At 34.5% G+C, this 72089-nt stretch overlaps 2 long non-coding RNA genes across 3 annotated transcripts; both read left to right on the top strand.

Moving 5' to 3' along the window:
• Positions 1 to 9553: 9553 nt before the first annotated feature.
• LOC610091 lies at positions 9554 to 49685 on the top strand. Of its 2 annotated transcripts, none has more exons than XR_005376341.1 (4): positions 9554 to 9837; positions 19606 to 19676; positions 43684 to 43786; positions 49191 to 49685. It is a non-coding gene; the product is annotated as an uncharacterized LOC610091 (long non-coding RNA). The 2 variants fall into 2 exon arrangements; XR_005376342.1 differs by lacking the exon at positions 49191 to 49685 and adding an exon at positions 45059 to 45118 and having other exon boundaries at positions 9557 to 9837.
• Positions 9848 to 15491, top strand: LOC119877405. Its single transcript, XR_005376344.1, has 2 exons — positions 9848 to 10307; positions 15428 to 15491. It is a non-coding gene; the product is annotated as an uncharacterized LOC119877405 (long non-coding RNA).
• Positions 49686 to 72089: the final 22404 nt, after the last annotated feature.

The raw sequence follows: 72089 nt of genomic DNA on the forward strand, positions 1-72089 counted from the left end.
TGAAATACATGATGGCGATTAAGGAGTACGCTTGTTGTAATGAGTGCCAGGTGACATATGGAAGTGTTGAATCATTATATTAATACCTGAAACTAATATTATGCTATATGTCACCTAAAATTAAAAATTTAAAAAGATGGGAAAAATGACAAAGAATTCTGTTTGAATCAACATTTTACAAATCAAATCTGGGAGTTAGTAAAAAAAATCATTACCATACCTCTGAGTTCCCATCACTAAAGCACCATGATGGTAGTCACGGTCATGGTCATCACCACGACCACATTACCATCTACATTAGCATCATTATCATCACCACAAAATATCTCTCTTCATATCAAAAGTTGTTATTCTAATGATAGTACAAGGAAGGCTTTTATTTTTGGAGCTGACTAAATTATAGGGAAAGCTCAAAACCTGCAAAATAAAAATCATATTCCTACTATTGACATTAAACACATGGGTATTATAGAACAAATGTCACCCAATAAGGTAACATTCTTTAATATTCAAATATAGTAATCATAATACTAGTAGTAATTATACTCAGTCTCTAACACTGAGAGAATCAGTACTTATACAGAAAAGAAGGGACGGGGGGGAAAGCAGGAAGAGGAGGGGATTAGAGGAAGAGAAAGCTGCTGACAGTTTTTGAGCATTCATTATATGCCAAGAGTAGTATAAGGCATTTGTGTATATGGATAACCAACTAGATCCAGATAAAAACTACTATCTGGGATATATGCTTTCATCATTATTATTTTAATAATATTTTATTTTCATCAATATTATTTTAACAATTTAAAAAAGAACTTAAAAATTTTTGCCAAATATGTGTAGTTAATAAGTCATAAAGCAGGAATTCAAAAATCATGAATGCCTAAAATCATATACCAATTTCAAAATACATTTTGATATGGAATAAATATAACAACATTGGCCACATTGTTCAGGACAGCAAAAGATTATTTTAAAAATATTATTCTTATAAAATAGTTCTGTAGTTGAAACTTATTACTTACCATCTTTCCTCAAGGATTAATTGATCTCTAGGCTCTTTTACTATTTTCCAAAAACTATATTTGTGTAGCAGTAATAGCTAATAGCTACCGTTTACCAAGTAACATCATGTGACATGAAGTGCTTTAACTGTGGTACCTAATTAATATATTACATCATTTAATTGACTTTTGAAACAAATATATGGATTATGCCCTATTACCTCAGTTTATATGCAGTAGAATATTGAGCCAACATCTGGGCTGGCAGGGTGTCTTACTGGAGACTCAATCTGCACTCTATTTTGTTTTGGCTTTGCTGCTACAGGAACTTATTTTATTCATGTTTAGCACTGATAGCTAATTAATATAATATACTGTACTTTCTAAATCATATGTATTTTATCAATAATACTCCTATTAAAATGAAGGTATTAAAGTGAAAAATATTTTTCCCTCTTTCTGGAAGGTAGACAGAATTTTGTGTTCCTAAAGTTTTTATTCCTTGAGGTCCTGAGAAATATCAACAGGTGCTTTGTAGATTCTAAAGTGAAGTACTTCTTGATGGACCAAAAAATGTTTGTGTTAGAGATAGAATACCTATATATTCTCTGGACAAAGGCAAGGAGTAAATGGGACACAGTTACTCCTTAAGATGAAGGACATTGAAAAGGAATGGCTGAGTACTGGCTGATACTAATATGAACTGGTTGCACTGAACAAGGACCCTGGGGCCTGACCCAAAGAGGAAAGCAGAGTTAACCTTACTGTAGACAGAATGGAGTCTTCATTCAGAAGTTCTGATAAAAAAGTTTTCTCCTACTGAGAGAAGAGTGGGCAGGCGAAACTTCACAGTAACAGGGAATAGCATCAGGCAGACAGGAGGTGAAACTGCAGAGGTTTCTACGGAAAGCACAAACCACAAATGTGCTATATATAGTTTGGGGCACCAGACATCTCTGTGACTTGAGAGATGGATGTCTAATGAGAGTCATCTGTTCTGAACCAACAATAAACTACTATGGAAATCCATGCCCTTTTGGTAGGTGGGTACTTTTTTTAGGACTCCTGGGCCCAATTCCAATATGAAGTATGGGATCCCCCACATACAACTTGAAGCAATTCTCAGACACCCTGATGGAGTCAACTCAATTCTGATACTATCTACCAGACAATAGTGTCACATCCCATGATTTAAGGAGTTCAGTCTTGCAAGTCTGCTCCCTACCCCCCACTCCAGACCAAGCCCAAGCCATAGGCTGTTACCTGTGCTTCTGACCAAGCAGTTAGTTTGGAGAGTAGATAGATTTGCTGGAGTAGCTCATAGAACTCAGGAAAACACATTTACCAGTTTATTAAAGGACATGAACCAACAGCCAGGTGAGGAGATAGAGAGGGCAGGTCCTGAGCAATGAAGCATCTGTCTTCCTGGATCTTGGGACCTACCTCTGTGGTACCTGGTGCATTCTGGAAGCTTCTTGAAAAGGGACCAAAAAAACTGTCCTTTTCAGTTTTTTTTGGAGGCTTCATTAGGTAGTCACAATTTACTAAGCCATTGGCCACTGCCTGATTCAACCTCTAGTCTCTCACTCCTTCCCATAGGTGGGGAGATACAGCTGAAAGTTCCAGCCTCTAATCACCTGTTTGGTCCTCCTAGCAAACAGCCCCACCCTTGGGTGGGGCCCAAAATCACTTTCACTAATAAAAAGACACTCATTTTTTATCCTTTCTGGCTCTGAAATGTTTTTAGGAACTGTGTGTGAAAACACAAATATATCTGAGAAATGCATCTTTGGTCATCTGAATGACCAAATATTTATTTCTTATAAATCATTGTATTGAAACACTAGGATAGGTTTCACATTTAATTACAATATTGATACCTTTCATTATATTTCACCATAATTGTTGCGGACTGGTTAGGGCTATTGAACACTGTCCAGCAAATTTATGTTTAAAATATTGAAGGAATTTAGAAAAGCTCACACAGCTAGCAATTTAAATAGAGTTTTGTCTGAATCAAATCCTTTGCCTAGTATTTTTCAATAAGAAGGACTTTCCCTCCTTTCCTTTTTTTTTTTTTTTAAGACTTTATTTTAGAGAGAGAGCGCATGTGAGCAGGGGGAGGGGCAGAAGTGAGGGAGAGAGACATTATCTCAAGCAGACTCCCTGTTGAGCTCAGAGCCCAACATGGGGCTTGATCCTGGGACCCTGAGACCTCGACCTGAAACCAAGAGTTGGATGCTCAACTCACTGAACCACCTAGGTGCTCCTCCCCCTTTTTCATTTTTTCCCCCTTTCCTTTTTTATATATTTTTTTACATTTTGTTTTGAAAGTTGATGGAATGCTCTCAAAATAGGCACTGTAGCTCCTTTTTCTCAAAACACAAAACAAAATGAATTATGTAGTCATTATATTGATATTAGAGTTTCATTATATCTTGAGCCAATCCAAGCCCTGCCAATTAATAATTACTCAATTATGGACAAGTTATTAGATTTAATCTTCCTGTTTCCTTTTATGGAGAATGGGGGGAAATAACCTTACAACATTATTGTGAAGATTAAATTAATAGCTAGTGTATAGTGTTAGTTATCATTGCTTATAGTAAACAAACTTACATAGAGTAGAATACATTCACATGGTAGCTAATGTGAATAGAAAGGTATGAGAAATTACAAAGGGAAAAAAAAAAACAAATTTTACAGCTTCCCTTAAGGAGATGTAGTTAAGGCAGTGGTTTTACATTGGTGGCTTCTATGCCAGAATCAGCTGTTAAAAATAAAATAAATCTGAATATGTCTACCTAGGTGTAATTTATTAGGATCCTCAGCCCAACCCACCACCATTTACCTGGCCTAATTCACATTTTTGGGTTACTTATCTTGCCACTGTCTTAGTTGAGTCTGTAAACCCAGATTTAAAGATGTGCTCATTCACATGTGTTTTCTTGGGTTAATGCCGAACATCTGATTGTTGCTGTTTGTTTGGCTTCCTTATGCTTTACACCTGCACAACTATAGAAGCACCATTATAAATTCCACATTGTTTTATTTTCATTGTCACATTTTAATTTAGATGTCAGGAATCAGAACCCATGTTTGTTCTAAATTCTGTAGACTGTGTACCCACTATTACTATGTAGTTCAACAATCTTGCTGGCTCCAGTGTCAGAGAAGTGGCTGAGTTATTGGCAAGGATTAAGAGAAATAGCCTTTAATATTTTGTATACATTTTTAAGATCAGAGAGGATTTAGAGGGCTGGCGTGTGATTTTTTTGGACTGGAATTTAGCCAAGAAACTATTACGTTTATAGTTATATTGAGAAATATCTCAGAACAGCTTTAAGTGCTAAAAATAGAGAGAAGAACTCATTTAATAGCACTGTCAGTAGCCTGGTTCCTACCTACATGAAGTTGGGACTTTGGAAAAGTATTTATGAGTGAACTCTCCTGAATCACTGATCCCACTTACTGCAATAACTGATGTTCCCTTGGAGGTTTCCCATCTACTCAGTTCACTCAGCCAGGTTTATGAGATGTGACAGGGTTGTAGTGCAAGGAGGTGGCTGCTATTTATATAGCAGAGAGTGAAATTTGACAGTAAACTTAGGGAAAGTTTTGCAAAGATTGTATCCTTACTCTAATTTCCTCTGGTTTATTTCCTGTGATGTGGACTCAGCTCCACTCACTCTGGCAAACTTTATTTCTGCTATTTGAAAATATAAAAGTTGCTTGGAATAGTGTGTGTTTAAAGAACAAGAAATGGCTTTTTTGTTACTATGTTGTTTTTAACAGCTTTATCAGGGTAGAATTGTGTATATTCAATATGGTCAATTTGATGAAATTGGGCATATGCAAACACTTGTGATACCACCACTCCAGACAAGGTAATAGAACATACAATGGAGAAAGGATAGTCCTTACAGCAAATAGTGCAGGTAAATAGAATATCCATATGCAAAAAGTAAAACTGTATCCTTACCTTACAAAATACACAAAAATCAACTCAAAATGGATTAAACACATTTCTTTGTAAGACCTGAAACTGCATGAGTTCTAGAAAAAACATAAGAGAAAAGTGTCTTGGCATTGGCCTTGGCAATGATTTCTTGGATATGACACCAAAAGCACAGTCAAACATATCAAAAAGAAGTGAGATTATCTCGAACTAAGAAACTTCTGCACAGAAAAAAGAAACAACAGAATGAAAAGACAACCTGGAATGAGGTGAGGAAGAATATTTTCAAACCATACATCTTATAAGTGGTTAATTTCCAAAATATACAAGGAACTCATAACACAATAGCAAAAATAAATAAAATGAAATTAAATAACCTGATTAAAAATGGGCAAAGGACTTGAATAGACATTTCTCTATAGAAGCCATACAAATGGACAACAGGTATATGAAAAGATGCTCTACACCATTAATTATCAGATAACTGCAAATCAAAACTATAATGACACCTCACCCCCACATTGAATGTAGCATGGTACAGCCATTATTTAAAACATTATGCGGATTCCTTAAAAAAAATTACAAACATATCTACCATATTCAGCACTCACACTTCTGGGTATCTATCCAAAAGAATTGAAATCAGGATCTTTTGTGTGTGTGTGTGTGTGTGTGTGTGTGTAAATTTATTGGTGTTCAACTTGCCAACATATAGAATAATACCCAGTGCTCATTCCATGAAATTGCGATTTTGAAGAGGTATCTGCATTCTCATTTTCATTGCAGCATTATTCACAATAGCCAAGATATGGAAATAATGTAAGGGTCCATCCAGATAAAGGATATATGGTATGTATATAGAATGGCATTTGTTCAAAATTAAAAAAGGACGGAAATCTTGCCACTTGCAAGAACATGCATGAATCCGAAAGGCATTATGCTAAATGAAATAAGCCAGTCCCAGAAGGACAAGTGATTCCTCTAATATGTGGCATCTAAAACAACCAACTTCATAGAAGCAAAGAGTAAGATAACTGTTGCCCAGAGCTGAGACATGAGGGAAATGGGGAGCTGTTATTTAATGGATATAACATCTCAGTTATGATAACTGAATAAGTTCTAGAGACCTGACAACGTAGTGCCTATTACTATTGTGTACTTCAAAATTTAAGAGGGGAAGTCTCATGTTAAGTGTTGTTAACATAAAAAAAAAATGGCTTCTTTTGATAAAATATACCCTAAATAGTGTCCCATAGGTAATTTTTATATCACCCTACATAAGCTAAAACATATAAACAATGGTTATCAAACCAGATGTGTTCTAACAGCTTAACTTTCTATTTCTTGCCCAGTATTCTATTTATTGATATAGTTAACTTCTTTCGAATGTAGTTGCATGTTTTATCTTAATCATCTCACAGAAAGAGCAAAGAACCAAGGCATTTTTTAATGACAAATATTTGTTAGTCTTTTACTCTGAACATTATACTATTAGTAAACTCAAATTTGAAAACCAAATATTGATATCAATATTGATACCTGCTTAACTTTCTGGTGATCTTTAATGAAAAATGTAACTTCTGCCTCACTGTTTTATCTTGATAGTCACAATGTTCTAGCAAACAAAAAGAAAGTTTCTCATTATTATCATAATGCTTTTCTATTCCATGTCAGTCTTTCACTGTTAATAGATATTGGGAGATTTGCTTTAACAAGCTGTACAAATTTTTGTTTGATTGTTGAGGCCGATGCACAAACCCATGAGGGAGAGACTCATTGAGGTGTGACAAGCTGCAACTATCACTGCTAAAAGATAATTCCAAACCTATCTGTTTAATCTCACTCAGACCACTTAATAACAAATGACTGGTTTAAGATAAAATATCAAATACACTTTAAATTTTATATAAGGCAGGGGCATTATTGGAAAGGCCTAGAGATTTAGGAAATGTTAAATATCTGAGAGAACTAGGGAATGATAAGATATGAAACCCTGAGTTGGCACTACTTTTTTTCCCACCCAGCACATTAAAGTATGGGTGCAATGCCTTTCATTTCTATGTTTTTGATGAGAAGGCAGTCGTTTGAAATGTATTCGCCTGTATGAAATGCACTTTTATCTTCAGTTTAAAGTTGTATCTATTTGCTATGTTCCTAGGTTATTTTGTTCATCCTGCTCAGTGTTCACTGAGATTCTTGAACCTATAAATTTATATCTTTTACCAAATATGGAAAATCTTCAGTTATTATTTATTTCTTAAAATATTTTTCTTTCTGCCACATTCTCTCTCTTGCTTTCTGCAACTCCATTCTGCATGCATGTGAGTACTTGGTATTATTCCATCTGTCCATGAGATTCCACTCATATTTTAAATCATTTTTCTATTTGATCTTTTTTTTTCTTTTTGGTTTTCTCACTATATTTGCTTTTTCTTATCCCCTTTATTTTCTATTCTTCATTGAAACTCCTACATTTTTACTTATGGCAAGTATATGCTATATTCTTGAGCATTGTGACAATAACTTAAAAATGTTTGCTGATTTCAAAATCTGGGTTATCTCAAGGTCAGTTTCCATTAAGTTGCCATTTCTCCTTCTTATGAATAACGTTTCTTTTTTTATGTAGAACAACTTCGGTTTGTATCCTGAAATTATAAACTACACATAGAAAAGAATCTTAACTGCATTGTTTCTCTAAAGAAACATTAATGTTTGTTCTTGTTTTATCCAGCAGTTTATTTGCCCCAACTCAAATCTGTATCTGCTGCTGTGCAAAGCAGCTGAATTTTCAGTTCAGTCTATAGACTTAGTTGGAGATGTTTGCCATCTCTCTTGAATATTCATATTATACAGACTAGGAAGAGATTATATACAGAATTTGATGCCTAGGCTCTCTCGTCTCCTTTCCAAGATTCCTCTATATACTTAATGTGTTGTAAATATTCTGAAATACATCTGCTGGTTCATCAAGTTAGTAATATGAACATATCTGTATCAGTTTTACAGCTCTACATGGTGTGGGACTAGGGACCCTCTTCATTCTAAAAGTCATAAAAATAGTAAACTAACCCATAACTGTTATTTTCTTCTAAGCGTTGAACCCTGACAAAATTTCTTTGATTTTAGTCACTCTCCAGAGGCTCTAAGTAAGTTGTTTTATGTTTATATATTTGTGGGAGAGTTATTTTTAATGAAACCATTTAATTTACTTTCAAAAGAACCTCTTATCAAATGCCCACTCCCCTGAAAGTCCCTACAGAATACCTGTTGATTAAACACACTGAAGTTCATTAGACTTCACATTAAGGGAGAATGCCACACTGATAGAACCTTGGTATTGACAAGAAATCTGGAGAGAACATTTATACAATCTTAAGACCTAGACAGGGTGACTTTAAAATAATCTTTCAAAGTGGAAAACTGGCTGAGAATGTGTACGATCTACAACATCAAGGTTTTTCATGGGCAGAGTGAAACAAGGATTTCTAAATGAGGATTGAGTAAGGTGTTAGTTTTTATTCACCGCTATTTTAATTTGTTCAAAGGTTTATCTTTCACGTGGCAAATATTTCCTGAAGCAAGTTGCTTTGTCATTTTTATGTGGTTCCAGTATTTTTAGCTCAGAAATAGAAAAGTATAATTGTTTCAGTTCCCAACACTTAAACTTTCACAACATATTGAAAGTTGCAAGTGGAATATTTGAGAAAGGATTACAGATTAATAAAAATATTTGTTCATTAATATTTTGACTATTAAACTATAATTTGTAACCTCACCTAAAATAGATATCTGTAAAACAACTTAAATATTTGTTTTTAAAAATATGAAAAAATAGTTAAAAACATTATTTTGAGGGACACCTGGGTGGCTCAGTAGTTGAGCATATGCCTTCAGCTCAGGGCCTGATCCCAGGGTCCTGAGATGGAGTCTGCATTGGGCTGGGGGTGTGTGTGTGGGGGTGGGAGGAGCCTGCTTTTCCTGGAGAAGCTGGGATCGAGTCCCACGTCGGGCTCCCTGCATGGAGCCTGCTTCTCCCTCAGCCTCTCTCTGTCTCTCTGTCTCTTGTGAATAAATAAATAAAATCTTAAAAAAAAATGCCAGTTAAAATATTTCCCACTTTTCTTCTCCCTAAGAAAAAGTAATAAATATTGTGATGTAAATTGATTTTTTTTAAAAGATCTTATTTATTTATGAGAAACACAGAGAGAAAGAGAGGCAGAGACACAGGCAGAAGGAGAAGCAGGCTTTATGGAGGGAGTCCCATGTGGGACTTGAACCCGGATCTTCAGGACCACACCCTGGGTCGCAGGCAGGCGCTAAACTGCTGAGCCACCCCGGGATCCCAGGGTGTAAATGGATTAATTCACATTATAGTACGCTTTTCAGTTTGATTCAAGTTCAATTTAAAATTGAATTTGATTGTTTTGATAAAGTTAATTCAAATATCGGGACCCACCAAACGGAGGCCTGCCCAGGACCCAGCTTTCTAAACCAGGCAGGTTGCAATTAGGGCAAGCACCTGTCCAGGACGCCTGCTTCCCACGCTCCGACGCAGCCTTAGCCCCGCCCCCCCACGCGAGAAATCAGGAGCGGCTCGCCCTATAAGGAAATTCCCCGCCTCCCAGCCCATCATGCCTTGCTGCTGACTTCCGGTTCTCCAGCGGTATAAAGCGGCGGCTCCGGGCCAAATTTCAGGAGAAGCGTTGGTGCGAGCCTCTTGGCTCTTCTGACCTGGGATCGTTTTCCCTGGAATAAATGGTGTCAGACTCGTTACTAAATAGTCTGACAACAAGAGGGGACGAGCCCATGGCTGCCGAAGGTTCCAGGTCAGCCCCCAGAGCCCGGTGAAGCCACTCTACCTTCCGCTCGCTCTTCGCGGTAAGTTTTCCTCAGACTGAGCTCCCCTCATTTCCGGTTCTGAGCGCTCTGCGCTTTTTGTCTTAAGCCTTCTGAGTGGAAAACTGGGATAGGAGAGACTCTAGATTTTTCACAGTGAGAACTAGTGGGGCGCACACAGCCTCCAGAAAAACATACCATCAGTTGATTTAGGATTATTTTCATAGGGAAAAATAATGGGTGTACCTCCTAAAAACAGCATGAAAACGCCATTGAGGCGTCACAAAAGCCCTGAGGTAAGTCCACAGCTTAGTAAGGACGCAGTTTTCTTCCCCTTTATGATGGTGAATTCGGTTGACCATATTGAAGTCCATCAGAAAAGTCATAATTAAGAAAATACGGTTTTACGTATGTCTAATAGCACTCTACAATGTACATTTTAAAGCCAGCATTAATATAACAAGTACTATAAATTCACGTTATCTTCAGTCTCAGGTACTCTTCAAAGCAAGGTAAGAGAAGAGTATGCTATCTTGTCATGACATTTCTTTTCAAAATACGTGGTTTAAAGAGGAACGAAAAGAGAAGGTGAGATAAGAAATTTTGAGTTTAACCCCCTAATCTATCTCAGGACTTCGATGAAAGGGCAAAAGTAGCAACAACCAAACAGGCAATACAAAAACTACCACCACCGACAAAATGCCACTTTTTGGAGATTTTGGATTGAACTATGAGAAAAACGTAGATTGGTAGTCTTAAAAAAAAAAAAAAAAAAAAAAAGATTGGTAGTCGGTAGTCTTTATGCTAAATGAGAACTGAAAGTAGCCCATTTGCAAAGCCAAAGTAAAGGAAAACTTTTTTTCATTTTGTTTATGAGAATGCCGGATAATACCCTGCATATGTTAAGATACAGTTTGAGTTTACTCACCTATCCTCTCTGATGTAGAAATACTTTATCCTTTAACATCTGAACTCTATACAGTCCCTGAAATCTTTTCCTTTGTACTCAGATCACCACTAATTTCTTGTTATGTTCCATATTCTAATTAAAATTGCCAGTTAAGGGCAGCCTGGGTGTCTCTGTGGCTTAGCGCCGCCTTCAGCCCAGGGCGTGATCCTGGAGACCCAGGATCGAGTCCCACGTCGGGCTCCCTGCATAGAGCCTGCTTCTCCCTCTGCCTCTCTGTCTCTCTCTCTCTCTGTGTCTCTTGTGAATAAATAAATAAAATCTTTAAAAAAAACAAACAAAAATTGGCAGTTAAAATATTTCCCATTTTTCTTCTCCCTAAGCAAGCCCCCAGCCAAAATTATTGTGATAGTATAATGATTTTGCCAATTCAGGTTCTTTTTGTGTGGAAATATCTTGGAAAAACTGTAGCATATTTCAGGTGCAAAGTGAGCCAGATTCTCTTAGATCTATATATAGATCCCAAGCGAAACTAAAGATATCAAATATGCTTTTGTTTTTCAAATACTGGGTAACCTGATATCCTCTTTTTTTCTGTTTTTTTTTTTTTTTTTATATCTTATATTCCTGAAGTGAATTATAAACTGTGCTGTATTTTCCTTAGTTGTTAAAAATATGTAAATATAAGCTCTTCAGTTATCTTGTGAATATTTGGGGCTGGATTGCTGACTCTGATTTACAGATGATGTTGCTGAGAACTGAATTTCATTTTCATATTTCCAGGAGTTATTTTTGTTTTCATTGTTTAACTGAGAAATAGTTAATCTTTATAGTGTTTAGGGCATATGCATATTTGACTATTAACTTGAAATCTTAAAATATTTTGCTTTTACAAATAAGATAAAAAGATAATGCCCTCAGATCAGATGTTCAACTATGAAAAATACATTGATTCACTATGTAGGTAGAAAACAACACAATTTACTAGTTTGTAAAAATATGATAAACTTTCACTCTCCTAAAGAACTGTTGGGTGGTTTAATGGAATTGACCATTGTTTTTCATCAACCAGTATTTTTATCATCTAAAATATAATTGGACATGTTATTTTGAAGAAATTTGACATAAAGTTTCAGTGTTATCAGTGGACACTTGCATTGTGGCAAGGGAGGTCTCAGTTCTTGGATTCCACCCCATGAAAGTATTACATTGGCATCCGTGTGCGAATAAAGACAGCCAGAGGGAAATAGCAAGCAAAAGCAGTTTATTAAGGACTGTACACTCTCAAGATGGGAGAACGGGCTGGCCCAGAGGTGGCAACTGTGCCAGGGTTAGAGGTGTCTCTTTTGTTAATGCTTACATAGGTTATGGGTTGTACCTATGGTGGTCTCCAACCAATGTTTCCAACTGTCTAAGGGTCTCCTACTACTGGCTGGAGGGAGAGTTTTTGGTCTTACAATGTTCTTGCCAGAATGTCATAGCCATTTTCCCCCACGGTTTAGGGGACGGGGGTTGACATTGCTGTAAATATATTATAATGAAGCTATAGGTTATTATAGGACAAAAGCTTGAAAGAAGAGCACAGGCACTGCACCTGCACTGCTTGTCTGATAGCCCCAGAACGTGGTAAACCACTGTTTGTCACCTTGCCTCCAGCTCATATGTAGCCAATTGCCTACTCTATCATCTACTCATCTACCCTCTTTGTAACTAGATGTCTTCATTACTTTGAACATGAAAATATATTTCTTTAGTGTTACAATACATAGCTGAATCATTCCAACTTCCCTGCTATCACTTTACTTCATATCTCAGAATGTGAGATGCCAAGGCATATTTTGGTTGCAGGAGAAAGATTTTACCATAAAATATGTTCCCAGCACTATGTTAGATACAAGATTTCTTCACCAATAAGGTTTTGTTGTGGAGGCAAACTATTAAATGTCTTCATCTAATCTGTTTTCAGTTTTTCTTCGAAACTTTTCCTTGACATATGTTCTTTAATAGGATTTTGTTGTGTGAAATGCCCTTGTACAAAACCAAGCAGTCTTTAAATGACCACAACAGACTATAAAATCTGTTTCCCACTTCAAGAGGCAAGATTCAGAAAAAAAGCAGTATTTCAGTGAAAACAGTTACTACTTTTCCTTTTTTGACTAGTAAGTCAGATGATATCCCAGTCTCCTTTTTTTATGGCTGAAACCCTCAATATCATAATAATTCAGTCTTGTTTTCTTTGCTACCACCTGCAACATAATTAAATGTATCCAGAGCCATTCCATTTGGATGTATATTTCTACTAGCCCTAAAAACATGTTACTTTTGGGAGAAATTTAATTAAAAAGCAAAGTCTTCTGTGTTCTCAGAAAACCCTTCCACAAAGGTGGAATATAAATAAAACTTTTATTATCGAATAGACATTAGACCAGAATGCTATGCACATCTCAAGCAATCCACTAAAAAAGAGATTGCAAAGACCGAAGGAAATCTTACCTTTTATGTACCCAGGCATATACACCCGATTACTTACATGTTCTTGAGATGATCAGTAACTAGTTCTCTAGTAACAGGACTTGACAGCACCATTTGTCACATGTACTGCATCATAGGTTCTTTTGGTAATTGCAGTGGCCATTTGTGCTTAATTGGCTTTATCCAAAGGAAAAATAAACTTACAGAAGATTTAACAATTTGGTGGGATGTACCCGTGGAAGTTAGGCTCCTACCATTCCACAAACTGGGAGATGAGAGAGCTATCTTATTGATTACATCTCAAAGAGATAGTTGGGACTCCTGAGTGGCTCAGCGGTTGAGTGCCTGCCTTTGGCTCAGGGCGTGACCTGGGTTTCCTGGGTTCCAGTTCCACATTGGGCTCCTCCATGGAGCCTGGTTCTCCCTCTGCTTCTCTCTCTCTCTCTACCCCCCTCCTCTCTCTCATGAAAAAATAAATAAAATCTTAGAGAGAGAGATAGCAGGTCCTTGAGAACAACATTCCTGGGGCAAGCGTGCAGGAGCCTTGTTTACCTTTTGAGAAAATTTACATACATTTATAGAGACAGAAAGTACTTGTAAGTTTTCTTAAGTAAATGATCTAGGAAAAGGATAGTGGGGAGAGGTCTTTTTCTTTACTTTCAACAGATAGATTTCAGACTCTTAACTTTTAATCAGTATTTGCCCTTACACTACTGTATTATTTATCCAGAGGAAAAAGAATCAATAAAGTACTGATTCTTGCAGTTATGTGGCCTGAGAAATTTCACGATTAGCAGTCAGCAAGCTCGAGCCCTGGGAAAGCTGATGGTGTAGTTCCAATCAGATTCCAAAGGCCTGAGAACCAGGAGGAGCTGATGATTTAGTTCTAGTCTGAAAGCTGGCAGGCTCCAGAGTCAGGTGGATCTGATGATTTAGCTAGAACAAAAGCAGGATAGATGTATGACCATGTTCTAGCCCAAGACTATTATCCAGGAGGAGTTCCTTCCGAATGAAGGGTCATTCTTTCTGCTGTTCAGGCTTTCTACTTGTTGGATGAGGGAGAGCACTCTGCTTTACTCAATCTGTTGATTTAAATGTTAATCACATCCCAAATACTCTCAGGAAACACAGAATAATATTTGATCAAACATCCAGACACCTGCTGGCCCAGCCAAATTGACATTAAATTAACCATCACACTGATCAAATTGAGTATCAAAGTACCTAACTTCTTTCTCCGTACATTAAGAAAAGATTATTTTTCACTCAGTGACCTTCAATTTCATGTTTGCATAGCACGTTAGATAGCATTTGAAAAGAATGGATAATATTTTGAAAAATACTATAAGAAGCTTGTTACCTAGAGGTAATACAGTAAGATCTCTACTGATCTCCAAAATAAACTTTTTCTCTGGTAGTTGCGATGTGAATATTACCCTATCTTTCCCGATCTTACACCGATTTTTACCAGAGATGTTCTATAACTCTACTAACTTTTTTTTCTTGTAAGATTCCAAATACTTAATTTTGACTTAGGTATCAATATAACTTTACTCTCTTTTGGTGTATGTCTTGTTTACCAACATTTCAAGCTTCTTTCTGTACAACTCCAGGAATGTATCATTGATAATTCAATGTTAGTCAAAAATCTAATGTATCATTGATACATAATGTATCGATAATTCAATGTTAGTCAAAAATCTAATTTCATCCTAATTTTGTTGATGTATTTCTTTCAGTTTCATCCCACATGATCCAGTTAACTTGCACCTTTCATTGTCCACATGAACTTCTCTTTCTTATCTGTTTCTTCATTATTACCACAATTGGAAATAGTCTCATCTCTATAATTTTGTTTTTAGTATTCTTTATCCTTCAGTGCTCATGTCTGCAGTTGTAATCTCCTTAAATGTTGACACAGGCATCCTCCTGGAAGTGCATCTTTAGTCTTTTGCATATCATAAGTGATTCTCTTACTGTATTTTTCATATTCAAGTCATTCTATCATGCTTGTGTTCATATTTTTATTCTCCAAAATAATTGTTAATTCATAGAGAGTAGGCAATGTTTTTTTTTTTTTTTCTGTTCCTCAACTTCTCTAGCAGTATGTCTTATTTAAATGTTAAATAAATAAGTTGATGTGTACTGATAGCTACACTTAGGTCTCTTTAACATCTTTCAGCCTGTGTATATATCTTGCATGTAGTTATTCCTCTGAGCAAATTTATACTATAAAGAAAAATTTTATTGCAGTTAAATTCAGAGACAGTAACATCAACAGGCCCTTTAAAAACCATTTTTGTGGAAGAAAAAGTGAGTAAACATTTTATTGTCTTTACTAAGCTTAAGTATGTTTAAAAAGCAAGTGATTTTCTTAAGAGCTTAAAAATGCATTTTCATGGTAAAATGTTATATATATATATATATATATTTTTTTACTTGAGCTGATCATTATGTGCCATGAGACTGGAAAATAATTTGTTGAAATAGATTTCAAAGTTAAAATCATACTGTTATTGTCACAGTAAAGTATAATAGCCAGCTAAGGGAATTTGGGGAAATCAACTTTAAAGAATTATCCAAAAAAAAAAAAAAAGTTTCAACTGATTTTTCACCTGTAACCTTTTTTTCTATCATAATTTTCAAAGAAACCTCTGGTTAAATGTGTAAATTTGAGAAAGAAAATAGGATTATAATTTATTGTTTTCATTTTATTTTGAAGTTGCTGTTTTGAATTCAGTTTAACAAAAATATTATGTTATAATCATTTAAATAATAATATTAAAATCCTATAGTAAAATTTTTTCCCATGAGTTATCGAAGAACAGTAGAACAAAATGTAAATGCCATTACAGGCCTACTGGTCATCACCTTGCTGTTATTGAATTACTCCGTGAAATATACCCTCCAGTCAATTGTACAGTGCCGTTTTAGCAGTTTTAAATGGTTCAGCTGATGGGTTTCTTGTTTTTCTCCTGGGAAACTATTACGTAATGTAACTGTAAATTGTTCTGTTGCCAAGAAGATTTTTTTGTGTTGTTGCTTCCATTTTCTTGTTTTAAAATTACAATTCAATTTTCAAATTGTGTAGTTTTGTTAAAAACAAAATGTATATATTGATGTGTTAATGCTATGTTAAATTTATGTATGTTATTTTATACATCACCTGTTTTAGAAATTAATAGAACTAAGTCATTGATCAAACATATTCTAGGTCAGAAAGTATTTTAAGCACTTTGCATATGTTAGCTCATTAAATTTCAAAACCTTTTGAGGTAAATACTGTTTGTTCCATTTTACAGATGAAAAAAGTCATATAAAGATTGAGCATTTCTCGCTCAAGGTAGCCTCACTAGGAAATACTGGAGGAAGAGGTAAAGAATCCAGGTATTATGGTTGTAAAAATCTGCTTTCTCACTGAGTGTGCTTCACTGCTACTTGGCATTTAATTTTTAGCATGGTTAATATTTAACAATGATCAAAATGCAAGTTATTATTTGGAAAATATTTTTTGTTCCTTCCCACTTCAATTCATACTTACTTTTTAGTCCAAACTGTACATTTCAAAAATACATTTCTTGAATATTTAAATGCAGTATCAAAAACAACATGACTTATACATAAGTGCCTCATCTCCTAGTGCATTATACCCGTGCATTATTAGTGTCAGTTTTGTAATTGTATTTAGAATATTGAGTTTATAACATTTTCCATATTACATTTCTGTCTACCATTGTTAGAGAAGTTACTCCACACAATTAAAGGTTGCCTTACTTCCAAGCTCTGTTGGAATTTTGTAAAGAATGTTTATTCATCAGCTTTTAGGAAATTGTCCATTTGGTTTTATTTTATTTTTTAAAAGATTTTTTATTTATTCATGAGAGACCCAAAGGGAGAGAGGGGCAGAGACCTAGGCAGAAGAAGAAGCAGGCTTCAGGCAGGGAGCCAGATGTAGGACTGATTCTGGGACTCCAGGATCATGCCCTGGCCCGAAGGCAGATGCTTAACTGCTGAGCCACCCATGTGTCCTGGAAACTGTCCATTTTAAGTTAGCATCCCTCATTCTCTTATTTTCCTTCATTAGCATTCCTGCATAACCTTGTTAATAAAATGGTTGCTATTATACCAGAGATTATTTTCAAAGGGTAAAATAGTATTGGCCCTATACTCAGAAAATATGAGAAAAACCCACCTAAAATGTCAAATTTCAAATGTCCTAAAATACGTAGCTTTTTTTTTCCCTAGATGAGTGGAGTAAAATAATGGGATCTAAATAGAATGGAAGGAAATATCCTGCCACAAGGATATTATGGAGTGTAGTTGAGACTTTAAAAATAATTTTGTATAATTAGTTTATAAAATATTGAGCTATTTATTCATTTTTGTAAAGCAAGAAATCTAATATAAAATATTTGGAAACATGCTTTTCTCTGCCAGATCCTTTAGCAGAAATTAGAAAACATAATTTATTTCTAGCTTCAGTTCACAAATTTCATGGATTCTATTACACCTTCAAAGATAAACTCTGCAAAGTTATTAAGAGGAAACCCTTACTTTTAGTGAAAAAATTACTTTCCAGTATCACTGATATTCAGAAATTAGGTGGATGATATTATAATAGAATTTTACAAATTTCCTACCTTATACCCAAAGATATAAAAACATAAAAAGGGCTTTAATGCAGTAGACTTATGGCCAGTTAAACTCAATTTTCTATCTTGGATAGTGCAACTCTAGCAATTTAAGGGGTCATGATTGTCATCCATAAGTATCAAATTATTAGTGATGTCCTTCAACCATTCTTAATGCCCTAGATAGCCTATTATTTATCTATCTGCTGTCTCCACTCTCTTCTGTCTGCAATCTTTTTACCACTTTCCTCAAACCTTCGACTGACTCCTGCTTCTCTTGGAGATGTCAAATTAAACATCCTCTTGAGGTCTTCCTTGACTTCTGAGACTAGGCTAAATCCTATTAAAATGTCCTTTATCAAGTTCTTTTTATACGTTACTGAGATTACTAGTGAATTACTTCTTTTAACATAGTAGTTTCTTATCATGTACCTGTTCAATGCATGATTTAATGCCAGGCATTAATTTATTTTAAATCCTGCCCTTTGAGTGTTTTCATACTTTACTACTGAGTAGTACTCTATCAGCCCAAACTGGCTATATAAAATATTATTTTATGTATCTTAAAAACAGTAGGTATATTCTGATCTTCATATTCTATGATAAAGTTTAGAGGTCTGTGTTCTTTTTGCATGTTGCTCATTGTTTCCATACTTTGACAATATCTGCCATTAGCTTCCCTTATTTGAAACATCTAACAGTTCTTCTTTAATCCTTTTATATATGTCAGTTTCACCTCAAGTCACATGCTCTGCTCTCAGAATAGTTGAAGTGTGATGATGATAATTATACACAGTTATTTCGTGGTCAGTAGAACAATTTGGGGGGAGTTTTATTTTTTTCTACCAACATTTCTTCTCATTATTTGGTAATGATAGCACATTGATTGACTATCTTCAAGGAATTAACAAATTCCTTCCTTGGTTATGATGTAGTTCTGAGGAGGATGTCCAATATTGTTAGACATTGTGTTTTTCTAAATAGAATTATGTGATAATTGTCCACAGAACCAACCATATGATTATCTCTAAGCAAATGAAATAATTGATATCAACTTAGTGAATGGTTTCCTCTAGAAGTACTTAAGGAAATTTTTATTTGTTTCTGATGATTTGTAAAAATACACTGTTGAATTGGAAGAACCCAAAAAATCATGCTAAGTGTACATGAAGCATCTATAATATTCCTGGGCATAAACTGTAACTGTGTACAATTTTGGTTTAGTCTATACACCCATAAACCCAAATTCCTTGGTAGATTTCAAACTGTTGACTCTACTATTCTCAACTGTGCTAATAGTTTTCCTTCTTGGAAGAAGGAAAAAAAGAGCAAAACAGTATTTGTGGGAAAGAGTTAACAGCCTTTTTCAATATACAAATATAGTGAAAACTTACTGAATGTACAAATTAAAACTATAAATAATTTTTTATGGTGGCACTTAAAGTGAGATGAAAATGATTTAATATTCCAAATTACTCACTATCCTGAAAAAAACCCTTCATTAACAATATCTCAATTCAGCTTAGACAATCAACATTCTCAGCTATCTTAAAATTTAATTCAAAGCAAGAAATGAAATCAGTAGTGGTGTTTCTAGCATTTTAATGCTGTTTGTTTATTTTTTTCTGAATTAGTATTTCTCTTACATGTTACTAAATTTAGTCATTTCAGAAGAATGAATTTACCTTTGATCTAGGATAAGAAGCTAAACTGAAGATTGATTATTGACTCTGTTCCACTTGGAAGAAAAAAAGTAATTTATGGGAAGTAAGCTGCTAATTGAATACTTTTGTGTTCTAGTCATTATTTCCAAACTTCAAGGACAGAGATCCTCTAGGATTCTACCCAGTATTGAGCTTGCATTCCTGTTGGTAAGTAATGAGCTCATAATTACTTCAGCTCTAGATCAATCACTTCTCTGGTGACTCTTGATAGAGTAAAAACATTTTATACATTGATTTTCCTTATTTAATTCATCTTCTTTCCTATCTTGTTTAGATTCCTTGATCTATTCAGTGTTTATGAAAATTCATTTAAAGATACACAGATGATCTTTTTCATATGTTCTAAATTATCCAATAGAGTGCTTCCAATCTACAAATTGTGTCGGAATGTACACAGAGAAATAGGATAGTATGTGAAAATGTGATTATGGATTAACCTATTTATAGAATTGAACATGTACCCTCCCTTTCAGGGAGAAGGCAGTTAGTAGTGATGGGGGGGGTAAGCATTTGAGTGAGGTTGGTAAGAAACATAGGGGCAGCTGGTAACTGTTTGTTCAGGGTGCTGTACTAAGAAAAATCACCATCAGTGTAACATTCACTAAATAATTTTACTTGTGTAAATTTATTTATTTATTTATTTATTTATTTATTTATTTATTTATTTATTTATTTATTTTTAGCAGGACTGCACGTGGAGCACTGCAGGGAGAAGATTTTTTTTTTTTTTAAGATTTTATTTATTCATGAGAATACACACACAGAGAGAGAGAGAGAGAGAGAGAGGGGCAGAGACACAGGCAGAGGGAGAAGCAGACTCCACACAGGGAACCTGATGTGGGACTCGATCCGGGGACTCCAGGATCACACCCTGGGCCAAAGGCAGGTGCTAAACCGCTGAGCCACCCAGGCTGCCCTGTAAATTTATTTAGAGACCGATTTAGTTGCAAAGACTTCAATTCCAACCAGAAAGCAAGTGAGAAATTACTCTTTGTTGAGTATTCCCCAATTTTGTATTGTCTATTTCAGCATACTGCGATACTGTAGGCCACAAGAAGTTTGACTTTCTTGAAATATTTTAACAGATGATATGGATTGCATGTGTACCACTTAGAATAATTATTAACCCTGACCACTGGGGGTATTTCCAAATGTTCAGGTACTTATGCCACAAATGATCAGTTGGGAGAACTTGGGCCAATTTTGCAACTTCTCTGTGGCTTAATGCTCATGTTTATAAGTGGAAATGATGTGTATATCATAAGTTACTGCAAGGTTTGTGTGGCATTTGCTGTGATATACTTAGAATAATGCATAATGCTTAGTATTCCATGAAAATTAATTATCATTCTGAAATATTTAGGCCTTAGACTGAAAAGATAATCAAAAACATTTTTACTAAATACAAGGAGTTAGTAGTTTTTTTCTTTTGGTTTTATTGTGTTTCTTTGCAATCAATAGCTCATCAATCTGATAAAACACCTTGAAAATTAGCTGAGCTGTTTGATCAATTTTCAGGGATATTGGAAGGGATCAAGAAATTGAACTAAGTGTTCAAAGTACTTTACAACACTAAGTTTATTAGTCAGGAGTTCTTTATTTTGCAAGTGACAGGATCCTATAGAGAAATATCTTAGGGAAAAGGAACACTCTGAGAAAGATAATGTCTGACTGAAAGAAGTGGTGAACAACCTTAGAGCAGAGCATTCAAAGACATAGGTGGGTTTCAGACAAAACACACTCAAATACTGTCATAATCCCATCACTCATCATCTTATCTGCATTCTTCTCAAAACATAAAATTTGTTCCTATCTGGAAATTGTTTCGGACCCATCCACGAAGTAATTTCACGTTGCACATGCTATAATATCTACAGGAAGATCAAGGTTGATTTCTTGATCTGACAGTTCTGTAGTTTCTAGAACAAATGGTCTGTATTTCCCTTATCACCTCCTTTGTCTTCTACTTACTCTTCTCTGGTAACCCCTTTCTCCACTTGGCAGGACTCGATCTCAGCTAAAATCACCTGACTGCCAAATCCAATGATCCATATCCAGTTTGAATCTAATTTGACACAGTTTACTTCTTTAGTAACTGTAGCTTCATTAAGTGTCTTTTCTCTTTTTGTGTACTCAGAATTGCCTTTCAAACTGTCCTCAAGTCCTCCTTAGTGTTTGTTTTCTCTAGTAATCATGCAGGAACTTCTTGATCTCTCACACTACACTCTATGGGCAGTTTTGTTAACACACTTCTCAATGAATGGTGCCATTTGCCTTAAAAGGAAACCTCTGATATGGCTATATTTTGCCTTTCAGATTTATTCAGGACCATAGTATTTTGATTAACTTCTGAATACCTGTTTGAGCTGTTAATACCCACTGTCTTCCTTTCATCTGATTAATGTTTATATGTGTTGTGCTCCTATAATGCAATAGGCATATGGGCATAGATGCTGCGAGAGAAACATGCATTTCTGACAAAGGAGAGGAGTCATGCCTTAAACGTATAATCACAAAATATTTCTTTACTGAGCATAATAGTGCTATGAGGGTGTAAGACATACAGTCTTACACTGGAACAGCATAAAAAGGTGATAACTGCCTCAGTGGATGCCAAGGGAGAATATATGATCCCTTAATACAGGATTGTGGTGCATGAATTGGCCTTACTACTTATATTTTCAGGTCCTCCTATCTGTTCAGTGTATCTTACATTTGAGACTGTCATTGCAAGCAAACTTTGATTATTGGACACACCTTCAAAATTCCTTGGAATTTTAATTTCTAGAATTTTTATAAAAAAGTTCATGCTAGGAGCAATCTCTTCTTGCCCACCCTTAACTCTCATCTCTTTTCTAATAGTGTCAATTTTTTTGTATCTCTTTGAAAATGCTATGTTAGGTAAGGCCTTTGTAATTTCCACATGTCCTGCCACATGATTTCCACTTGAAAATGCACAGTCATTTCTCTGATACTAATTAAAAAGAAGCCTCAGTTTTGCATGTTTTCATAATAATCATGGATGTCTTAAGGCTGTTATTTTCCCCTTTGATTTCCAGTTTTACAAATGATTCTGTTATTTGAAATTATTTGTATAAAAAGTTAAAGGATGATTTATCTGGTGTTTATTATAAGCCACTTAAGGAATTTGCTGTAATTCTTTAAAAAATCTTTATATCTTAGTACAACATACAGTATCTTGATAATTCAAATATATTCTTAATTTAAATTCTCATCAAATATACTTTACTTAAATATTTAAATATTTAATTATCTTAGGTAAATATATTTAAATCTCCAAAAGTTAAAGAAGCTATTAATTAATGTTAATATACCAAGAATATTATTTTCTAGAGTTGAATTACCAAAGTAATTTTAATTTTCACTGAGCTTACATTTTTGAGAGACTAATTTCTGTTGAGTTAAACCATTCCATTCAAAATCTAACCTGATAAAAAATACATGTGAGTTAGGCATAACATGCAAGCCAATTTAAACTAAGTAATTTGTTTATATATTAATGTGATTTGTGGAGATCCTTTTTCTTCTCCAGTGGAAAAATATACCCCCTCCTGTCTAAGAGATGATAGTACATCCCATTTCTCTAATGAGGTGTCTTATATTTTGCAATTTCTAGCCAAATAACAAGGTGATATAATTGTGTCATAGTAAAAATAATGAAGCTCGATTAAATATCTCTCCTAGTTGGATTCTTTTATTCTTTTTCTTTGCTTTCAATTCCCAACAGCTAACCTTATTTTAAGGAGTTTTGCTCTTTAATGATATCTGTTCATGAAACTTAACTGTTGGGGCTTAGACTTCCACTATAAGTTTCTGAGCTGTATTGCAGCTTAGGGAATAGTGAGATATAGAAAATAATGAGACAAATTAATTTTCTTTTCCCAGAGGTACTATATTCCCCATAGCTATCACTCAGAGGACAACCTCTTTTCTGAAAGATTAATATAAAAATAATTTATGTCAGGCTAAGAGGCAGAGCAAATCTATCTGCCTGGAAAAGCACATAAATGCCTTTAAGAAAAGAGTAGTAGCTTGTGGAGACAGTGCTTCTTGGTAATTAGGGGTGTTTATTATCCTTGTCAGGCTTTAACAATCAATTCTGGATTTATATAATGAAAAGGATTTCAACATTTAATATATAACTATACCATCCAGGTGCCTCTATAATTTAGCTTCAAATAATTTAGGAGTTGTAGATTAATAGAAGTTTTTTTTTTTTTTTTTTTTTTTATGGCTTAAAATGCTGCAGTGGTGATGAGAAAATACTGAAAATGAACATCTTACTGAGTTAAAGTTAGTAATGGAATCCTAGACTTTGAAGAGCCAGCTGAGGTCCTTCACTTCCTTGCTTTTAACAAAAAGACTAATGTCACTAAACCAAACCATCAGAAATTATAACTTTGTTATAAATATCTTTGACAACATATTTTATATATTTTTGCAGTATAAGTATATAGATGTATAAATACCTCATTCTAATGTACTTTGTGGCCTGTGGTTTTAAGGAATATATATCCAAGAGGAATACCACTAAAGGGAAAGTATCCATATTAGAGAATTCCAATGGAAATAAAGAGAGCTTTTTGTGAAGTAAATAAATTCATTTATTTTTTTTCCAAGTTGAAATAACTTCAAATAGGACACCTGGCGTACTTGGATATAAAATCATTGCATCAAGATGTTTGGGTTATTCTATAGTACTATATTGTAAGCAATAGTATTAACTCTTATGCACTGAGCCAGAAGGGTGTGTTCACTCATTATCTCTTATTTTTTGTAAGTGTCCAAACTATAAATCTGAAAATGTGAGTACCTACAGCATAGCTCCTTATTGAAACACTGTTGAAAGTTTCTCTTTTTCTTATATTGATAATCGTATTTTCATGGAGGTATAGGCACAGAGGACTGGTTTTGGTTATAAACTTCACACTATATTATTTCACCTTTTTAAAAGACACCCTAATGCACTTGTTTCAATTGTCTAGCTCTTAATTTATCACCAGATTAACAGCATGTTCTTAACTGGAATCATTCAGCCTTGTATAGCAAAAGAAATCTGTTTATATGTATATATAAACTTATATAATTTTTTTCTGTTTAGTTGGAGGGGAGGGAGCAGCCCTCATTTGAAAAAATCCTCATGGTCTTTGGAAGGAGTGCAAGCTGGGAATTAAATATTGAATTTCAAAGTCTGCTCTCAACCACTATAGTCTTCTAGAATATTTGCTCAATTTAACATTTCTGAGACATTTATTTCCTAAGAATGCAGGGTATTTTTAGTGAATCTTGAAATCCTTTTAAAGTCCAAACTCCAAAACTATTGAGTGTTTACATGTATATGACTAAATATTATTAAAATTCATTAAAATGGAACCAAAGCTACTTGTACATGAATCTATCTCCAGTTTTTAGATCCCTTCCGGATACAAGTATTTTCTATGATAAGCACTTCCATCAATATTCCCTGACAGTTATATTTTACACAAATTGGAAAAACCAGATATCTGTCTTATCTCTAGTAACTAGCACATTATTAACCTTTCTTATTATTCAATAAAAATATCAGTCTAAAAATACAGCAGCAGTCCCCCACATAGCCATGCTTCTTAAGACAATATACTGAGGGGGCACTTGGGTAGCTCAGCAGTTGAGCGTGTCTGCCTTTGGCTCAGGTTGTGATCCCAGGGTCCTGGGATCGAGTCCTGCATCAGGCTGCCTGCAGGAAGCCCTCTTCTCCCTCTGCCTGTGTCTCTGCTTCTCTCCCGGTGTCTCTCATAAGTAAATAAATAAAGTCTTTAAAAAAAAAAAAAAAGGCAATATACAAAGAAGAGAATAATAGACATCACAATTGTGTATACATATGCTTATACATAAGCATACTGTATTAACAAAACCCAAAAAGCAAAAGTGCATATTTAAGAAAAGACTAGTTGATTTGGAAAAAAATTCTGATGTTATATTATTATTATTATTATTATTATTATTATTATTATATATTAGCAAAGGGACCACAAAATAAGACAGAAGTGATTATAATAGTAATAATTGCCCTTTAATTATGACTAAAAGGGTTATTCATTTAAAAAAGTGACTTCATGTATTACAAATACACTAAAAAGATACAAACCCAAACAAAATACCCCAAAAGGATTTAGTAATATTTAAGCCAAGTTGGAAAAGTTGATATAGACTTGGGACCTTAATTACAATTTAAAAGCTCTGTCTCCAGAGTGTTTCTGAGTGTGTCGCTGTTCTGGTCAGTGTTTTTTCAATATGTGCTAACATGAATACTAGCACCCACATTTTTTAATACGTTTTTTTAAATTAAAACTAGAGATTAAAAAAAAAAAAAAACTAGAGATAATTGGAGAGTAGATAGTTCTGTTTGAAGCACGAAAAAAGAAGTCACAAAAAACCTTTCTGCCAAGAAACAATGGTGATTCCAGATGTCAGGAGTAGGGCTTAAAAGACAGTACAGGCAACTTATAAGAAATTCTATTTATTAAACTGATTATTTGAGAATTATGATAATAATTGTATTTAATCAGAACTTGATTAATCACAAAAAAGTCCACATTATTAAGGAAAATTACACACATAAACAAAGGACATTGTTTTATAAAAGTAGCTTGACTATAACATAATAGATAAATGGGGAATGTTAATATATGCTTAATTTATTTGATGTATATAAATATCTACTATTTTATATTTTATATTTTTCTACCTAAATGAAAAAGAAAAGACTGATTCAGGGAATTCTGTGTAAGTTAACAAGACAAGAACCAAGATCAGGAAAGGCTAACTGTTACTAGTTTTTGTTTCTTTTTTTTTTTAATATTTGTTTTATTTTATTTTTTATTATTTTATTTTTTCATTCATTCATTCATTTATTTATTTATTTTAAATATTTAATTTAGAGAGCACAGGTGAGCACGAGCAGGAGAAGTAGAGAGAGAAGAAAAGAGAATCTCAATCAGACTCTAAGCCAAGTGTGGAGCCTGATGCATCCATTCTTATGGCCACAAGATCACGACATGAGCTGAAACCAAGAGTCAGATACTTAACCCACTGTACCACCCAGCAGCCCCTGACTGTTACTAGTTTTTTTTTTTTTAAGATTTTATTTATTTATTCATGAGAGAGACACAGAGAGAGGCAGAGACATAGAGGGAGAAGCAGGCTCCATGCAGGGAGCCTGATGTGGGACTCAATCCCAGAGCTCCAGGATTACGTCTGAGGTGAAGGTGGATGCTCAACTGCTGAGCCATCCAGGCATCCCAGTTACTAGTTTTGATGTAAAAATGATATTCTGCAAATAATGCCCAATAGTATCAACATCAGATGATTTATTATTCTAAAAAAAGAGAGCACTAGTAACATTGAGAATGAGACCATTTTTGTTACGACAGCTCTTCATGGAAAAACAAGGACATGACACATACCTGCCTCCGAGGGAGGTGGTAGTCTGTTTAAAGTGAGAATCAAGAGGACCTCTAATTCTGTAGTCTTCTCTCTGACACCCTGAATCTGGACTGATGATTCAGCTGATTGATTTCTTGGAAGAACATTAAACGTTAAGACTTATCTGAGACTGGGGATTTAAAAGTCTTGTTTAAACAGCAGTTGTTAATGTCTTGTTAAAACAGCAAATGAATAAGTTCAAGGAAACATCTAAGTTTGAAACCCAATTGATAATCAGATGTTTTCCTATTTTCCTATATTCTCATATAGCTTATATTGAATTTTAAAGAGAAAACATTAAAATTTCTGGATGACATTGAAATATATTAATCATGGTATACTATGAAAAATTTTAGGAAGGATCTAGAAATAAATACAAAGTAAAAGATTAATATATAGCCTACATTCAAATTAAGAATGTGTGCTTATTAAAGTGGAAAAATAAGCCATACAATGTAAAAAATGTAATTAATTTAACTGTCATAAGACCTTTAGCTATATTGTTCTTACAGTTCTGTAACAAAAAGACTGATAATCCATTAAAAATAAGAGACACAAGAGCCACTTTATAGTTCTATATCCCAAAAGCACAAAGGAAAAAAACATCTACACACATGAAAAGGGGATCAGACTCCTTAGTCATCAAGAAAATGCCAAGGAAAATCATTCTCAAACTATTTGCTAACCAAGACAGCTTAAATAAAAAGGATAGACAGTACTATGTATTGACAAGAATCTTGAATAATAGCTTTCATATACTACAGCAAGAATAGGAATTGCTGTGATCGAAATAATTGTTAGAGATGAGATAATTTTTTGTTGACTGAGGCATGGGGTTCATCCCACACTGATGTGTCAGAAAAAAAGGATCTAGGAAGTCTAGTCAGAACATTCTAGAGCTAGGCAAGTGCTGAAATTGCTGGAAGGGAAATTAAGGAGCTTCTCATTGGTGCTAAGATTACTCTAATGTTAAGCAGTTGTCCTCAACTACTCAGTAGGATTTCAATCTATGTTTGGGAATTGTTTCTCTACATGAGCATTATTTTAGATCAATGTTTGGAAAAAACTGGAAACTTATTTACATTTTATCTTTAGAATTATAACCTCTAATTTTCAAATCAATAGTATGCCCCTTTTTCAAGTTTTTATTTAAATTCCAGTTAATTAACATATGCAATATTAGTTTCAGTGTAGAATTTAGTGATTCATCTCTTATATACAACACCCTGTGTTCATCACTACAAGTGCTCTCCTTAACCCATCACCCATTTAACCCATCTCCCTGCTAATATGCCTTTTATTAAATATTTTTGAAGGTGGTATTGGAATTTAATTATAAACTGTACATAAATACCCAGGCATCCATTTTTGAAGTTGGGAGAGATGAAAGTTAACATTAATCTAAGTTCACTTAGGTATATGTAGCAATCACACACTATCAGTCAGAGTGGGCTTCCTCATTCACCAATGAAAGCACACAAGTCTCAAGAAGATACTTCCAAATTATTAGATTGACTTAAAACTTTGGAGCAGAAAAGATGAATTAAACATTCAATTTAAAGATTTTTATGGTATTGATTGCATGCTGAAATCTAGTGAAAATACTTGAATGGGGAAATTTGATGAGAAACTAGACTGATCTGATATTTGTTTTTGATATCTAATAAAAAATTCTGTGATTTTTTCCTTTTGTTATGCTGAAAAAATCATGTCATATTGGGACATATGTATATTCTTTAGAGATTGAGCTTTAATTTCTATTATTTTCCTTGGCTTTCATATTTAGAACATGATATTTAACATTCAGTAGAATGTGCAATGTAAATTCACCACAGAAAAATTTTTGCTTTTCTGGACATTTACTTAATTGCAGTGTTGGTCATATACTTTACCCCACTCTACCCCATTATCAGGTTCGGTTTCCCTGTCTTTCAGAGTAGGTTTTCTGACTGTACTGGTTTTGTGATGGATTTAGACAATGGTTAGCTCCAAGATATTGGAGAGGTAGAAATAAAGTTGATATATTTATTCCTGAATACTCCTTCTAAGAAGTCATGGTGGCATTGTATTCATCCTTAGACCAGTGTTTAATTTAGCACTTGTGCCAGGTGATCTTTGACCTTTCTGCATACTTCAGTTTCAAATACTATTCTACTACTTTAAGCATAAGAGTGGTCCTGTACCCCCTGCAGTTAGTAACCATCGGACACTGCGTTATCTCTTGTGGCTTCTAATTCTCTATATCTTTATGAAAACCTATTTATTTTTGCTCACATTATACAATTTGAATCCTCTCTTTCTGGATAAAATCCTGATTTATCCAGTCAGTTACTACTGTTCTTTGAAATAACAAAAATTTTCCTTAAAAGGAGAAAACCACTCGCTGATAGTATAGATAGTTATTAATCAGCACCTGTGATTTGGATTAATTGTATAGGTACCTTGTTAGGATAATTTGTATCAGAATTTTAAGGTTTCCCCTAGTCTTATGATGCTGAACATACTTGCTTTTGTTTCTCTTTCATTTTAACTTCTAGTATGTTTGAAAATAGGACAGAGTAGATCCTTCATGAAGTCAATGAAAACTTACTATGCTGCTCTACATAGGTACATGGAGACCTCACAACTTTTCCTGGGACACAAAATGTAACAAAAGAAAGTGTCCATTTAAGAAAATATTTTTAAATGGTTTGCTTACTTTGCTCTAATCAGTTCTGAAAGCCTTGACTAAATTATTCACATGGGTGAGAAATAAGGAAGAGAAAAAGGAAAAGAAGGGAAATTAAAAATATGTTTGTATAGAAGAAAAGAAAACATGTGTTGGAGAGCATGTACTTTTTAAAAAAAAATATTTATTCATGAGAGAGACAGAGAGGCAGAGACATAGGCAAAAGGAGAAGCAGGCTCCCTACGGGGAGCCCCATGCAGGACTCGATCCCAGGACCCCGGGATGACGACCTGAGCCAAAGGTAGACGCTCAACCACAGCCACTCAGGTGTCCGAGCATGAACCTTTTGAAGAAATAATTTTGAGTCTAAAGCATCCAGTTTGTGAAATAATTTGTTATAAGCCCTTACATTATTTTGGTTTTAGTGTTACTCTTCTGGTGCAAGACTGCCAGTATTCCAGCCTAAGCAGGAATATACTATATATTAAAATCTCTGAGTTATTGTGAAATTTAGAATACTCATTCTTTGTTTAGGCATTTATATCTGCTTACTTGCTTTACTTTGTTGTCCTTTGTTTACCTGGTCATTCTAATCATATATCATCATTTTCTTTTTACATTCCTTTATATATAATCAGTGTACTAGATAAGATACAGCTGGATGCCAAAACAGACCTCGAAATCATGGTTGTTTTACACAAAATAAATTTATGTCTCACTTAGATAAAGTTCAGTCCTAGGGAGAAAGTGGCAGTGGGGACCTTCCTTTTATGCAGTTATTCAATGGCCCAGGTTGATGAAGTCCTGCATGTTTTTACATGTAAGATATTTTATGAGGCTAGATCAGTCAGTGGTGGACATTATTTCTGTTCACATTTCATTGGCCTAAACTCTTGACACTAACTTCAAGGAAAGCTTAAAGAAAACAAAACAAAACAAAAAACAGTATTCCAGTTCTGTACTCAGAAACTGAAGAACTAGGTTTAGGAAGAGCTTGGCAATTTCTACTAAAGGCGGTCGTAGTTTCAGTAAACTCTTATTACCTGTGGTTGAGAACATCTAAATCTCCTAAGTGTTTTCCCAGCCTTTGGTCTCCAGACAGTGTTCTCTGCACTGCATTTTTCAAATGTCCATATTTTTTAAACAAAATTATTTACCCTCTTTAGCAAATAATTTAAAGGTTTATCTCTATTGAATAAAGCCAGAACTTCTTAACTGATATACAAGTAAAGTTTTACCCTGAGTGAAAATGCCTTGTGTGCCAACAATGATGGCTCAGTCAGGCAAGCATCTGACTTAATATATTTCAGTTATTTAAGAGCAGTTTAAGGTCATTGGGGTGACCAGGAGGCACTTTGAAAGTCCAGGGATACTAGTATTTTGTAGTGTTGTCTCTATTTTCCTTTCTGGTTACACCATATGTAACCAGGTTACTCCATACCTGTCCTTCGTTCAGTTTTAGGCCAATTTTATGGCACGTTTCCACTTACATCTTAATGTGTAGCTGAGTCCTAATTAAGATTTACTCTCTACCCAGACAAGTTATGATTAAGCTTAAACACCAACTAGGATATGTGCGTTTTTGATAGATTCAGTTGATTGGTATTTTATTTTTTTTTTTGATTGGTATTTTTAGCTGGGAGATCTGGTTGGTTGGTTCATTGTGCCCATTGGTAAGCTCCTATTTTGTTTTCAGTAACACATTCTCTTTGAATTTTTTTTATTATTAGAGAAGTAATATTCGTCTCTTAGAAAAAAATAGACTATACATAGAAACAAATTGAGAATAATTACTCACATCTTACTACCCAGAAAAAAAGCTCTCAATTTTGATACTTTTTCTATATCTGTGGTGAATGCTTTCCCCAGTTTATGCATTTCATAAAAATAAAACCATGATTATTATACTGTTTTTACATAGTGTTTTAATTAAATGATAGTGTATCTGCCCTGTATTCTGTGTAAATGCATTTAACTTTGTAAGGTATTTTAGTATCAGTATGACATCCAATAATTTGGATGATTTATCTACTAAATTTACTAAATCATATTACTGAGCAGTATTTTGTAAATATTTTATATAATATTTATATAATATGAATATACTTATTATGATATTTATGATAAAATAATTACCTGGGCAACATTATTTTCACTAAATATTTATGATATCTTTACTCCTTGAGAAAAATTTCTAGATGAGTTTCTGAGGCTAAGGTTATACATAGCTTTTTGCATTTGAATCATAGTCTCACATTTCCCTTTAGAAAAGTTACATTTACAAATCTCATAGGCAGTGTTTGAGGGTAACTATCCTTTGCATTTGATTGTAATCTTTGAATAAATGCATTTAAAATTTTTGATTTACAACATCTATATTGCAAGATATGAATAATTGTTTAAGTATCCTGCCACACATTCACTTGCTTGAATAATTATGTCAGTACTTTAGCTTTGTACTGGGGAAATAATGCTATGTTTTTCCATTGGTTAATATTTCATAAGGTTGAGCGAGATTATCCAAAAACATGCAAGGGCATTTCTTACAAAATACAAGAGCTTCACAGTAAAACATGGCTATACCAGTAGGTTGTATTGATTTACATTAAACCAGACAGTAGGGTACTAGTTGTTCTATTATATATCTGGAGAACAAAATGTGGCATATTAGGAAAGAATACAAGCATTCCCCAAAGTATTTTCACATAATAATGAATTCTATTCATTATTCAAATTCATTGTTGGTATGTTAATGTTTTCATAAGTAATTATTTTTAATTTCCAAGAAAATAAATCCAAGAAGCTGAAGCTTATTTTTTTCTTTACTTTTGAATTATTTTTTTTTCCTTCTTAAAAATCATCTAATTGAATTGAGTGATTTACAGTTTCAAGAGATGGATGGAAAGTATGCAGATTGTTTAAATATATTTCACATAATCATAGGTATTCATAGAGAAGTTACTTTGCCCAGATTATGAAAGGGATCTTTCACAAAAATTAATAATGTATAGACCATTGAGCTACTTGTTTGTGATAATTAAATACTTAGTGAGATATTATGAAATATGTGAGCAAAACCATGGAAGATTCAACATTCATAGAATAGAGTATATTACAGCCCCTCCCTGCTTTCATGCACACATTCACTCAACTGTTCTTCTCTTGTCTGTCATATAGGATTGTAATGCTCTTCATGGCAGTGTTTTTCATGAATAGGAGTGTGATGGCTTGGAAGGAAGGTGAACTAATTACAGGTGTGGTTTGTCCTTAGAGTAATAAGTCTATCCCTAGCCTGCAGGGCCTGTCACTATTTGTGGCACTGCCTCTTAGTCTTGACAGTCCAAACACAACTTTTGCTAAAAAAAGAGCTACACCACCTCTCATTTTTAGAATGCTGCACTTAAAACTTATCAATTTCTGTCATCTCCAAAGTATTGACAGGGATATTGTCATCTTCTCTATTCTATTATTTTAATATTGGATATGAAACAACAGCAATTAATAACAACAAAAGTAGAAATCTGTGTGACTATTCTCTAATTAGAGTTAGGCGATTCAAGAACTTTATTAATTTAACTTGTGTAGCAATTTATTTAATATTTGTTCATTTCAGGAAGACACCAGGAAGTAACCTGGCGGTAAAAACATCCACATTTCTTATTTATTCATCAGTTCATACTGTCACATACACCCCTCCAGAGCTCTCAATCATAACTGATCAACACTTGCCAATGTAATGCTATCTGTCATTTGAAATGAAGGTTCCTAAGGTTTCCTTTTTCTTTGTAACTAGACTCAAATGCAAACTTTCTTTTGAGAAGTAGAATTTTATTTCTGTATCATGGTCTACTGGAAATGAGACTCCAGAGATCATGTGAAGCAGGCCTCAGAAATGTGAAGACAGATAATGTTGGGTGTAATCCACTATGAAAGTGGACACTAATATATAAAATGCCAACTTTCTTCAAGTGGATACATTGTGTTCTCAAGAATTAGTAAAAAATGTAGGAAACAGTATGTGAAACTGCCTCAACCAACTTATTTTTCAAATAATTCAGTAATTTAACTCTGAAGAATTCCTTTTGGATAACAGTTTGGACATATCATAGTTTCCACAATACCAAAATGAAAACATGAACATTCTATCGTCACTAATATTCTTCTCTATACCTCTTTACCTATGTAAGGGTGCATGAGCCAATTATCTGAGTCAACTGACAGGACAGCTAAAGATGCCTGAGCTCTAGATTGAATGACTCTTTTCTCAGTGTGATTGTATGGATTCCTATCTAGAGATGAATTTACAAATTAAAAACTAAATTTAGAAAGAAAATTATTGGTTATTAATGTTTAGTGATTTGCCAAGAAAATATTAATTTTAGAATTTAAATATTTATGTCACAGTTGAATAACAAACTCTTAGCTCTCGTTTATACTCCTTACTCCCATTATCTGACAAGCCTACATCTGATATCTTTAATGTAAGCCAGAGATAGAAACATCTTATTGGTAGCCCAGCAATTTGGTCCACACAAAGGAATTAGTTACCATTTCAACATTTTTTTTTCATGTGATCTCCTAAATACTCTAGACCTATATCCAAGAAAATATTTAAAGAGTAAAGTTTAGTAGATTTCATTAAATACTTAGTAAATATTTCAAAGTATATTTAGGTTACAATATTACTAAATGGAACAAAACAGTATTTTATGTGACTACTGTGGTCACATACATGTATAGATTTGCCATTCTTTGTTAAGTATGGTATAAATGTGTTAATGTAGACTTTGGATAACCCAAAGACTTGAAAAGTAACAGAAGTTGCTAATAAAATTAGTCTTAAGATGTTTGAAACTTCCACAATACACTGTCTAAAGTAAAACTATGTTCAGGAAATAAAAGAAACTTCCTATCTGGTTGAAATTGTAAAAGAGAGTTTGGGGAGCCGATAAATCTAAGCACTAGTTCTGAAACTTGTATGAATTGTGCCTTAAAAAATTATAGAGTTGTTATTTTTAAGATCTTACTTTGTTTTAAGCATTACTTGTAGCTTTAAGCATAAAACAATTTATATCTAAAGCATTGTTAATATCAGAACATCCATTCTGGGAAAGAAAAAAAATTTATTATTTTGGTGATATTTTCCAAACTTTAAAAACAGTGATAGGTTTCTTTAAACACAATAATGACTATCACTTGAATTTTTTCTTTTTCTGTGATTTTTTCAAGTCTACAATATTGTCTTCACTTTTGTATTCTTTAGTTTCAATAAGAGTAGAATACTGAAACTATGATTTTATTAATCACTTTTTCCCTATTTTATGGAAATAATATACACTATGGCAACAATAGTTTAGTAAGGGGTTTAACTGAAACAAGTTGGTTGATTTGTAATAATGGACATTTAATTTTGCCAGAGTAAAGTACATCAACCTAGTATTTACTATTAGGAAATTTTATAGAATTGTTAATACAATATTGAACATGGAAGAAAAACATTTAAGAAATAAACAGAATATACAGGTATCGCAGTAGGGTATCTCCTGTTGAAAAAAGTAAGTTTTCTAAATTCAAGATTATGTATATGGAAAACACACTGAGTATAATTTTGAGGGCAAAAATATGCTAGTAGTACAAAATATTAAAATCTAAATGTTTGGAACTGAGGTGTTTCTTTTTTGTCTCTTACCCTTGAGAAAACTTTCCTTCATTGTATAACAAATATTTTATTCTGGCTATATTAAATAGCAATGGGAAATTTTAGAAATGCAAGCTGAATGATTTGACTACTATACAACCTAACAGAAGCAATTGGCCTATATACATTTTGTCATGTAGTTAGTGTCCATTTCCAAATAAGTTCCCATGCTCTAATAAATGTTCAGGAGGAAGAATAAAACACACACGTATGCGTGTGTATGTTTCTGCATATTCTACATATGAACTATGATAATAAATATAAACATAATTAAAATCTAACAAAATATATAAATATATTAATGTGATATAATTTATATATAATGTAATTTACATGTGTTATATATTATGTTTATTATATATGTCAAAGTTTATAAATACTTAGTACATTTTATCAAATTAGAAATAATACTAGATTAATAACAATAATTACAATAAGTCTTAGGAAATAATCTTTAACCGAAAACCAGCTAAGTAGTATACTTATACATAAATTCCAATTTTTGGTTAATTATGTATCTTAATTCACTTGTGAAATAGAATAACTCTGGGATAGATTTTGATCTGTATACATAGATGAAAAACATGGACAAAACTGTATTACATTTAAAGTAGGAAGAATATCTGGAAATGGTAAAGAGGTCTAAAGTAGAACTCCATGGAGATCTCATGTCTATATTTTGGGAAGATGAATATAAATAAAATCTTATTTATATAAGATAAGGAGTGGCCAGGAATATAATAAGATCCAACTGATTCTAGTCTTATGGAAACCAAGAAAACAAAAACATGTCACAAATGAGGACTGTAAACAATATCAAATGTGACTGATATTATTTGTAACCTATTTGTGATATTGGTGAAATCTGGCTTATTAGAGTATTGTGGGTGGGGAACAGATTGCAGTTAGATAAAAGGATGACAGGTGAGATTTAGTCTGAGGATGGGTCAATATAGTTGGGCCATAGTAGTGGTGAGTGTAACCTGCTTTTTCCCAGTCTTTTCCAGTGAAGTATTTTGAGGTAAATGGTAGATGCAGGGGAATATTGAAGTTCAAAAGAATGTTTTGTTTTTTTGTGGCTGATGTTGTTCTTTCAAATGGATAGAATTGAGAAGAGTGTTGAAACATTGAAGTGAAAATGTTAGATGAGAGAACCAGAAGGTTTAGTCCATGGAAATAATTCTTTGGTAGAATGAAACAAATGGTATTGAAAATCCAGGAGATAAATTTATACAGAAGGAGTAATAATTTCAGTGCATGTCACAGCAAGGCTAAAAAAAATATTTCAGTATGATTGAAATAAAGGAGAAACTAATATTTGTGGAAGCAGCTGAGTGTGTATGTTTATGCATGAGAAAAGGAAGAATTTGTTCTTTTTTGTCAATGAAGTAGAAAAATATGACCTGCAAAAAAAAAAAAAAAAGGGTGAATTGTCAGATGAAAAGTTTGGGGCAATATGGATGGCTTGAAATTGCTAATGTGATAAATGTGACTGATACCTGACTATGAAACATTGGGCCAGTAAGGAGAAATTAGTAAACAATGGAATAATACTGAAATATAATTGTTTCCTATTTTATCTCTCTTCTAACAATTAAGTCATAGAATGATCCTGAATTTTTAAAATTCAATGTCAAACCCTATGAAATCAAAGAACAAAAATTAAAATTAATATTGGTACAGTATTGCCAGTTGGATGGTTAGTAAATTCTTTATAGACTAAAAATGGCTTCTATAAACTATGGCTCTCAGTTTGACAAACAGTTGCCAATCATGGAGATGTCTTTTATGAAAAGAAACAGTAGTCAAGAGATGAGTTTAAATCTGCAATTACAGATGTGCTTTTCTAGATCAAAAGAAAATATAAGGAGTGGTCTTGCAAGTGAATGGCTCAAGTAAAATAAAAAGGGGAAGGTCTTTGTAGGTGATGATGGAAAGGAAATTGGAAGTTTTAATAGCATATTTCTTCCATGAGTATATAAATATTATACCAGAGTAGTTGGACATGTAAGTAAAACCTATGCAATACAAGGAGTCCATTGATTTAGTTGATTAGGAAACAAAACATCCTTTATTTTTATTTTTTTCAAAGCATCCTTTTTGAGTTGTGAAATACTTCTCAGAAAAGTTAAAAATCAAACAGATTTGGAAAGTAAAAAACAGTGCATGTTATGGATCACTTAGGTAATTCCAGTGATGTAAAGCAATAAAGAGGGAGAAATAAGAAAAAACAGAAATAATGATAGATTGAAAGGCAATAAATTATGCATTGAGAGAATGTATCAAGACTAAAATGAGAAAAATATTTTTTTAGAATAGAGCATAGAGAAGGGGACTTTGGAGAATTTTTGTTGTAATATTAAGTGTTAATCATTGGGTAGCTAAAAACATGCCAGATACCATGCAAAGAAATTTGCATTTATTAAATAACCCAGTTCTTGTACATGTTCTCTAAGTGTTATTTTTTATGTTTTACAGTTAAGGAAACTAATGTTTGGAGTAGATAGATAATACCTCAATTTCTTAAAAAAAAAATAATGTAGAATTGGAGATTGAACTTTGCTTGCCTGATTCACCAAAGCAAAAGTGCTTAGCACTACCCATCATAATTTGTCTATAATTACAATGCTCTGCTATTATTATTTAGGCTAGAATATGGAACTAAATAGATAAACATTTGACATAAAAATTTTACATATAGGGACGCCTGGGTGGCTCAGTGGTTGAGCATCTGCCTTTGGCTCAGGGCGTGATGCCAGGATCCAGGATCAAGTCCTACATTGAGCTCCCTTGCTTGGAACCTGCTTCTCCCTCTGCCTATGTCTCTGCCTCTGTATCTCTCTCATGAATAAATAAATAAATCTTTAAAAATTATAAATATTATAAATTTATGTATATAAAATTATAACTCCTGTAGTAGAATGAAGGAAAGACTAATAAGCCAATTTGTGAAGAAGGAGTATTGAAGACTAACAAAGTTGGCAAGAACAGAAGAAATGACATTTTACATGAAATGGAATTGATAAATATCAGTATTCAAATTAAAAAGGCAAATGAAATATCTGATGTGATTATATTAGTCAATTCTCATGGGAGCAGATTTTGAGAGAGAAAATTTGAATGCATATTTTTATTTTGGAGGTTTTTCCAGGAAGTATCAGCAGAGGGGTAGAGAGAAAAAATAAGGATATAATGAAAGAAGTATTTTCAAACAGTTTATCACTGTGATCAACTGTAACTTAATCCTGCTGGAGAATGCTGAAAAAAGTTTTAGATTCTATACTTCGGTGTTTATTTTCTGAAGGATTAAGGATCAAAGACATATAACAACTCCCACCAGTTGATGCTAAAAGGTGACTTCCAGGAGTTCTTAAATTCTGTGATGCTTCTGGCCTGCCATGCATGCAGGGTGATCAGGCTCTATCAACCAGAGTAAGTGTGTGCTGACATTTGGAATTTGATCAAACCAATTTATAATAGTAAAGACCAAAGGGATAATGATAGAGTATCAACAGCATCTGCTACAGTTGACATAGAATCTAGAAGTATAAGAAATGTCAAAAAAATGGACTATACGCACTATTCTAGAAAATCTAAAGACTAGATCCCCTATATTATCATTTTATTACTCTAATATTTTACCTACTCATTGAACAAAGAGAATAAGTTATTATATAATACCATTGTATCTAAAAGCAGTACATACCACTGGAGTTATATAAGAGAATGTTACTAATTAGCAATTTATTTCAAAAAGTAAATGATACATAGAACATCTTATCTGTCCTTAAAATTTTATTAAAAAATTAACATGCATAATTCTTAATCATTTGTAAGATGTCTCTGCTAGATCTAGATTGAGTCAATGCATAGTACATATACACAGAATTTGTGAGAGTTTGTAATACAACATATCCAATAGAAAAAAAGAAAACACCAATGACAGAATGAGGAAACTTGTATGTTAGACAATAAGGAAACATGAAAACAAAAGCATCTTTCACAGCCACAGAAGTCAACACAGACACTTGTAAGATTAGTTTTTGAAGCATGGGCAGCCCTGGAAATGTTGAATTGTTAGACATTCTATCCAACATTTTCCCTTAAGAGGTGGAATCTGGGATTTTTCCCATTCATTCTGTACTGAGCCAAGGGGAATGGTTGTAGATATTAGATCAAACCATGGTCTTTGTCACGTTGATTCTCAGGTGTTAAGAGTTAGCGGAGTCCTGTAAACACCCTGAGGTGTAAGGTAAGCTGTACTTTGGACAGCTTCCAGAGAAGTTGGGACATTTGACATTTGGTTTACCTCTTTTTCTCCTGGGGGTACATTAGTTTTCATTTCCTTGGACTGTCCTGAGCCAGGGAAGAGGGCTCTGGTGACTGCTAATTGAAAATGACTTTTTCCCCCTCTTCTCCTTGGCTTCCAGGAAGCTAAAGTTTGGTAGGCCCCATTAGTACCCTGACATAAGCTAGGCAGAAGCCAGTCCTCTGGGCAGGCTCCATAAAATTTGAGGTGTTGGACACATGTTCACCCTTTGCCCTCTCTAGGGAGAAGTTGGGAGCTGAAGTTTTCCATCAGCTATTTTTTTAATGGAGCCTGCAGGTGGGGGTATGGCAATTGTATCCAATCTGCCATCTTTGTTCACTCTTCCCAGGTGGCTAGGGTATGCTTCGTTCTGTCAGTATTCTGGAGCAGACAAGAGAGAAGCCAGTCCTTTGGGCAGAAGGCAGAAAAGCTAGGACTTTGATGCATGGTCCAACTCCTTCCCTCCCCAAGAAGAAGTTGAAAGCTAGGGGCTTCCCCCTGATTACATTGTGCTGTGCTAGGGATGAGGATTGTGGCAAGAGGATGTGTCAGGTTTTCCTACTGGCCTAGAGATAGCTTTTATGCTTGACTGGAGTGCAGGAGCCTTTTAGCTAGCTTCTGGATTTTTACAAGGGCAATTTGTATAAATTTGAATTGTGCGTATGGGGGTTTGGAGGGTCTAGAGCTTCCTGTTCTGCCATCTTGCTGATGTTGCTTTCCAAGCACTAGAATTTAAAGCCAACTGAAATTTCTGGTCCCTAGGCCAGATCTTATATGCAAGTTTCTCAGCATTTCTATCTATCTATCTATTTATCTATCTATCTATTTATTTATTTATTTATTTATTTTTAGCATTTCTCTTTATTTTTCTTCAAAATGGTATTAGATGTTTATAACAGTATTATCAACAATAGCTAAATATGGAAACAGGCCAGCGTGCATCAACTGATGAATGGATAAAGAAGTTGTGATATGGGTACACAATAGAATATTATTCAACCATAAAAAGAATGAAATCTTGCCATTTGCAATGACATAGGTGGAACTAGAGAATAATTATGCTCAGTGAAATAAGATCCTCAGAGAAAAACAAGTACAATATGATTTTACACATGCAGAATTTAAGAAACAAAACAGATGAACATAGGGGGAACAAAAAAGAGACAAACCAAGAAACAAGACTTCTATCTAGAGAACAAACTAATGATTACTGGAGGGGAGATGGGCAGGGGGTTGGGTTAAATAGGTGATGAAGAGTAGGAGGGAACTTGTTTTGATGATCACTGGGTTTTGTATGTAAGTGATGAATCACTAAATTCTACACCTGAAACTAATACTGCCCTGTATGTTAACTAGATTGAATTTAAATAAAAACTTGGAAGGAAAATTATTAGTGTTTGAGGCAACAACAAAAATAAGATTTTTCCCCACTGCAGACTCCTTCATGAATTAAAATGTCAGTTAAAGTACTGAAGTAACTACTTATCAAGTGATTAGAATAGCATATATTATTAGACTTCTCTATTATAAATGACTGTCTCAGTAAGATAAATCATACCCTAAGGTAAAAAATTAATGCAACTTTCAAAATGTCACTCCTCCTTGTTTGCTCTTAGATAATATTTGATTCGGTCTGTGTTATTTGAACAAAATTCTCTTTTAACACATGAAGCAACAAATGGAATAGCAAACTAGTTAGGAAATGAGAGATTTCTCCAAAGGAAAATTATTTAACAGGGGAAATATAACTGTAATTATATCTACATGTTTGAGACATACTGGGATAGCTGACCAAAGAAATACAGCAGAGCTGCTGTATTAACTTGAATCTATTTTCTGGGTTAATCAATTAAATTATATGTCAAGTAACATCTATTGATTAACTCATAAAACCTTGGTAGAAGACTTCTGTAGGGTTAATTTTATAACTAAGAGTCTGAAGTATTTCCTCACAATCTTTTATAAAGTATTTTTAGCCATTTCTAAAAACAAAAACAAACAAATAAACTGTCTACAAATGAAAGGAAGTCAGGTATACTAACCTTTAGTTTCTGAAACCATCTTAAGTGACCCAGAACTTTAGAAAGAACATTGGCTTTTTCCAAAAGCACTCAAAAAAAAAAAAATCTTCTGTTAGCAAGACTGACTTCTTGCTCACTGCTGTAGTTAATAGCTTTTGCTCTTAAGAATCTCATGCAAAATTCATTGGATATTATGGCAGAATGGGTCATATCTGCCTAGTGTGCTGAAGGAGGAAGGGGAGTGAGAATGGGTCTTATGCTTAATGCTTATGACACATTGCAAGTGGCACCTAGAAACACAGAGCTGAGGGGGGAAAAAGTAAAGTTGCTGGGCTTTGCAAATGAGCAATATTTCTAGAGTTGTCATATTTCATATCTATAAATGCTGGCATCATTTAGTTCACTTTGTTGTGTAGGCCTGAAGTGGAGCCAATTCACAGGAAAACTCTCAGGCTCACGTTGTTGCAGGTAGAATATAAAGCACACATATAGATACTTACCTGTGAAAGGGATGGAATTAAATTCAGAGGCTGAAGGGATATTTTTTCCTAAGTGCCAACAGACATCAAGTTAAATTTAAATTTTCTCTCCTGCAGACCACCAAATATTTGCTGTTTGAAGTCAAACAAATCATAAAATGAAATGCCCACAAAGAGATAATAAAATAGTTTGGTATATATTGTTTTATCCTCAAAATCCATTTTAAGTTTCCATAAAACTACCAGCATGATGAAAAAAATGCAGTCAAGCTGAAATTCTGCTAAAATATAGAAGATAGTGAAATGCAAATAGCAACAAAATGAACTCAGCTTTTTGAAATTCCACACTATAAAACAGTCTTGAAATAATATATTAAATTGTTTATTGCAAATATATTTATTTTTAAAAATTGAGACATACCTTTGGAGATCATGATAAAAATATAGGAACAGCTACTCAATTCCTCTATTGAAAGCAGTTCCATTAATATAAGAAGGAAAGTAGGAAATTTGGACACTGAAAATCACAAATTTCTGTTTTACTGTGTTCTGGGTACTAATCCAAAAAAAAAGTTACATAGATGAATGATTTTGAATCCAGAAATGTATGTGGAGAGGAAAACATGATGCTATATTGCTTAGCGAAGTTGAACATTCCCACTGCTAAAATATTTTAAGGGAAGATCGTATTTCTTGTAGGTTGGGATTATCTTTTTTTAAATCAGGCCAAGATGCTGTACAATTTAATCTCTTAATAGCTTTTCTTGTTATACATAGCTAGAGTATGTTTATGTAGAGTATTGCAATATAAATTGAATGTATTTAAGGAAGGTAGAAAAGCTTACTCTTCATGTGATGTCTTACAATCCGATTCCAGTGTCCATCCACATTAAGAAAGAAACTTTGCTTTGAGTCAGGCAGACCTGGGTACAAATGCTAGCTCTCTCCTTGATGTTCAAGATCTCTTGACCTCTTAACTTTCTGTATTTCCTTTCTCTCTACTTTTTTTTTAAGTTTTTAGGGATCACTCAGGCCTCATTTTACATAGTGTTGTATAAGGAAGAGACGCTGGTGTGTTATATTCATTTGAAAGGAAACAGTAGTAATGAAATGGAAGAAGGAATCAGATTCAGGAGACATTTATGAGGAAATGTTCAGAACATCTAAGTAGTTGCTTTTTATTTTTCTTTTCAGCAGTCCCTTCTCCTGTAACACTTATTTTTATCAGTTATCTGGATTATGTTGTTTTGGAGTACACACGTAACTGTTTTCTGTTCTTTCCTTTTCACCCATACTTCATGCAATCTGTTATTGATATTGTCTCTAATATGGCTCTTTAATGTTTGCAAATTTGTACTTTTTTTCAACCTTAGTATTTTGAATTTGATATTACTTTTAAGCTAATAAGCTCAAGTCTGTTACTGTTTCATGTGTGCTGGCAGAGACACAAGACTCTTCATTGTATGAATATTGTGTTTGCATTGATTCCCATAGTTTCATGAGGACAATGCAGAGGAACTCATGTGTATGCTGTGTATGCAGTGGTTTGGGGTCACAAGTGAGGAATACTGAGCCTGCAGAAGCCACTGTATTAATAGTAAGATCTAAGCAAGTTTACTTTTTGTCTCCTATTAGAGACTGTGTTAGTCGACTATAATATAGTACTATAGACTGAGTAATTTACAAACAACAGGAATTTATTTCTCACAGATCTGCAGACTGGAGATCGGAGTGCTGGCAGGGTCTGATTCTGGTGAAAGCCTGCTTCTAGGTTGCAGACTGCCAGTTTATCCCTGTGTTCTCACATGGTGGAAAGAGAGATACTCTTACTCTAATAAGGTCACTAATCTCTTCACGGGGCATGACCAAATTATCTCCCAAAGGCCCCATATCCCAATACCATATTAGGGGGTAGGATTTCAATATATGAATATTGGACAATCCATAATACAAACATTGTCTCAGTGTTCAAGTTTGCCATTGCAAAGAACCCTGTGAAATGGTCTAAGTAGAGTGCGTTCAGGGCTTTGCATTCTTGGCATACTCAGCAAATAGAGTAGATTTGAATGGCATGCAGCCTAAGCATTCATATAGGGCCCTGTGCTGTGAAGTGCCTTGTGCTTTTCTGTTAGTTTGTATTTGGTCCTATAAATTATTTATCTGGTCTTGCCCATAAGAACTTAATGGAATGTGCAACACCTATACCAGATTGCCTTTCCCAACAGCCATCACCCTACACAAGTTCTCAGTCACTTCTACCTTAATTACATTATTAAGGTTTTTAGTAGTTTTTCTACTTGTAGTTTTGTCCTCCTGTACAATGTTAAACTAAATTTAAATTCAAATTCAATACTATATTACTTGTGAATCCATTATCCTTGGATTTCAAATATTACCTAATAACACTGAATCTGTTTCCAGCCTTCCCCTACTATAAACACACAGACGATATATATTTCAGTAATGCACAACTACTCTGTTTTCCTTGAATGTAATTCTTTCTGCATTACTTCAGATATTCCTAAAAGCAGATTTTGAGATAGGATTAGATATACATGAGATTTAATGGGAGAATTGCTTCTGAGAGAGAAATCAGAAGAAACTGGAAAAGGTGGGGAAAATGATTAGACTTTTTGTAGGTCTGGACACTTAACACATCCCTATTAAGTTCTACCTATTGTTTATTAGTTTATGAGGTATAATGAATTTCCAGAATTAATTGTCTGAGCATCATTTTCCCCCCTTTGAAAGATCATATTTCTTCTTCTAAGAAAGAATTGTATGTACAACATACACTAATATTACAAATTCGATTTCAGTATTTAGGAAACAAAATTAATTTTTTTTAATTTTTATTTATTTATGATAGTCACACAGAGAGAGAGAGAGAGAGGCAGAGACACAGGCAGAGGGAGAAGCAGGCTCCATGCCGGGAGCCCGACGTGGGACTCGATCCCCGGTCTCCAGGATCACGCCCTGGGCCAAAGGCAGGCGCCAAACCGCTGCGCCACCCAGGGATCCCCAAAATTAATTTTTATTGAACATCAAGAGATGTAAGAAAAAGTAAAACAGCGACAGTATATGGCCTTGTACTTAACCAACTAGGGTATTGGGTGACCATGATGATTCAAGGGGAAAAAAAAAATCCATTACGTATTCATAGCCTCCATAGCCTTTCACCAACTTAAATAAAAATCTTTTCTTTGGTTATGTTACCTATGTATGTAGTTGCCTCCAAAAATGTTAGTCATCTTGTCTTACTAATTTATAAGAATGGTAGACATAAATACCACATAGGTTTCTGATGGATTAAATGAGAATACAAATTGTTCAAAACTTTGATAGATGATAAATGCTCACTAATGGCTAAGATTGTTTATCTCACTTTTGAAACAGGAAATTTGGTTTCTACCGTTTGTACACTCCTTTTTTTTAACACTCTTAAAACAAGCACAATGTTTTATTTTTATTAACAAGTATTGTAATAAAGTATTTTACTATTGTGAAATAATTTCAAAGCTAATATAGCTCATGTACATACATAATTTAACACCAGTTTGTCAACTGTCATAAAGGAAAAATGAAAAATGTAATTTCACTTACATTATTTTAGTAAAATACCAATAAAACATAAAATGATTATAACTGTAATGTGTAAAATAGTACGTAAATGGTCAGATCTAACATTAGAAGGTTTATATGATTATCAGTCACAGACCTCTGCATAGATAGCAGCTACAGATGCAAAATACATGTTATGTTGGGATATCCAATTCCATTGATATTTGATGTAATTTTCAAAATATTGAACAATGTTTATGAAGTTGAAAAAAAGAATGCAGCTATCAGAACTGATAAATGAATTCAGGAGTGTCCCCAGTTACAAAATTAATATACGGAAATCCACTGCATTTCTATACACCAATAATGAAGTAGCAGAAAGAGAAAATAAGAAAACTAGTGCAGTTACAATTGCCCCCAAAATAAAAAAAAAAATACCCTAGGAATAAATTTAACCAAGGAAGTGAAAGACCTATATTCTGAAAACTATGACACTCCTGAAAGAAATTGAAGACAATACAAACAAATGGAAAGATATACCATGCTCAGAGACTGGAAGAACAAATATTATTAAAATGCTCACCCTACCCCAAGTAGTCTACAGATAGAATGCAACCCGTCAAAATACCAACAGCATTTTTTCACAGAACTAGGACAATTCTTAACATTTATATGGAACCACAAAAGACCCTGAATCACCAAAGCAATCTTGAAAAAGACCAAAACCGGAGGTATCACAATCCCAGATTTCAAGATATGCTACAAAGCCATTGTAAGTAGAGCAGTATGGTACAGGCAAAAAAATAGACACATATCGATGGAACAGAATAGAGCACCCAGAAATAAATCCACAATTACATAGTCAACTAATCTTTGACAAAAGAAGCAAGAATAAGCAATAGGAAAAAGTCTTTTCAACAAATGGTGTTGGGAAACTGGACATAAAATCTTTTTAAAGCATTGTTGAGTCCCCTAGTTCTGCCACTTTCTTGAAATGCTTCTTAGAAGTTTACAAAGCCTCTTCATGCCTCACTTCTGTCTCGTATAAAATGGGGGAAATGATACAACTTCTTCCTGTGGTTGGTATAAGTATTAAATGGGTTAATACAAATAAGAGTCTTTGAAGAATGGTTCGCACATACTAAGTGCTTAATAACTTGGCTCTTGGATCATTCACATTCACAAAAGTGACCAAAGCAAGCAGCAGAAAAGATATTAAAAGGAGGACATGGGATACCTGGGTGGCTCAGCGATTAAGCAATCTGCCTTTGGCTCAGGGCGTGATCCTGAGTCCTGGGATGGAGTGCCACATCAGTCTCCCTGCATGGAGTCTGCTTCTCCCTCTGCCTGTGACTCTGCCCGCCCCCTCCCCGCTCTGGTCTCTCATGAATAAATAAAATCTTTAAGAAAAAAAGGAGGACATATATTAATGTAAGGAGTTTAGGAAAATAGATCTGGAAAACAAAAAGAAGTCCATACAATATGTAGGGCGAAGATAAGAAGGAAGAATCATTTAGCATAAAAAAAATCAGGTTTTTTTTTTTTTTGTCAACTTGTCATAATTACCATCATGATTAATAGGCATCCTGAGCAATGATTTCTTCACAGTATATCTCAGTAAAACTTTACATATATTTGCATTATTTATTATATCTTGTCTTAATTTTCAAACTGCACTAATAATTCGTTTTACATAAAAACATATGTATAAAATGAGCATGTAGCTGAGTTTGGCAGACTATGGCCTGTGAACCACACAGTGTGTGTCCTACAAAGAATGATTTTTACATATTAAGTGGTTGTTAAAGAAATAGTATAAGAAGAATAATGAAATAAATTACAAAACCTATAACATTTACTATCTCCCCCTTTATCATGAAAGTTTTCTGGCTCCTGGAATATAGGTAAAAATTGGCAGAGATGATGGATAAGTTAATATAAAAATATGAGAAATGAGAGAAAAAATACAGAAGGAAGAAACAAAATACATTTTTTAGAAAAATGGAGGATCATTTTTAAGTGCCATTTGCTAAAGGGTCTCAAAGTAATGCAAATAAATGGTAGTGTACTAAGAAAAATGAATGGAATATACAGAATACACAGTTAACATGGGTAATACCAGTTGAATAGGAAGGATGAAATAGGGAGAAGGTATTTGTTGTTTGAATTACTAACCCATAATTTATTGTGTTTCTACACTGAAATAATGTCTGGGCTTCCAAGGCACAAGAAGAGAAATCAAGGATATTAAGCCAGAAACTGCCATCTTGTCTAAATAACACTAACAAAACTAATGAAAATAAACAAGGCATAAGAAAACTACTAAAGGGGGGATCCCTGGGTGGCTCAGTGGTTTGGCGCCTGCCTTTGGCCCAGGGGCGTGATCCTGGAGTCCCGGAATCGAGTCCCACGTCGGGCTCCTGGCATGGAGCCTGCTTCTCCCTCCTTCTGTGTCTCTGCTTCTCTCTCTCTCTCTCTCTCTCTCTATGTCTATCATTAAATAAATAAATCTTTAAAAAAAAAACTACTAAAGGATATATAGGACATCTGGAGATAAATTATATCTAAAAGTTACACAGCATGTGTGATCATACCAATTATAAGGAATATCTGTGTACTTATTATTTTAAAGCTATGTTACTCTTTATTCATTTTTATATTTTGAAAGTCTTTATGGAGAATTAATGAGAATTCTCTATAGTTCAATAGTATGCATAATTATTTTATAAAGATACTACATTTGAACTTTTTAAAACAGACATACAAAATTTTAACCACCTACCTTCCTGAGTTCATACTGATGAAGAATTGTTTGTGCTGGTGATGCTTGGATGAGTGACTAGTTATTGTTTAGTTCTGAGTAGCTGGGTGTCTTTAAGTGATAAAAGTAGGTGATAATGTTTTAATTATGCTCTGGCTTATTTTTTTTAATTTATTTTTTATTTTTAAAATTTTTTTTAATTTATTTATGATAGTCACAGAGAGAGAGAGAGAGAGAGAGAGAGGCAGAGACATAGGCAGAGGGAGAAGCAGGCTCCATGCACCAGGAGCCCTACGTGGGATTCGATCCTGGGTCTCCAGGATCGCGCCCTGGGCCAAAGGCAGGTGCTAAACCACTGCGCCACCCAGGGATCCCTGCTCTGGCTTATTACTTAAGGAATATGCTTTGTTGCTTTTTCTAACTGTATTGTGTCCAGAAATCAAAATCTTTATTGGCATGGAACCACGTCCTTCCACATTCTTCAAAACAACGTTGATGATTAATGACTTGGCTGAAAGTGACAAGAAGTAAATTGAATTTCAAATTACTATTTTATAAAATAAAAATATAAATGTTGACATTAATTTATAATTTTAGAGTTGTAGTTTTACCTATAATTATTGTTACTAATATCCTTCTGAAATGGCAAAATAAGTGTTTTTTTTTTTCTTTTTTTTAGCAAGAAGGGAATAGCAGTACAGAAGAGCAGAACATTTCAGAATTGAACTAGTGTTACTCCATCCTCTATCTCCAAGATGGCTTATATAGAGTGCCAGTCACAACTACACAATTGCAAATTTCAGGTAGATCTCTCTAGAAAGTTTAGTGCACATAGTCAGTAACGTGAAGCATTATTGAGTCCCCGTTTCCAGTACCAAGCCCTGAGAGATGGTCAAAGCTAGAGGCAAAGTATGGCTGGACTCCACATATCTCTTCTATGGACGAAGAGAAAAATGGCAGAAATTATAGGAAAAAGTGGAATGAAAAGTCTATAAGAATTTCAACTCAATATTTAAGAATCCCATACATAAAAGTATGATAGTTTAATATGGAAGGGTATCATATGTATTTTACTCCATAATCCTCAAGAACGAAATTACTTATTATCGACAGTAAGGACAAGTAGAGAATAAATCCATAAAAATCATCAAGAATAAAAGGAGTTATCAGTGTTTGAGTAGTAGTCTACATTAATGACTTTCTCCATTTTTTTCCTCCCCTCATCCTGACTCTTTCAAGTATTTAGTTTGTTTATGCTCATTTCCTCAGGGAAAATGTGAAGATGTAGAATCTAAATGACCTCATTGGTTTGGACAAGGTTCAAACTTGGATTCTTCAGTGGTTTCATGATTCTGGGATTCAGTGATAGTCATACTTCATCAGTGTTTGGGGTCATTTCATTGAAGGGGTACACATATAACAGGATGTATACATACTTTAGTATGTTATTGAAAATACTCTGACCACTTTTCTCACACATCTGTGGGCTTTTGGGTAAGTGAAAATTTGTTTTTCTAATTTTTTTGAAATAGTAATAATAAAATAATTAGTTTATTGAGAGTAATTAAGAAACAGTATGGTGGGGTGCCTGGGTGGCTCAGTCAGTTAAGCATCTGCCTTTGGCTCCAGTCATGATCCCAGGGTCCTGGGATTAAGCCCCACATCTGGCTCCCTGCTGAGTAGGGAGCCTGCTTCTTCCTCTTTCTACCACTTCCCCTGCTCGTGCTTGTATTCTCTCTCAAATAAATAAATCTTAAAGAGTATACCTAGTGGATTAATGTTTTACTTTGGAACCAAGGTTGCCTATGTTCAGATTCCAGATCTTTCTACTGCTGTGTAAAGTTAGGAAAGTTACCTAACACCTCTGTCCTTTAGTTTTCTCATTTTTAAAATGTGGATAATAATATTAATCTTACAGGATTTTATAAGGATTTGATATCTACTAAGACTGAGAATTATGCCTGACATCTAGTAAATGTGGCATGGCTCTGGTTTGTCTATCACCTTAGAATGTCATGAGGAAATGTTTTTAAGGAAAAGGAGATATTCTCAATCTGTAATTACCTTTGCTCAGAAAGCCTTGACCACAAGTCAGGTGTGTGAAGAAGACATAGGACAGAAATTATTGGAATTCACACATTTTATTTTTTTAAAGATTTTATTTATTCATGGGAGACACAGATAGAGAGAGGCAGAGACACAGGCAGAGGGAGAAGCAGGCTCCATGCAGGGAGCCTGATTGGGACTAGATCCCAGGGCCCCAGGATTACGCCCTGGGCCGAAGGCAGGCGCTAAACCACTGAGCCACTCAGGGATCCCCGGAATTCACACATTTTAAAAAGGAGAGAAAGGATTATATATGTGTGTATGAAGAGAGGGAGAGAAAGAGATGAGAGCCTTTTTTAGTCTACATACTCTCAGACCCTTTTTGGAATTTGAAGGTTGAATTATAGTTTATAATGTTCTTAAGTTATGTGAGACCCGAAATGTTTCTAGAACATGAGCCATTCCAGCCATAGGGTACTTTTTTCTGAAGTTCCAGTGGAGCTGTAAATAAATTAACGTCTATATTACCACTCAGAAATTCTACCACTATCATCCTTTCTTAAAGAAATTTATAAGAAAGTGAGTGCTATATGGCCCAATCCTTAGAAATCATTAACTTTCGTATATAGCAGCTGGTCCAATGGGCTGATTTCATACACTTTAAATTTCCAATATCTCAAGGAAAATGGCTAGTCCCTAATGGTTTTATCTCTTAGAAGCTTCTATTTAGGGATGCCTGGGTGGCTCAGTGGTTGGACGTTTGCCTTTGGCCCAGGGCATGATCCTGGAGACTGGAGATTGAGTCCTGCATCTGGCTTCCTGCATGGAGCCTGCTTCTCTCTCTGCCTATGTCTCTGCTTCTCTCTCTATGTCTCTCATCAATAAATAAATAAAATCTTTTTAAAAAAATTATTCATTCTCCTATAATTCTATAAAGGGAATCTTATAACATGTCTGGTTTAAAAGCAAAACAAAAAAGCTACTGGTAATTATTTTGTTGCATAATTCCTTCAGGGTGGAGGAATAATTTATCTTCAGAGTTATACTCAGAATCTCCCTCATTATTTGGAAAAACAAATATCTATGTAACAGTAAGTGAAATCATACATTTAGATACTATAAGCCATTATATAGCCATGGGACCAGTTCTAAATATATTACACTGATTTCTATAAATTATGACATTGCTTATTATACTCTCCCAGAATGGCAGGGCATGGTATTATAAAACTGACTAGACCCTCTGAACAGTTTTCCATATTCAGATTTCTATTAGATTTTACAACTCCCACTTGGATCCCATATGAAAACTGTGCCCCAATTACTGCCTGAATCACCCTTGGGAAACTTCCTATTAAGGTTTGTTAATAGCACTAGGTCACATAAATATTTTAGCTGCAGAGTTATTTTCCTAAATATGGATGAGTTAACGTTTAAATTATTATTTTCTGAGACCATAGTAAATCAAAACCTCCCTTAGAAGCTAAAAAGCAACACTGGATTAAATTTGTATTACAGGTAATCCACAATTTGGCTAATATCCTTGAGGTAATAGCTGATTTTTACTCTTATTCTTAACATTGAGTATGTGTAATAATTTCCTATACTGTACTATAAGAGTTTATATAAGACCACTTCCTGGGCACCTGGTGGCTCAGTGATTGAGTGTCTCCCTTTGGCTCAGGTCGTGATCCTGGAGTCCTGCATCGGGCTCCCCGCAGGGAGCCTGCTTCTCCCTCTGCCAATGTCTCTGCATTCTGTGTTTCTCATGAATAAATAGATTTTTTTTTAAAAGACCGCTTCCTGAATTTTGGGTATTTAAATTGCCTTCAAACAGTAGCATAAATCACAATAATTAAGGTGATTTCTTAAACTAAGGTCACAGCTTATGAATAATGTAGCAGTTAAACTGGTGGTTTTTATCAAGCCTTTTTCTTAACAAATATATGCCATGGACATTTAGGCAATGCAGACATTATTAGTTGTCTGCACAAAGTATGCAACAATGGCATTATATTATCCCTTCATTGTGAAGTAACAAATGTGAGAACAGAAAGCCAGCAACTAATGGTAACGTGACATTACAGAAGGATATGATCCTTGATGGTACTTTAAGCATCTAAGCCAACACAGTCTACTTTTGGATTTGCTAACATATGAGAAAGATAATCCCTTTTTGGTTTAAGCTAGTATTGGGCATGCATTGTATTACTTGAAGCCAAGGGTATTATTAACTGATAGACCTTTATATTAATAAAATGGCTTATGACTGTTTCCAAGTGTGACATAGTTATCATTATCATGAATACTTTAAATGGGAAATATATGAAGAAGTGGTGTATCATTTCCCCCTTTTTCTGAAATGAATTTCGTTTTAGATCTAGGAAGCTATTTTTATAAGCCTTTTTTTATCGGTAGTAATTTGATGTATTACCATTTTAATTATTGACATATACAATAATTTATAAATGTCAATTTTTTAATTGAAGGTTTTCAATAACTACCCTCAAGTGAATCATTTCAGTTTTCACTACTTCAGTGAAATGTTCATGTTTTTATGTTATTTATAGAAATTTATATAAGAATTCAGAAAGCCCCACCCTCATATGTCTCATTATATAAACTAAATCATAAATGTGTAATTAATCATTTAATTTCCCCTTTGCTTTTCCTACACCAAGGGTAACAATTTTTGAATTGGGAAGGGAATAATAGATATTCATTATAGAGCCCTGAAGCTCTATATATGAAAAACAATTAAGCATCGTAACCCATTTAAATCTCTTAATTTTTTTCATTTCTGATTGATGATTATCTAAAAGACATGTACAAGAAATCACAGAGTAAGTCTTGTTAAATGTTTCTTAAAGTGGAGAACGGGGACTGTTCTGATCTTTAAAAACAGTGAGGTTAAAAATAAGAATGAATACATTTGGCTCTACTTTTAAACAAAAATGTAAATAAACTGATTGGTAATAGATATTTAGAAAAGATAATATTTGGAAATAGGCTTGTGTTTACCAAGAACATATACAAGCATGGATGACCAAAAAAGGAGACTCAAGATATAGAGTAATAAAACAATTATGGAAATTAACCATGAACAGGATATTACTTAGAAGTATGATATTTTATTTTTGTTCCATGAGACATATTTTAGTTAGAAATTTCTCCCCATCAAAAAGAGATGCATCCCCTATTTATCTCTTCCCCTTTTTTGTTGTTCCAGCAAAAAGATTTACTATTATATTTAGCTAATTCAGCTCTGCTAACCATAAAATAACACTCACCCTTTATTCCAGGTATATCTGGAACCATTCCTCTACTATGTCAGGAATGCACCATTACTATGGTCAACACTCTAAATACTTGTTTGATATGACAGTTCCTACATATGGGACATTTGGAAATAATGATAGACAGCTACTGACTTTTAATGGGATGGTCAGAAATACTAGGTATCATATAATGCTCAGATACCTGTCATTAGTAAAGAATTTTCTCATATTCTACACTATTTCCAAATATCTCACCATGTATTAGCGGATATGTTAAATTAGCTAATAGCTCATTTTTTCTTTCTTTCACTTGCCTCTGGAGATGTAAGAAGTTGCTATGGCCATTGTCAAAGAGGTTACTACCTGTGTTCCCCTCCAGGATTTTGATGGCTTTATTGTCTCACATTAGGTCTCTCATCCAGTTTGAATTTATTTTTGTGTACTGTGTAAGAAAGTGATCCAGATCCAGGTTTTAAAACTGGAGACCCTGGCATCACTGTCTGTACCCTTAACCACCATTGTTAACACTGTGAATTATGATATAGAGGCTAATTGACTGAAGAATTTCTTCAGCTGAAAATTGTATGTGATTTGTAGGGAAAATCAAGCAAGAAGGTGTCCTTTATATTTTAAGCCCATTTTAGATTTGTTTCATTTTTCATTTTGCTTAATTATAAATAAGTGCCAACCAGTGTCGCTAATGATAGTGCAGTCTTCTATACAGAGACTAATCTTTCTTAAGGATTTTTGTTCATTACTCCAAATTTTACTGATTTTACTGATGTTTTCACCCTTTATGAGTGATTTTTTTATTATTGGAGTTCAATTTTCCAACATATAGCATAACACCCAGTGCTCATCCCATCAGGTGCCCCCATTGGTGCCCATGACCCAGTCACCCCAACCCCCCACCCACCTCCCTTTCCACTACCCCTTGTTCATTTCTCAGAGTTTAGGAGTGTCTCATGTTCTCTCACCCTCACTGATATTTCCCACTCATTTTCTCTCCTTTCCCTTTTTTCCCTTTCACTATTTTTTATATACCCCAAATGAATGAGACCATATAATGTTTGTCCTTCTCCAATTGACTTTACTCAGCATGATACCCTCCAGTTCCATCCACATTGAAGCAAATGGTGGGTATTTGTCGTTTCTAATGACTGAGTCATATTCCGTTGTATACATAGACCACATCTTCTTTATCCATTCATTTTTCGATGGACACCGAGGCTCCTTCCACAGTTTGGCTATTGTGGCCATTGCTGCTATAAACATTGGGGTACAGGTGTCCCGGAATTTCACTGCATCTGTATCTTTGGGGTAAATCCCCAGAGGTGCAATTGCTGGGTCATAGGGCAGTTCTGTTTTTCACTCTTTGAGGAACCTCCACACAGTTTTCCAGAGTGGCTGCACCAGTTCACATTCCCACCAACAGTGCACGAGGGTTCCCTTTCTCCACATCCCCTCCAACATATGTTGTTTCCTGTCTTGTTAATTTTCACCATTCTCACTGGTGTGAGGTGGTATCTCATTGTGGTTTTGATTTGTATTTCCCTGATGGCAAGTGATGTGGAGCATTTTCTCATGTGCTTGTTGGCCATGTCTGTTTTCCTCTGTGAGATTTCTGTTCATGTCTTTTGCCCATTTCATGATTGGATTGTTTGTTTCTTTGTTGTTGAGTTTAATAAGTTCTTTATAGATCTTGGAATCTAGTCCTTTATCTGATATGTCATTTGCAAAGATCTTCTCCCATTCTGTAGGTTGTCTTTGAGTTTTGTTGACTGTTTCTTTTGCTGTGCAGAAGCTTTTTATCTTAAGTCCCAATAATTCATTTTTGCTTTTGTTTCCCTTGCCTTCACAGATGTATCTTGCAAGAAGTTGCTGTGGCCAAGTTCAAAAAGAGTGTTGCCTGTGCTCTCTTCTAGGATTTTGATGCATCCTTCTCACATTTATATCTTTCATCCATTTTGAGTTTATCTTTGTGTGTATGGTGTAAGAGAATGGTCCAGTTTCATTTTTCTGCACATGGCTGTCCAATTTTCCCAGCACCATTTATTGAAGAGACTGTCCTTTTTTCCAGTGGATAGTTTTTTCTGCTTTGTCAAATATTAGTTGACCATAGAGTTGAGGGCCCATTTCTGGGTTTTCTATTCTGTTCCATTGATCTATGTGTCTGTTTTTGTGCCAGTACCACACTGTCTTGATCACAGCTTTGTAGTACAACCTGAAATCTGGCATTGTGATGACCCCGACTCTGTTTTTGTGTTTTGTTTTTTTTCCCAATATTCCCCTGGCTTTTCGGAGTCTTTTCTGATTCCACACAAATCTTAAGATGATTTGTTCCAACTCTCTGAAGAAAGTCCATGGTACTTTGATAGGGATTGCACTGAACGTGTAAATTGCCCTGGGTAGGTTGACATTTTCACAAGATTAATTCTTCCAATCCATGAGCATGGAGTATTTTTCCATCTCTTTGTGTCTTCCTCAATTACTTTCAGAAGTGTTCTATAGTTTTTAGGGTATAGATCCTTTACCTCTTTGGTTAGGTTTATTCCTATGTATCTTATGCTTTTGGATGCAATTGTAAATGGGATTGACTCCTTAATTTCTCTTTCTTCAGTCTCATTGTTAGTGTATAGAAATGCCACTGATTTCTGGGCATTGATTTTGTATCCTGCCACACTGCTGAATTGCTGTATGAGTTCTAGCAATCTTGAGGTAGAGTCTTTTGGGTTTTCTATGTACAGTATCATGTCATCTGCAAAGAGGGAGAGTTTGACTTCTTCTTTGCCAGTTTGAATGCCTTTTATTTCTTTTTGTTGCCTGATTGCTGAGGCTAGTACTATGTTGAATAGCAGTGGTGAGAGTGGTCATCCCTGTCTCATTCCTGATCTTAGGGGAAAGGCTCCCAGTGTTTCCCCATTGAGAATGGGGAAGATGCTGAGGAATGTTCCCTCTATCCCTACACTCTGAAGAATTTTGATCAGGAATGGATGCTCTATTTTGTCAAATGCTTTCTCTGCATCTATTGTAAGGATCATATGGTTCTTATTTTTTCTCTTGTTGGTCTATCACATTGATTACTTTACGAGTGTTGAACCAGCCTTGCATCCCAGGGATAAATCCCACTTGGTCATGGTGAATAATCTAAATGTACTGTTGGATCCTATTGACTAGTATCTTGTTGAGATTTTGCGTCTCTGTCCATCAGGGATATTGGTCTATATTTCCCCTTTTTGGTGGTGTCTTTGTCTGGTTTTGGAATTAAGGTGATGCTGGCCTCATAGAACGGGTTTGGAATTATTCTGTCCCTTTCTATCTTTTGGAGCAGCTTTAGTAGAATAGGTATTGTTTCTTCTTTAAAAGTTTGATAGAATTCCCCTGGGAAGCCATCTGGCCCTGGACTTTTGTGTCTTGGGAGGTTTTTGATGACTGCTGCAATTTCCCCCCTGGTTATTGGCCTGTTCAGGTTTTCTGTTTCTTCCTGTTCCAGTTATGGTAGTTTGTGGTTTTCCAGAAATGCATCCATTTCTTCTAGATTGCCTAGTTTATTGGTGGATAGCTGCTCATAATATGTTTTTAAAATCATTTGTATTTCCTTGGAATTGGTTATGATCTCTCCTTTCTCATTCATGATTTTATTAATTAGAGTCTTTTTTTGTTGTTTTTAATAAGGCTGGCTAATGGTTTATCTATCTTATTAATTCTTTCAAAGAACCAACTCCTGGTTTTGTTGATCTGTTCCACAGTTCTTCTGTTCTCTATTTTATTGAGTTCTGCTTGAATCTTTATGAACTCTCTTTTCTGCTGGGTGTAGGTTTTATTTGCTGTTCTTTCTCCAGTTCCTTTCAGTGCATGGTTAGCTTGTGTATTTGAGGGTTTTTTTTTCTTTTTTTTAGTTTTTTGAGGGATGCTTGTATTACAATGTATTGCCCTCTCAGGACTGCTTTTGCTGTATCCCAAAGAATTTTGAATGGTTGTATCTTCATTCTCATTAGTTTCCATGAATCTTTTTAATTCTTCTCTAATTTCATGGTTGCCCCTTTCATCTTTTAGCAGGATGCTCTTTAACCTCCACTTTGAATTTCTTCCAAATTTCTTCTTGTGATTGAATTCTAGTTTCAAAGCATTATGGTCTGAAAATATGCAGGGGATAATCCCAATCTTGATATCAGTTGAGACCTGATTTGTGACCCAGTATGTGGTCTATTCTGGAGAAAATTCCATGTGCACTTGAGAAGAATGTGTATTCAGTTGCATTTGGATGTAAAGTTCTGTAAATATCTGTGAAATCCATCTCGTCCAGTGTATCATTTAAAGCTCTTGATTCTTTGGAGATGTTCTGCTTAGAAGATCTGTCGTTTGCAGAAAGCGCCATGTTGAAGTCTCCCAGTATTAGTGTATTATTATAAGTATGTCTTTACTTTGGTTATTAATTGATATACTTGCATCTTCCATATTAGGGGCATAAATATTCATGATTTTTAGGTCCTCTTGTTGGATAGATCCTTTAAGTATCATAGAGTGTCCTTCTTCTGTTACTACAGTCTTTGGTATAAACTTTAATTTATCTGATATGAAGATTGCTATCCCTGCTTTATTTTGAGGACTATTTGAATGGTAAATTGTTCTCCAACCTTTCATTTTCAGGCTGGAGGTGTCCTTAGGTCTCAAATGAGTCTCTTGTAGACAGCAAATAGATGGGTCCTGCTTTTGTATTCAGTCTGAAACCCTGCGTCTTTTGATGGGATCATTAAGCCCATTCACGTTCAGAGTTACTATTGAAAGATGTGAACTTAGTGTCGTCATAATGCCTATTCAGTCCCAATTTTTGTGGATTATTTCTTTGGACTTCCTCTTTCTTTTATAGAGTTCCCCTTAGTATTCTTGCAGAGCTGGTTTGGTGGTCCCATGTTATTTCAGTTTCTGCCTATCTAGAAGCTCTTTATCTCTCCTATTCTGAATGAAAGCCTTGCTGGGTAAAGTATTCTTGGCTGCATATTCTTCTCATTTAGGACCCTGAATATATCCTGCCAGCCCTTTCTGGCCTGCCAGGTCCCTGTGGAGAGGTCTGCTGTTAATCTAATATTCAACCCATATGAGTTAGGGATCTCTTGTCTCTTGCTGCTTTAAAGATTTTCTCTTTATTTTTGGAATTTGCAAATTTCACTATTAAATGTCGAGGTGTTGAATGGTTTTTGATTTTGTGGGGGTTGTTTCTATCTCCTGGATCTGAATGCTTGTTTCCCTCCCCAAATTAGGGAAGTTCTCAGCTGTGATTTGTTCAAATACAGTTTGTAGTCCTCTGTCCCTTTCGGCGCCCTCTGGAACCCCAATTAAATGTAGATATTTCCTTTTGAGGCTGTCATGTATTTCCTGTAACCTTTCCTCATGGTCTTTTAATTGTTTTTCTCCTTTTTACTCAGCTTCTGTCTTTGCCATCAACTTGTATTCTGTGTCACTCACTCTTTCTTCTACCTCATTAACCCTCGTCCTAAGGACCTCCAGTTTGGATTGCATTTCATTTGATTGATTTTAAATTTCAGCCTGTTTAGATCTAAATTCTGCAGTCATGAAGTCTCTTGAATCCTTTATGCTTTTTCTCCAGAGCCACCAGTAGCTTTATAATTGTGCTTCTGAATTGGTTTTCTGACATAAAATTGTAATCCATGTTCTGTAACTCTGGCAGAGAGTACTGTTTCTGATTCTTTCTTTTTGGTGAGTTGTTCTTTCTAGTCATTTTGCTCGGTGAAGAGTGGCTAAAACAAGTTGTACTGGAGAAAGGAAGAGAAAAAAAGAAAGAAAAAGGAAGACAAAAAGAGAAAAACAAACAAAACAAAACAAAACAAAAACCAAGAAGGTATCCTCTGATTCTGTATATTTTAAGCCCCTCAACTTTCCCTGGAGCTTTCCAGCACTGCTTGTCCAAGAACTTGCTCTTTCTCTGTCCTTCCAGCTGGTCTTCTAGGGGAGGGACCTGCTGTGCTGATTCTCAGGTGTGTGCACCTAGGGGAACTGCCCCACCCCCTGCCAGGTGCATGGCTCTGTGGGAGCTGTTTATCCTGAGAGGCCCCTGTTCACTGGTGGCCCTGCCCCGTCCCAGGCACAGGGTGACACCAGGAGGAAAAACCACACTGGTGGCAGCCAGGTCCCCAGCCCTGGAGTCAGCTTCTGCAGTAACTACTGCATTTCCCAGTCTGCAGGGGCCTGGATGCTCTGGGCTGGGGGGGGTGGGGTGGGCGCTGATCACATCTGGGACTGCCTGGAGGCAGGAGGGTCCTCGCTGTCCTGTGCCCTACCCACCGCCGCCTGTCCCCGGGAGGGGGGGAGCACAGGATCCTGGGCTGTGTCCCCTGGCACCCTGGGATCTTGGGGCTTACGGTGCTAGGATTGCGTTCTGGGGGTCCGCAGTCCTGGAGCCTGCCTGGGCTGCTCCCGAGGCCCCGCCGACACGCTCCAGCCCTTTACCAAGCTTGGTCAGCTCTCCCCAGGGCGCACTGCCTCTGTTAGTGACCCCGGGAGACTGGAGGCTCCACTGCCCTTCTGGGATCCTGCCCGAGTTTCCTGCAAGTGCTTTTCCTTTGGGGAAGAATCCGGCACAGATTTTTTGAATCCTGCTTCTCCAGGGCGGGGTTTTCCTGTTCCCGAGGCTCTCACCACCCCCCTTAGCCCGGCTTTTCGCTCACCAGCCCCCCACCCCCCCCCGCAACTGGATTCTTATTTATTTATTTTTAAGGTTTTTTTTTTTTTTTTTTTTACTGTTTACCTACCTTGTCAAAAGTGCAAAACTCTTCTATCTGTACCGTTCCAGCTGTTCTTTCTTTAAATTTCAGGCCAGATTCATAGGTTTTCAGGATGATTTGAAAGTTATCTAGGTAAATTGGTGGGGACAGGTGACTTGAGAACCCTACTCTCCCACCATCTTGCCATGGATGATTTTTAAACATTGTAAGATTCCTTTTTTAATTGAATTTGTCATTTAAACAATTGGTCTTCCTTTCAGATATATCTAAAAATATATAAAGGCTTATTTTCAGAGGTCCTTCATTACAGGCTTAGTGGAGCAACAAATAACTTGTCATCATTCAACACATATTAAAACTTTTTAATAAAAAAACAGGATTCTATAAGATATCTTTATTTCTCCACTGGAATTTGCTGACTGGACAAAGTATATATTCTTGCTTGAGTCTAAATAAGATGAACATATGTGCATCTATTTTCCTTCTGTTGCACTTGACTAATTTCTACTGACATTAAGTTATGATCGTGTATCACATAATGCTCTCTTATTGACAGTGGAATAGACCCCGTTTTGCAGATATTCAGTGATGCACAAAGGTGTATATTGGCTTCTGTGCAATGTAATCTAGTTTCTGTATGTTTAACAGTCCTTGAACAGTCCTTGTTCATATATTGTAGGTGGTGTCTAAGACAGGTTGCATTGCTCAGCTATTTTTTTTTTTTAAGATTTTATTTATTTATTCACGACTGGATCCCAGGTCTCCAGGATCACACCCCAGCCAAAGGTGGTGCCAAACCACTGGGCCACCAGGGCTACCCTGCTCAGCTATTTTTAAAGTTCACTTGAAGTTCATAATTAGGTTTTCCTGTTTTCTCTTACTGATTTAATAGTTTCTGAATATTTTCCATAAGACACCTAATTTAAGTTAAGCAAGAATAATATCCACATAATTGAATTTATCCAAATCTAAAATTTTCCATAAAATAAACTTCAAAAAGAACACATGATTTACAAATATGTGTATTTTTCATGGTGATATGATAATGATATAATAACAGTAATCATTACACAAAGAAAACATATGCAAGCTTTAATATACAAAAAAATTTTCAGTTTCCTTTTTTAAAAAAAAAATTATTTGAGAGAGAGTGTGCACACAGAAGCATATGAGCACAAGCAGGAGCAGCAGCAGAGGGAGAAGTACAGGGCTTCATCCCAGGACCCTGGGATCATGACCTGAGCCAAAGGAAGACACTTAACCAACTGAGCCACCCAGGCTCCCCTGTCACAGAGTTTCCATTAGAAATCCATATAGTGGGATGCCTGGGTAGCTCAGCAGCTGAGTGTCTGCCTTTGACTCAGGGAGTGATCCTAGGGTACTGTGATTGAGTCCCACCTTGGACTCCTGCAGAGAGCCTACTTCTTCCTTTGCCTATGTCTCTGACTTTATCTCTGTCTCTCATGAATAAATAAAATCTTTAAAAAAATCCATATAGTCATTTGCTTAGCATACTATAATACTATATAGACTAATCCATATACTTCCTTTAAAAAAAAAAAAAAACTCTAAAAGGAAAATATTTCCTATGGTTGCATTTTAACTTTTCCCAAGATTTGATATTTAAAAGGAATAGTACGTTTAACAGTGTACTATCATCCACTATATAAAAATGTCATATTTTTCAGTCTAAATGCCTATAATAAACTTTAAAAAAATTTTATTATTCATGAGAGACAGAGACATAGAGGGAGAAGCGGGCTCCTTTCAGGGAGCCCGATGCAGGACTTTATTCCCGGACCTGGGATCATGCCCTGAGTCGAAGGCAGATGCTTAACCACTGAGCCACCCAGGCGTTCCTAAAATAAATTTCTTAATATTTGTATGGATGTTCTCTATGATTTGCGATAATTAAACCTGTTTGGACTATTCAGCTTTTTAATGTATTTTAAAACAATTTCCTTTCCTGTGTGTTACCAGATTGCCTTAACAGTTCTCAAATTCTATTGTATAATTTGAAAAATGCTACATGTAAATTAGAAATGTACATAATGGCATGTACCTGTCTGTACCAATTAAAATGCTAATATTTCAAATATTTAAAAATATTTTTATGTATTTTAATTTTGAAATGCCTATTGGATATTCAAATGGAGATGTTGAGTATGGGATTAAATATATACATCTGTAATTAAGAAAAGAGGACTAGGATGGAGATATAAATTTGGTCATCCTTTAAGTATGATCATTTCAATAAGTAAGTGTCACAGATGAGACTACCAAATCAGTGACGGTAGCTAGAAGATAAGATGGGCCCAAAGAACAAGCTCTAGAGCACCCTAGAGTTTAGAATGGTAATTAGGAGGAACCAGTACAGAAAGATGTTTTAGTCAGAAAAAAGAAAAGCGAATATGAAATGAAATTAAAAGGATATATTTTAAGAAGCAGGAATTATCTGCAGTGTTAAACAGTAAACCAAGAACAAAGACTGAGATTTGACAATTTAACAAGAGTGGAGATGATTGGCAAACTTGGTGATAATAGTTTCAAATGGAGGGACACCTGAGTTGCTAGGTGGTTGAGTGTCTGCCTTTAGCTCAGGGCCTGATCCCAGGATCAGGGATTGAGTCCCACATCAGGATCCCTTTGAAAGAGCCTGCTTCTCCCTCTACCTGTGTCTCTGCCGGTGTCTCTGTCTCTCATGAAGAAATAAATCTTAAAAAAGAAGAAATTAGTTTCAAATGGAATAGTGAAAGAGAATGCCTATTTGAAGCTAATTTAAGTAATAATAGGAGGAAAGAAATTTGAGATAATGAATATAGATAACTCAAGAACTTATATGATTGAAATATAGTTATAAATATAAATTATAATTTTTTAAAAATATTTTATTTATTTATGCATGAGAGACATAGAGAGAGAGGCACAGAGACACAGGCAGAGGGAGAAGCAGGCTCCATGCCAGGAGTCTGACATGGGATTCGATTCCGGGTCTCCAGGATCCCACCCTGGGCCGAAGACCGTGCTAAACCACTGAGCCACTGGGGCTGCCCTAAATTATAATTTTTGTATTAAGAATTTTTAACAAAGTATTTTTAATTGATGAGAAGCAAAAAATGCTTCTATTTTTTGTATGCAATATGACAACATTCTTGTAAGTATAATACTGTAACCTAAAGTAAAATTTATTAAATAAAAAAATTGTGTATGTTACATGGATTCTTTAATTAAATTCTTAACATTCTACTGGATAGATACTGCCTCATTTAATATTGAACAACATTTTAATTGTGGTATGTAAAATATACTCCTATAACTTCAGATGTACTTCTCATTTTTTTTAGAGGATATCTCCTTTCAGGTAGAGGAACTATCATGATATTTCTCAACCACACAAGCAATCTATGACATTAATGAGAATACCCTTAGAAATTTGTCTAAGATAATACTACATTTCGAAAGTGGCTTATTTTACATTTGTGTTCAAATTTCAGTGGTTTCATTTCTCTTAAAAAATACGACAATTCTAGAGGCAGAGACCACATGTAATATTTACTGTCTACATTATTCAGCCTCTCTTGGTGTTTTGGAAAGTGTGCACAAAATTATAGGCCAACCTAGTGTAAGATATGTAATGCATGAACCAAAATGCCTATATTGCGGAAAAATAAGAAATAATGGTTTAATCTATCTTAAGAAAAAGATTTTAATATCTCAAATAGTTATTTTTAAAGTTTCTTTTTGTTTTAAATCCATTTTCTTCTTTGTCACTAAACAAATGTATTTCCCTATGTTCTCCAAAGAATTAAGAAAATACAGTCTCCTAAAGGAGAGTTATAGAAGAGTCATAGAATCCTTCCTAAAATATTAAACTCAAATTTAGTATTTTGCTTTAATCTTCTTGTAATAGATTCAAGAATCTAAGAGAAAGATACCAGTTTTTCTTCAATGAAATTATTTAACTTTGGGTTCTGTTTTTCTTGTCAAAGGCAGCTAGGGACATTTTGATTGGAGCAATATTCCATGACTGTTGCAGGCTACAAAGCTCAAAGGATATTACCTAGTTGAAAATCTAGATTTTTAGTTTTAGATTCCAGTTGACTCAGGAATTTGAAGTGCCTAATTTTCTCGGGAGTAAAGTGACTATATGATAATACTGTCTTTGTCAACTTGAACTGTGAATGATTTATTCACATTTACAGAAAATTCTGCAACAAAAAGTAGATGTCTGAAAACAATAAATGATATTTCATAGGAGATAAGCCCTAATATGTAAATTTGATTTCAAGAAGCTGATCAGGAAATTCTATTCATTGCTCCGTCATGTATGAATAGAAAAAAAAATCCCAGAATTCCATAAAATTTTTTATGAGCCTGAGGGGGGTTTGATTTATTGTACAGGTAAGACTAAGGTTAAGGTAATGAGGTCAATTTTCAAATAAAGAAAAGAATCAGTTGTTGATGTTCAGATAGAAGGGTACATAATCAGGAAAGTACAAAGAAGAAAACTTCTTTAAACCGTAAATTCAATAAGGAAAACTACTTGCATTTCAGATTATATATCAAGAATGGTGATATTTTATGACAATATTCATGGAATAAACTAGACTCTGTGGGGAAGGAGGAATAGCTACAGAAATCTAGCTCTATGATAAATCCGTCATACTGTGACTGGATGACAAGGCAGAACTCTTAAAGTTGAGAAATCTCATCTCTTTTCCCCTCAAACCCTGGCATAAATTATGTTTTAAATGGTTGTAAAGGGGATATTACGGTCAATTCCAATGTAGGATATTCTGCCACTAAGTAAAATTCTCTTCTAAATTATCTGATGCTAAAAAAACAGTTAAATTCCAGATGTATCATAATATTAATGTTCTAATTTCAGTAGCAATGATGTCTGCTCAGACAGTCATCACTTTTCATTCCCTTCTTTTCACCTATTTGTCATACTTTTGTGTAATTACATATTTGTAGGGCTGCCTTATGTATTTAACTATAATCTAATATTAATAAATGAGCCAGGTCCATGTATCTTTGTATTCTAAACCTTATCCTGTAAAATACCTACTACATTTTACTGAATTAAAAGTTTAAATATGGAAAAGTTGGCATCAGCAAAATGGTGGAATTTCAAAATTCCATTCCTCCAGAGAAATACTGAAAAACAAGCACAAATTTTCAAAAGTAATTTGTCAGACCTTCAGATAACAGTCTTAAAGGCTTAAAGCAGGCTAGTGAATGTTCAAACAAGAAAAGGGTAACTTTAACATGCTTCCAGCATTCAGGGAAATCTCTCCCAAAACACTAGTTGAACTGATGCTTAAAGGAACAGAGAATTTTATGATCACATATGTTTAAGAATACAACCTTTGCAAAAAGGATTAGAAAAGTGAACAAGAGGATGACTGCAGTCTTCAACAACCCCCAAAAAATAAACTCTGAGGACAGAGGAGACTCTGATTTCCGAGTTACCATATTACAATATTTAACTTTTAGCTTTCAGCAGAAAATTGGAGGACATACATAGAAACAAAAGTGTGATTCAGAGGAATGAAGTTAGCAGAAATTGTCTCTACAGAAGTTCAGAAAATTTACTTACTCTACAAAAGATGAAATAAGCTATCTTAAATATGCTCAAAGAGCTAAAGGAGACCAGGAAAATGATGTTGTAACAAAATGAGAATATTAATAAAGAGAAATTATGAAAAGGGATCAAATACAACTTACAGAGATGAAAAGTAAAAAAAGAAAAACAATTCACTAGACAGATTCTACAGATTTTATTAGGCAGAATGAAAAATAAGCAAATTTTATGATAGGCAATTAAAATTATTCTGAGGAAGAGACCAAAAAAAAAAAAAAGTGTGAACAAAATTGTTGGGACCTCTGTGGCACCATCAAGAGGATCAGCATATGTGTCATGGGAATCTCTGAAAGAGAGGAGGAAAAGAGACAGAAGGAATGTTTGAAGAAATAAAGGTCAAACATTTCCCCAATTTTTAAAATACAAGAATATATACATGTAAGAATTACAGTGAAATCCATGCCAAAAGAGAACCATGCTGAAGCACATTAAAATCATATTGCTGAAAACCAAAACAAAAATAGAATCTTGAAGGTAGTAAGAGAGAGACTCTCTCTCAAAAGGCAGAGATTGGCAGAATGGATTTCAAAAACTACCCAACTATAGGCTATCTTCAAGAGACCAACTTTAGATCCATATAATAGGTTGAAGTGAATGGATGGAAAAGATACTTTATGCAGACAACAACCAAAAGAGTGCTAGAGTAGTATACTAATATAATACAATAACTTTACACTATAAGTAAAAAAAAAAAAAACTATTAGGAGACAAAAAGAATATTATTTTTGATAAAAGGGTCAACTCATCAAGAAGACATAACACTTAAAAACATATGCACCAAACAACACAGTCCTGAAATATATGAAGGAAACATTTAAAGGAGAAATAGTTCTACAATAATACTAGGTAATAGTCTACTTTCCATGATGAATAGATTATCTAGACAGAAGGTCAATAAATAGAAAACTTAGATAAAACTAAACCATCTAGACCCAGTAGACCTATGGAACACTATAGCCAACAACAGGAGAATGAACATCCTTCTTAAATCCATATGGAATGTTGTTCAAGATAAACCATATTTTAGGCCATGAAACAAGTGTTAATTTAAAAGACTGAAATCAGAGAAAGTGTCCTCTCAAATAAAGTGGGATGAAGCTAAAAATCAGTAACAAAAGAAAAATTGGAAAATTCACAAATGCAGGGTAATTAAACAACACATGCTTAAGAATTGATGAAGAAATAAGGGAAATTAGAAGATACTTACAGATGGGTGAAGGAAATTAAGAGGTACAGACTTCCAGTTACAAAAAAAGCCATGGGAACTAAAAAAAAAAAAGGAATAGTCAATAATACTGTAATATACCAATCATGGTGAACATATCCTAATGTATAAATTATTGAATCAATATGTTGTACATATGAAACTAATACTATGTGTCAACTGTACTTTATAATTAAAAATTGTAAATAGCAGAAATTATGCGATAACTTGTTCACATACATGTATGCATACACACAAGTCTATTAAAATTCTAAAGGAAGGAATAAATAGCATAAATAAAAATAATTGATAGATCAAAATATACTTTTTGGTGACAAAATAAAACAAAATGCAGATGAATAAAAACAAGACACCTTAAAACTTAACAGGATGCAGTGAAGACAATTCTCAAGGAGCATGGTGTACCAGTATACACCTACATTTATATAAGATCTCAAATCAATAACCTAAATTTATACCTTAGCAAACTAAAAAAAAAAAAACTGCAGTGGATAAAAATGAAATAGAGAATAGAAAAATAACAGAGAATTGATGATACCAGTAATTGGTTCTTTGAAAAGATCAGTAAAAGTGACAAACCTTTAGCTAAACTAACAAAAACTAAGGAAGATGCAAATTTTTAAAAACAGAACTGATCTTAAAGAAGAGGTTAAATATAGGAGCATTGGGTTGGAGAATAAATGTTTTTGTTGTAAAAAATAATTAGAACCCAAGATTACAGTTTGAGAATCAGCAGCACAATTTTTAGAATTATGTATCATGTCTTTATTTCTAAATAAAGTCTTCCTGTTCATGAACTTCAACAAACCTTGCAGTTTTCTTACCTCCTCAAATGGTCATTTTCTTTTCTGTGCTTTTGTGGTGCATAACCTTGGGTAAACTTAGAAATCGCTTCATCTTGTAAATAACAGGATTATCATTTTAATCCATGATAATAAAAATTTAAAATTTTGTGGAACTGTTGATTATCTCAAGAAAATCCATTTTTCTTCTCCCTACTGGCTAATCTATACATCTTTTTTCTTGTTTCATACAGACTCTTGGCATTTTCAACCAAGCCATTATGAGGCACATGTGGAAGTTTGACCTCTTTGAAAAACTACTTGAGAGTGTTCTTCCTCTTTGTAAAAAAGAATAATGTCTTAATAGGATTTTGTAGTAATGAGTCTCTGCTGTTCCTATTACCTGAAAAAATTTAAGGACCATATATAAATATTTAATTTTGTGTGTTCTTTCACAGATCAGTGCACTTTTGAAAATCACATGCTCACTGCAGATTCCTGTTATAATATAAAGATACATCATATGGACACAGTGATTTTTCTTTTAAGGAGGACTATATTAGGAAATTAGCATCTAGCTGTTACAAATTGAACTTAAATATCATGCTCCTCAATAGCCACTGTATTACCTAATGTCTAAAAGTTCACTGTACTTATTATCATGGCTAAAAATAAAGTTTGGAAGGAGCATTTATCTTAATATCTCATACTTAATTATGGAATCATAATCATTTAACTCTTGATTGTTGAGATCTTCTCGTCCAACTTCCTCATTTTGTAAAAGAGACTTTTATGACTCAATTTTTTTCATTCTGATGGCTAAATTAATAAAGTATGAAGAAGTATTATTAGAGGGATTTTTATTGTGAAAAGAAATTACTGAACTACTTTTAGACAAGACTGACCATAAAACATAAGAAACAAGTACTCTTTTCTTTTTAACAAATCTCAGAAACATATTTTCTCAGAAACATACATTTTTGGTTTGTATGCTCCCTTTGTTTATTTTTCTTCTACTTTTTAATATAAATTTATTTTATTATTTTTTTAAAGATTTTATTTATTTATTCATGAGAGACACACAGAGAAAGAGAGAGACAGACAGACAGACAGACACAGGTAGAGGGAGAAGCAGGCTCCATGCAGGGAGCCGGATGTGGGACTTGATCCTGGGTCTCCAGGATCCGGTTCCTGGGCTGAAGGTGGCGCTAAACCGCTGAGCCACCCGGGCTGCCCATAACTTTATTTTTTATTGGTGTTCAGTTTGCCAACATACAGAATAACACCCAGTGCTCAGCACATCAAGTGCCGCCCTCAGTGCCCATCACCCAGTCCTCCCCACCCCCTGCCCACCTCCCCTTCCACCACCCCTAGTTTGTTTCCCAGAGTTACGAGTCTCTCATGTTCTGTTCTCCCTTTCTGATATTTCCCACTCATTTTTTTCTCCTTTCCCCTTTATTCCCTTTCACTATTTTTTATATTCCCCAAATGAATGAGACCATAAAATGTTTGTCCTTCTCTGATTGACTTACTTCACTCAGCATAATACCCTCCAGTTCCATTCACGTCGAAGCAAATGGTGGGTATTTGTCGTTTCTAATGGCTGAATAATATTCTCAGCCTAAAATTATTAAGCAATTTTTATTAAATGTAATTAAGGATTTATGTTGCTTTGCTCTGTGTTTAGATATCTCCAAGTATCTTTTTGATTAAATATTTCAGTTTTAAGGTAAGCCTAGAAAGTTGACCTATTTTTAAATTTGTTTTATAATTTGATTTACCTCTCTTTGAAACTGATGTTTGGGGGACACTGGGTGCCTCAGTGGTTGAGTTTCTGCCTTTGGCTCAGTATGTGATCCTGCGATCTGGATTCCACATCCCAGCTTCTCCCTCTGCCTGTGTCTCTGCCTTTTTCTTGTTGTGTCTCTTATGAATAAATAAATAAGTCTTAAAAAAGAAAAAAAAATAAACTGATGCTTGGGACTGATTTTCTCAGAGTTAAAAAGAAGTTTACTGGTATGGTTAATAAGCAAAGGCAAACTGTTCAAATCTACATCTTAAAGGATCATCTTTGAATTAGTAGAGCCATAAAGTCAGCGTACGGTTTCTGTTGAATTACTATTTTGAAAATACTTTTGAAAAAAAAAAAAAGAAAATACTTTTGAACAACAATTTTCCGTTGGGTTCTGAGACAGATGTAAAGATAAATGACCTGTGCCTCTCCTTGTGGAGGTCAGTACTCCTTGTATTCCATTCATTATGAGTACTTCGTGAGGCTTCTGTGGAAGTAACCAAGCAACCTATGCTTCTATGTACATTATAGAAGCTCATACTTCACTAATATATTAAAATCAAGTCCTAGATTTTTCATCTGTCTTGGAAATTTTCCAAGGTACACAGCATGCCATTTAGTAATTTTCTCCATTTCTCACATTAATGGAATAATGATGGATGTTTTCAAAGAATTGTCCTTACTACCTAATGTCTTGTGCTGAAAGCTCCTTTTGTTTGCTCTTTTTCTTTTCTTCTTGCTTCTAATTCTTCTCCTGCCTATGTTTCTTTTTTCTCTTCTTCTACTTTTTCTTTTAAAAATTTTCTATTTCTGGGACGCCTGGGTGGCTCAGTGGTTAAGCATTGCCTTTGGCTCAGGTCATGATCCTGGAGTCACAGGATTCAGTCCTGCATGGAGCCTGCTTCTCCTTCTCCTTATGTCTCTGTCTCTCTCTTTCTCTCTCTCTCTCTCATGAATAAGTAAAATCTTTTAAAAATAAAAAATAAATAAAAATGTTCTATTTCTTAACAACTGTTTAGAGAATATGTCTGTTTTCTACTAGGGATGTCATTAAAAGAGAAGGTTAGAATATCAATATACATGTCATGAAGTGAGAAATCTTTAGAAGTTACTGCTATCACATGAAACAAAATAGTATTTTTTTTTTTACCCATGTGTCCATTTGAGCATTGGTAATAAATTAGTATTTACTTAAAAAGATGAATAACCTAAACTAATAATTGAATATCTTTTACATTGCCGGTTTCAAGCCAAAGGAAATCTTGATCTTTAGAATTGATTTTTCATAACATTTTAAAATGCTATATTTATTCTCTATCATAGAATGTTAAAATTTAATAGGTTTCTTGATAAAAACCAGGTGAATGGAACATAATAAAGCCCACATATGAAGAACCCTTAGTTAACATCATACTCCGTGGTGACAAGCTGAGCGCTTTCTCCCTGAGATCAGGAACAAGACAAAGATGTCCACTCTCACCAGTTTTATTCAGTGTAGTTCTGGAAGTTGTAGCCACAGCAATCAGATAATAAAAGAAAAGGCATTTGAATTGGTAATAAAGAGGCAAAACTTTCACTATTTGCAGATGATATGATACTCTATAGAGAAAAACCTGAAGGATTCCACCAAAAAACTACCAAACTGATAAATGTATTCAGTTAAAGTCACAGGATACAAAATTAGTTTTCAGAAATCTGTTGCATTTCTATACCCTAATAATGAAGTGGCATAAGGAGAAATTAAGAAAATAACCCCTTTACTATTGCACCAAAAATAGTAAGATACCTAGGAATAAATCTAACCAAAGAAATAAAAGACTGGTACTCTGAAAACTACAAAACATTGATGAAATAAATTGAAGACAACGCAAAGAAATTCCATGTTCATGGATTGGAAAAATAAATGTTAAATTATCCATCATACCCAAAGCAATTTACAGTTTAATGGAATCCCTATCAAAATACCAACAGCATTTTCCACAGAACCAGAACAAAAAAAAAATCTAAAATTTGTATGGTCAAAGACCCTGAATAGCAAAAACCATCTTGAAGAACAAAACTGGGT

The sequence above is a fragment of the Canis lupus genome, chromosome 22 (assembly GCF_011100685.1).
Source record: "Canis lupus familiaris isolate Mischka breed German Shepherd chromosome 22, alternate assembly UU_Cfam_GSD_1.0, whole genome shotgun sequence".
Classification (NCBI taxonomy): Eukaryota; Metazoa; Chordata; class Mammalia; order Carnivora; family Canidae; genus Canis; species Canis lupus.